At 36.8% G+C, this 67,430-nt stretch overlaps 1 protein-coding gene across 1 annotated transcript; it reads left to right on the top strand.

Moving 5' to 3' along the window:
• Positions 1-7,523: 7,523 nt before the first annotated feature.
• On the top strand, positions 7,524-58,470 carry GDPD1 (glycerophosphodiester phosphodiesterase domain containing 1). The gene is made up of 10 exons (XM_043583908.1): positions 7,524-7,783; positions 20,215-20,257; positions 32,692-32,827; positions 35,125-35,170; positions 42,328-42,446; positions 42,946-43,035; positions 48,974-49,107; positions 55,078-55,137; positions 56,653-56,704; positions 57,146-58,470. The coding sequence occupies exons 1-10, from the start codon at positions 7,642-7,644 to the stop codon at positions 57,266-57,268; spliced, it is 945 nt and encodes a 314-aa protein (XP_043439843.1). The 5' UTR covers positions 7,524-7,641; the 3' UTR covers positions 57,269-58,470.
• The last annotated feature ends 8,960 nt before the right edge of the window (positions 58,471-67,430 follow it).

Here is a 67,430-nt window from a genome sequence, read left to right as displayed (position 1 = left end):
CCCCGAGATCAGAATTGCTTACTCTACCAACTGAGCCAGGTGCCCCTGAAGTAAAACTTTTTAATCCAAAATATTAATACACACTTTACCCTTTAAAAAGTTACCCAGGGGAGCGCCTGGGTGGCTCAGTCGGTTGGGCGGCCGACTTTGGCTCAGGTCATGATCTCTCAGCCCGTGAGTTCGAGCCCCGTGTCGGGCTCTGTGCTGACAGCTCAGAGCCTGGAGCCTGTTTTGGATTCTGTGTCTCCCTCTCTCTGACCCTCCGCCGTTCATGCTCTGTCTCTGTCTCAAAAATAAATAAACGTTAAAAAAAAAAAAATAAAAAGTTACCCTGTAAGAATTTCTGTATGTGAAACAACCACTAAATGATAGAGAGTCTATCAATCTATGGTTAACTTTCACCAGCATCAACATGATGCTAATTTATCACCAATTAAATAAATACACGGAATAAGTGAACACACCAAAATTGTAGTGTAATTGATTATATTTTCCTGGAAACATTGATTTTGAAATACTGGGTAAAAAGAACTGGAGATTTTAGTCTCAATATGTATGAAATACAGCATTTGCTTAATACATCTTGCTACCAACGTAAAGCAGTTATTTAGATTTTGATGTTAGGGGAGAAAATGTAATAGCCAATTTAGAACTGTGACTATATTTTTATGCCAATTTTATTATAGTTCAATTAAGAGACGGAGTCTGTGAGGGTGGCCCAGTCAGTTAAGCATCTGACTTTGACTCAGGCCATGATTTTGTGGTCTGTGCTGACAGCTCAGAGACTGAAGTCAGCTTCAGATTCTGTGTCTCTCTCTCTGCCCCTCCTCCTCTCAAGCTCTTCTCTCAAAAAAATAACATTAAAAAAACTTTTTTTAAAGGAGAATGTGAGCCAATATGAAAATTAACCTACATTTTTCTTGCATCCCATCTTTATTTTTCATCCTTTTAATTTATAATTCCTTGTATATCAGTTTTAACAATCACAATTGCTTTTGTATTAAGCATGGTTCTTGGTTGGTTTTATTAAATAGGCTACTGCATTTGGAAATATAACTAGATTGCTCTGTAGGACCTGTATTAATAATGGTTTTGTTTTTTTAGTAGCATCTAAGACTTGAATAACAAGTTGTATAAACTGGTAGATTAAAGAAACCGTAACAAAGTAGTTTGTAAGAAAAATTAGGTGTCAAAAGAGCAAACTCGTGCCTTTTCCTTCCTTTGTTTCTTTGATGTCATTCTATATGGAAAAACTTTATATTCCTGCTTAAATTAGTGATTTTCCTTAATGATTTTTGATTGCAGAAGCCACCCTAATTTGAACTTCTGAAACAAACTTTGTATGCTATTTCTATTTATAGCCTGCTTAAAAAACAGTTGCAGAACTTCTGCATGTTTGTTTTTATCCATAAATTGGCTCATAGAGTGTTGCATTAGAGAAATGTGGACTATGCAGTTTGTATCGCTTACTGCTTTTCTCATTACTGATACAAACCTTAGTCAGCAAACTTCAAAAATGATGATTTTATTAAAGAAATTATGTTTATTCTGTAGCAGCTCTTGCATTGTCCTTTGCTTAGCAGATGTTTCTTTTTTTATGGAAATATAAGCAGATGATTCAAATGTTTTGATTTAAAAAAAATTTTTTTAATGTTTATTTTTGAGAGAGAGAAAGAAAGCTCGAGTGGGGGAGGGGCAGAAGAAAGGGAGACAGAATCTGAAGCAGGCTCGAGGCTCTGAGCTCTCAGCACAGAGCCTGACACAAGTGTCAGGGGGGCTTGAACTCACAGATGGCAAGATCATGACCTGAGCTGGAGTCAGATACTTAAACAACTGAGCTACCCAGTTGCCCTGAAATTGATTTTTGAAAAAATGTTTTAATGTTTATTTTATTTTTGAGAGAGAGACACACACAACGAATCTGAAGCAGGCTCCAGGCTCCTAGCTGTCAGCACAGAGCCTGCCGTGGGGCTGGAACCCACAAACCAGAGATCATGACCTGAGCCAAAGTCCCACGCTTAACCAGCTGAACCACCCAGGTACCCCTAAATTGTTTCGTCTTTGTTTTTGGTTTTTTTTTTTTTAAAGAATCACTAGGTCAGGAGGGACTTCACAGGATATCCTGTGATGTGTCTATGAAAAGTTGCATAGAATTTTAGGAAGTAAATTATATTTTATTCAAGGAGTGCTTATTATTTAAAGAACTAATATGATAAATCTTTCTGTCATGTGTATTATGTTATTCTGATTTTTTAAAATGGCTTCACATGTTGGATTAAAGTTAGGTTCCTCTGTACTACTTAAACAGGAAATCTGTATCTTAGTTGAAAAGCACACAAGTTCCAAGAAAAAGTAAAACAAAGAAATTAGAAAAGTGGGACTAGGAAAGCCTGATTTACAAGAATAAAATAGCTACTCTTTATTGAATGGCACACAATAATAGCTATTTATGAATATCCACTTGTTAGGATATTACTACATGTTTTGTCTACATTGCCTCTAATCCTCAAAATATTGCAAGATAAATATTACCCCTATTTTATAGACCAAGAAATTGAAGGTTGAAGTGGTTAAATAATTTGTTCAAGGTCACATACCTAGGGAGTAGCAAAGTCAGAATTTAAATTGAGAACTCTAATTTTAAAGCTGTGTTCTTCCTTTTCAAAAATATAAGAATGAAAACTGCCAATTCCTCCAACTGAATATATGACTCTGGTCTTAAGACATATGAATGGATGAGATTTTAATGTCAGAAAAACATTTGGCATGATACCACCAAAGCTTCGTAGTTTCTTTTAAGACTATGAATCTTGATTCTGTGTAAAACTGTACTGAATCTTTAAAATTTTTTAATGTTTATTTATTTTTGAGAGAAAGAGACAGAGTGTGAGCAGGGGAGGAACAGAGAGAGAGACACACAGAATCCGAAGCAGGCTCCAGGCTCTGAGCTGTCAGCACAGAGCCCGATGCGGGGCTCGAACCCATGGACCACGAGATCATGACCTGAGCTGAAGTTGGACACTTAACCAACTGAGCCACCTAGGCGTCCCCTGAGTCTTTATATTATACCATCTTTTGTTCCAGATTTTCTCCTGTATAAAATAGTACTATAGTAAATTGAAGCAAAAAAAAAAAAAAGAAAAAAGAAAAAGAAAAAATCTACCACTTAAGAAACCTGGACAATTTACTTAATTCTTGAGTATTGTTTTCTCTAAAATGAAAAAGATAATTATTATTTATCACAATGGATATTTGTGAGGAGTAATAGAGGGGCACATACATAAATTTTTTAAAATGTTTATTTATTTTTGAGAGAGAGAGACAGAGTGTGAGTGGGAGAGGGGCAGAGAAAGAAGGAGACACAGATCCAAAGCAGGCTCCAGGCTCCCAGCAGTCTGCACAGAGCCTGAACAGGGGGCTCAAACCCATAAGCAGTGAGATCATGACCTGAACTGAAGTCTGACGCTCAACTGACTGAGCCACCCAGGTGCTCTGGCACATAAATATCGTTGATAATAACTATAATTTATCTTGAATTTACTTTTTAAAGGTATACCATAATTCTAATAGTTTTGGAGATGGTGAATAAATTTTGGTTAGTTTTAGTCCTACCTTTTATAATCAGGTAAACAGTGCCTAGTGCCTGCAAAACACTGCAGTAAGCACCATGATGTATAGCAGTTTTGTAGACTTGATTTGTACCTTTCCTCTTGTATCTTTCTGTGGTTTATTTATTCATTTATTTACTTATTTTAGTGTTTATTTTGAGAGAGAGAAAGCATGAGGGAGGGGCAGAGAGAGAGACAGAGAGAGAGGGAGAGAGAGAATCCCAAGCAGACTCTGTGCTATCAGCCTGACCCAGGGCTCAATCCCATGAACCCTGAGATCATGACCTGAGCCAAAATCAAGAGCTGGAAGCTTAACCAACTGAGCCACCCAGGCACCCTAAAAATCATTTTCTACTTGAATAGGTATAAGACAAATTTCTAAGGTATAAATTATATCCTATACTTCCTTTTTATTCCACTCTTAGAGGACTATGTTACAACAGTTCATTATTACTCCCTTTTTCCTACTAAGTTATATGTACAGTACTTGAATTTCCAGTGATTTTTATCTTTGATTTTATCCTAGCTGTTTTCTCAATATAAAAGTAAGACTACCTAATTTATAATCCCATTTAAAACATTGTTTTTTGTTTTGTTTTTGAATATATCTTAGATGTTTTTGTAAAACCAGTATGCAGTCACTATATCCCTTATTTTAAAAATGTTTAAAGGTAAGAATAAATTACTTGAAATTCTGTTGCTCTGCTAGTACTCTGTCAACCACTTGCAACATTTTAGTGAATATCCTTCTAGGCATCTCTATGCATTTATGCACATGCAAATATGTATTCAATTTTAAATAATTGCAGAGTACATCTTCTTTTGTAATGTACTTTTTTTCACTCAACAACATGTGGCAGCCATTTTTCCTGTCAATAAATGAAAGTATGTCATTAATGGCTGCATCATTTTCCCAAATGATTTACAGTCTGTCTTTTGTTATTTGATATTTAGGTTCTTTCTGACTTAGGGCTCCTACAAACAATGATGGAACATCATGATGCATTCATACCCTGTTTAATAATACTTGTGAAGCTTTCTTTGCAGAATAAACTGTTAGACCTTGGATTGTTGGGGCAAGGGATATACACATTTTGCATTTTGATACATATTGCTAAATTGCCCTACAGAAAGTTGAACCATGTTCTAGCCTAGTATCACATTCCCATTGTCATAGCTGGGAATCTTGACGGCAGTCTACAAATCTAATCACCAGTTTTCTTATTTTGAATAGTATCACAACGTAATTTATGGGTTCCTTCAGAACTCGGGTAAATGCCCTCTGATCCCAGTGATATATATTCCTAGGCAATTGCATCTGCTATCTAGTGCACTAATGATTTGGGCAGTGCAATTGGAGTTGGGATTGAAATGACAACCTAAGGAATCATTCATTAATCTTTTATTTTTCAGAAGATCAATACTATCTTCTCCAACCAACCCCTTGAAGTTAATTAAGATTGGTGACCTTTATAACGTCAGTCACTAGGTGTGTAGTCTTAGGCAAACTACTTAACCTCTACAGACATCAGTTTTTTCTTTATGATGAAACAGGTCAGCGATTTCTGATATGCTTTATTTTTTAACATTTTCTCCCCATGACAACTGATTGTACTAATTTCCATTCTTTTTTAAGTTTATTTAATTATTTTGAGTGAGAGAGAGAGAGAGAGAGAGAGAGAGCAAGGGAGAGGGGCAGAGAGAGAGGGACAGAGAAAATCCCAAGTTGAAATCAAGAGTCAGACATTTAACCAACTGAGCCATCCAGGCACCCCTTCCATTCTTGATTTAAATAATGTCTTATTAACTTTGGTGTCTCTTGTAAATTTGACTCCTTTATCCTAAAAGACATCTCTGGTCATATTGGTGCAATTTTTTTTAAAAAAGAGGTTTTTCTATTATTATTGCTTGCCTGTTCTTTAATTAATTTTAATTTTCTTGGGCCTCCAATGAAGTATATGTGGTCCTGCTTGGCTACTTATTTTGATATTTCTATGTACTTTTCCTAAATTTTTGGGTAATATTTTAGAGAAAACTATTTTTACTTCTGACATAATGCTTTACTTATACAGGATACTTTCAATGCTTTCATTTTACTTCATTAGATCCTCAAAATGCCCCTGTGAAGTTAGATACTACTATCCTCATTTTACAGATGTAGAAACTGAGGCTTAAACTAAATAATATGCCCAAAGTCAGTCAGCTATGCCCAAAGTCACTCAGCTTGCAAATGGTATAGCTATGTATATGGGTTTTAAGTCCAGAGCTCTAGCTACTAAGCCATAGATAACTCTATACTTGAAGGTTAAATATTCTTAGTTACATATTATTTCCAGAAAATATTTATCATATACATGGATCTATACTCATCAAAAATAGTAATAATCGAATTTAGAGAAAAGTTGCTTTCAGGTGAGATTATGCAAATATATATATGCAACCAGTGTATATGCTCTGTAGGATAGAATTTGGCAGCCCTAAGTACTCCCCTTAATTCTTAACAAGGCAGTACTTTTCAACTCATGAATTTCCTTAAAGTGTTTTAATTATATGTATAGTGGGAAAGGAGGGGCAGAAAGAGAGGGAGACAGAGAATCCTAAGCAGGCTCCATACTGTCAGTGCGGAGCCCTATGCGTGGCCCAAACCCATGAAACCCCGAGATCATGACCTGAGCCGAAGCCAGGAGTCCGAAGCTCAACCAACTGAGCTCAACCCAGGCACCCCTAAAATGTTTTAACTTAAAAAGTGTGGTTATATTTGGAAATTTTTATACTTAGTTCTTTTTTTTCCATAAAGGCTTTATCACGTCTCAGGATATTTTGATATTACATCAAGAAATAGGGGCGCCTAGGTGACTCAGTCGGTTAAGCCTCTGACTTCGGCTCAGGTCATGTTCTCAAGGCTCATGGTTCAAGCCCCTCGACAGGCTCTGTGCTTACAGCTCAGAGCCTGGAGACTGCTTCTGATTCTGTGTCTCCCTCTCTGGCTCTCCCCAGCTCACCCTGTCTCACTCTCTCTCTCAAAAATAAGTATTTTAAAAAGTTAAAAAAAAAAAAAAAGGAATAGACTAGTGTGGTGGTAAACTGATGCAGAAATCTTTTTTTCAGCTACAGTTCTGAGCCAACTAGACCCCACCCAGGATTGACTCTAAGACTGTGATCAACTTGACCTTCACTGCCCTCTGGCATGAGGCCACAGACCTTTGTCCCACATTTTCCTTATAAAAACCTGGAAGTATGGGTGAGAGGAAAACTAGTTGGGCCTTCTGGAATTGAGTTTCCTGTCTTTGTAAAACTTTTAAGTAATAACCTATAACCTTGTCAACATTGTCTTATTGTGAATAGACTTGCAAGTCAACAAATATTTCTTGACTGCCTATCCTGTATAAAGCATGGGGACTGGATATTCAGTGAAATGAGAGGAGTCTGTCCCTCAAATATTTGACTGATAAACTAGTACGTCTTATGTAAGTGTGACAATAGGGAAAGCTCTATCTCCGCTAGATAAATAGGTGAGTTTATTATGTATTTTAGCAAGCTTTAACTCCTCCATTGGTAACAGTTCTTTGTACTTCCTAGAGTAGGGGCTAAGATGTGTCCTGGAAACTTTCCTTTTTTGATGCGTATTTTCTAATTATGTCAGGCCTTCCTGAAGGCTATCTTTGACTAGCCTTTTCGGCATGAGTAATGGCAAAGACACTGGCAGGTTTCCAAGCTTTCGTCTCAGTTTGGAGCTTTTCTGAAGTGCTCTGGGTCTACCACAGAGCTAGGTGACAAATACTCACTACCGGACTCTGCAGGCTCCTACCCAGCAGCCGGAGCGCGCCTGCGTACCGCAGCCCCTTTGTTGCTCAGGCGCTGGGGTCCGGCTGCGCCTGCGTGGAGGGCTGGCGCCTCCAAGTGCGCTGCACCGCTGGCACCGGCTGGGGGCGAGCAGACCTCGAGCAGCTGCCGCCGCCGCCGCAGCCGTTGCGACCGCCGCAGCGGAGTTCAGAGGGCCCGGAGGTGGGAGACTTCCCACACGGTGGCTGAAATGTCGTCCACCGCGGCTTTTTACCTTCTCTCCACCCTAGGAGGGTACTTGGTGACCTCATTCTTGTTGCTCAAATACCCGACCTTGCTGCACCCGAGAAAGAAGCAGCGATTCCTCAGTAAACACATCTCTCACCGTGGAGGTGAGAGGGGTCCCCAGATCCCGATGGCGGAGGTGGGGGAGGCTCTTTTCCCCACTAGAGCTTAGGGTCCTTTGGAGCTCCGCAAAAGGCAGGCGGGTGGAAATACGTGAGAGTTTGAGGAAGAACGGGGTGTGTGAAAGAGGGTTTTCTGGAGGTGAAGGCGATGTGACGGGGAGGTCTTCTGAGGAAAGATAAGGGGTCTTTAGACCAAGGTGGGGGATCTCTCGAGTGCAGCGGTGTCAGGGATTCTGTGAAGGAGGAAGGACTAGGGTGAGAATTAAGGGCAGATGGAGCGTTTCTCGGCAGATGGAAGGATGATCGCAAGGTCCCTTCCTATCAGCGAGGCACCAGGAGGGTGGGGGGAGCGCCGGGCAGAGCCAGGGGTACCCAGCTGGGGCACCTGAATGGACTGCTCTGAGCGGAACCAGTGGCTGAGCTTGTAGGGAGATCCGGGGCGACATGCTTCAAGGTTTGAGGAACTGCGTGAACCTGGACCGTGCTGCAGCCAGTTGTCTGCAGTCCTTGGGGCTGGTCCCACCCCTACCCCCGTCTCAGAGCACTGATAATTAAGAAAAGAGGGAAACCGAGTCACTGACCTGGGGACGCTTCCCAAGGTCACAATTCGAGCTTGGGCTGGACTGGGACAGAAACTGGAGCATCCTGGTTCCCAAGGCTGCAAGCCTTCCACCAGTTTTGGGGTTTTTTGTTTTTGTTTTTGTTTTTGTTTTTAGCCCCACCCTGCACCTCAGCAATGACACCTGGATTTCCTAAAGACGAAAAGATGATGTCGTTTATGATAGGACTGTATTTGTTTAAAGAAAAAGAAGTTGTTTCTTGGAAAAGTATCTTACAAAGGAGCCTAGATAGTCCACCCTGTAGTTTACCAAACAGCAGGCCAAATCTTTGCTTCTTCGTTATTGTAGAATAATGCGTCTTTATTTCATTTCAAGCATGATGTGTAAAATGTTGTGAAATTGGATTAAGTCAATTAATATTAACTGTTAAGAGCTGAATGTTAAACTAGGTTAAAACTGCTTGGAATTTACAGGCTAATAACTTGAAATGGTAAATTCTAGGAGTTTACAGTCTAAAACTTGATGTAGTATCATAACACCTTTTTTAACAAGAATTGGCCAGGAATACAGTTTTAAATATCACAGAAATACATTATCATTCTTCTGTATAATCTGTACAATTTTATGTTAAAAACAGTTCTAAAGAATGACTTCAATAGTTATGCTAGTCTCCTTACTCATGAAAAGCATCAGAGGTTTTAAGCGCTCACCAGCAAAATGCCATGTTATTGCTTATTTGGTTTATCTGTGTTTTAATTAGATACATAGTTAAACTATAGGATGACATGACCACTAATGTACCTTCACTCATTAAAACCCCAAACCAGCTTTTAGTGTTTAAATTGTTGCCGTAGAAGCAATTTTCAATGGTAGTAGTCCTTTTATTTTGGAGATAGGCAGTACACATACTACAGTTGTGTTTACTGATATAATTTTTTAAAATAGTTGCTTGTTCTCTTTTAAGTTTGTGTATGTATGTATGTATGTATGTAATTTCTACACCCAGTGTGGGACCTGAACTCATGACAGCAAGATCAAGAGTTGCACCCTCTTCTGACTGAGCCAGCCAGGTACACCATGTTTACTGATTTAAAAAAAAAAAAAAAAAAAGGAAACTGTGCTTACTAAAAACCCAAACCAAAAACAAAACTAGATCCTCTAAAAAGCTATCTAAACTGTCATTATGGATGGTCTAAATTTTATTTTAGAATACATGTTAATCTTTGAATTTTTGTGACATTCTACAGGTGAAAAAAATCAGTACTCTATTGAGGTTAAAATGTGCTAGATGAGCAAAACCAGTATCAAAACCAGGATAAGCTGGATTTCCAATGCTCATTTACTGTTGGAAATACTTTAAAAATATTTTTCTCTAGATATTAAGTCATTTCAGTTATTTAAATTTCACCCTTTATATAGAATTTTCCATTCATTATATGTAAATATGGCATCAGTATTTGTATATTCAAAGACATATAGCTGAAACTGTCATGAGAATCTTGTTAAATATCTGCAGACTTTAATCTGTTTGCTTATATGACGGTCCTAACGCAATGTGGTAAGTTCCTGTGTTGTTAGTGCTTTTGTTGAGTATGTGCACCAAGTAATACAATTGAATCTAGAGTGAATAGAGGAGATATTTACTAAAAAATACTTTGTAACTCAAGATACTAAATTTCTGGAAAATAATAGACGAGGAAGGAGTCCTCTCCTTGCTTACTCTGAAATTTTGTCTTGGACACTGCTAATAGCTATCACTAGTCTCCTTGTGTGTATTACTAACATTTGGGCTAATTCTCTCTTACCCTAACTTCAAATACCTGATATTTCATGTAAACTAGATGTATGACCATTCCAAGATTGAAACATTGATCAAGGGGCACCTGGGTGGCTCAGTCAGTTAAGCATCCAACTATTGGTTTCAGCTCAGGTCATAATCTCATGGTTAGTTAGTTCCAGCCCCGCATCGGGCTCTGCACTTACGGTTTGGAGCCTGCTTGGGATTCTCTCTCTCTCTCTCTCTCTCTCTCTCTCTCTCTCTCTCTCTCCCTCCCTCCCTCCCTCCTTCCCTGTCCCTCTCTCCCTGTCCCTCCCCACTCGTTCTCTCTCTCAAAGTTAAATAAAAACATTGATCAAAATATGTGTACAAAATATATACACCGTGATTGCCATACCTTGAAACCCTTAATGTGTTCTATGTTGTTTGCTGTAAAAGCATTATCACCTGGGTCAGATTCTGAATTTATACCACTAGTTAGCTTTGGGAAGAAGACTTAGTTTACTTATTTACAAATGGGGACTGTTTGCTTTGCTTGTCTTTAGGTTGTTATGAGGATTAGGTATATAAAATGTACTTGGGGCACCTGGGTGGCTCAGTTGGTTAAGCTGCCAGCTCTTGATTTCAGCTCAGGTCACGATCTCATGGTTGGTGAGTTCGAGTTCTGCATCAGACACTGTGCTGATGATGCAGAGCCTGCTTGGGATCCTCTCTCCCCCTGTCTCTCTAACCTGCCCCTGGCCCTGCACGCTCATTCTGTCTCTTTCTGTCTCTGTCTCTGTCTCAAAAGTAAATAAACTTAAAAATAAATTAAAAATAAATAAAATGCACTTTGAAAACTGTGAAATTGTTTAGAAATACCAATACGGATACGAGAGATCCACATATGTATTTTGCAGTAACTGAGTTGATTGGGAAGGAATAAACTCACCCTATACTTATGTTTTCAAAGTTTTAATGAACATACTGCCTTTTACTAAGATTGATTGTCCTTGAAAGAGGAAATTAAGGTTTCAAAAATTAAATGCTATAGGCTTATTTTATTCTTGCCTCTTTAAAGCATACATTGTATTACATTATATTGTAATAGGATATGTTAATACATCTGGTTTCTTTTCTAGACTGAGTTCTTCAAGGGCAGGTTTCAGATTTTATTAGTGCTTCTGTCTCTCACTGCTAGTACAGATTTTAATACAATCAAAATAATAGCTTATTGTTTGCTAATTATCTACTGCATGCTAGATCCCTCCCATGTGTTTACTAAATTTTTGACCAAAGAACACCTTTTATAACTACAATGTATTGATGAAAAACCAATAAGATCAAAGATACACCCTTCGGATTAAATGGAGAGCAAGAAATACTCTCAAAGTTCATTTTCTTAATTTCTCCATAAAAATATGAATTTTATTCATGTTCTTTGCAATTGCATAAGTAACTCGTTCATTGTAGAAAATTTGGAAAATTTAGAAATGAAAAAAGAAAAAATAATTCCTCAGACTTTACTATCAAAACACAATCTCTGTTAACATTTTGAAGTATATCCTTTAAATACATGTTTTCTGAATCATAATGTATTTACATTTATTTCAGATGCCGACTGAGTTGGATAGAGATACGATTGTAGGAAAGTAGGGAGATAACTTGCTTTAATACTCCTTAATCTATCTCTGTGAGTCAACTGAATTAAGCAACAGCCCGTTTTAAAAAGTCTATTTATTATGGTTCAATGGCCAGATAATTAAAAAAAAAAAAAAATGACCAACCCATCAAATCTCCACCTTCCTAATCTTTTACCCTTGATCTTGAGGCAGAGTACTGTCACTATCTGGGTATCCTGCCACAGAATGATTTGGCAAGTGATTAGTTTGCCCTTGGGCACTGGCTGCTGCTGGGTCCTAAACTTTAATTGGTTATTCAAGGAAGAAATTGAAACATGGATTTGAGTCTCAAAAGTGTCGTTGGAAATAGCGTTCTGGTCGTGCCTAGGTGGCTTAGTTGGTTAAGAGTCTCACTTCAGGGGGCACTTAGGTGGCTCAGTCTGTTAAGCCTCCAACTTCGGTTCAGGTTATGATATCATGGTGCATGAGTTTGAGCCCTGCGTTGGGCTTTGTGCTGACAGCTTGGATTCCGTGTCTCCTTCTCTCTCTCCCCGTACCACCTCCCCCCCCCCCCATCACACTGTATCTCTCTCTCTATCAAAAATAAATAAACATTTTAAAAAATGAAATTATTCGGTAAATCAAACAACAAAGTAAGTTCCTTCTCCATTTCTAAATTCATTTGTTCATTCAACATTTACAGTTCACCTTGGAAACAGTATGTATGACTTACATAAGAGCATAAAGAGCTTGTAAGGACTAGAGATGGCATATACTAAGAGCATTTCTCAATAGGGGTTCCCTGGAACACTGCAGAACTGTTTCTGTATCTCAAGGATACAAAACTAGTGTACAAAAAAAACTAGTGAAATATGTATTTACAAGTATAAGAAAAATTAAACACATCAATAGCACAAAAGCATAAGATATTCAAATCTGTATATTGATATTCAAATTGTATATTGATAGGCAGCATTTGCCAACTAACTACCACATGTATGCTCTCTTTAATTATAAGTGGTTTTTGTTGTGTATCTCGTCATAATTTCAATAATTTTCCTTTTTTTATTTAAACATTTTTAATGTTTATTTCTGAGAGAGAGAGAGAGAGAGAGAGAGTGTGAATGGGGGAGGGGCAGAGAGAGAGGGAGACACTGAATCTGAAGCAGGCTCAAGGCTGTCAGCATAGAGTCATTCTCGGGGCTTGAGCTCACGGACCTCGAGATCATGACTTGAGCCGAAGTCGGATGCTCAACCGACTGAGCCAACCAGTAACCGATAATTTTTCTATAATGATATTTTTTATATTTAATTTTTCTAAATCTGAATACAATTTAAGATATATATATGTAAGATATATATCTTAAGATATATATAATAGATAAATATCTTAAATTGTTAAGATATATATAATATATATATCTTAAATTGTATTCAGATTTAGAAAAATTAAATATAAAAAATATCATTATAGAAACTTTGGTATTGTATTCAGATCATTCAGCCATTGCCAATAATAAGTATATTTTAGTTTGCTTTGTTAAACAGGAAAGTACTATTAAGTAAATGATAAATGACTCCATTATTAATAAGGCATCAGTAGGAATGAGTGAGCCAGTTGAGTAAATGAGTGAGAAAGAAGTTCTTGTTGAAAGGGCACCTGGCTGGCTTAGTTAAAACATACGACTCTTGATCTCGGGGTTGTGAGTTCAAGCCCCATGTTGGGTGTAGATTACTAAAAAAATAAACTTCAAAAAACAAAAACAAAACAAAAAAACACCTCATTGAAAGGTGAAGGAGATTCCCTGGAAATAGGAACAAGGGAATGAGGGAACAAGAGGTGAAGAGAAAGAATTGATATCCTGATGTGAAACATGTTTCAGGGTGCAACTGCAGTATGCTATTTCCTTTATTTTTAATGTTTATTCTTTTTTTAAAGGGAGAGAGAGTGAGGGGGGGGGGTGGAAAGAGGCAGAGAGAGAGGGAGATAGAGGATCTGGAGGTGGGCTCCGTGCTGACAACAGAGAGCTTGATGTGGGGCTCAAACTCACGAACTGTGAGATCATGACCTGAGCTGAAGTCACATTTTTTTTTTTTACTTTTTTTTAATGTTCACTTATTTTTGAGAGAGAAAGAGAGAGAGTGGGAGAGGGGCAGAGAGAGAGGGAGACAGAATCTGGAACAGGCTCCAGGCTCTGAGCTGTCAGCACGGAGCCCAACATGGAGCTGGAACCCATGAACTGCAAGATCATGACCTGAGCTGAAGTTTGACGCTTAACCAAATGAGCAACCCAGGCACCCTGTAATTTTTTTTAACATTTATCTACTTAGAGAGAGAGCGCAAGTGCAGAGGGCGGAAAGAGGGAGAGACACAGAATCCAAAGCAGGCTCCAATCTCCGACGTGAGACTCGAACTCACGAACCATGAGATCATGACCTGAGCCCAAGTTGGTCACTTAACTGACTGAACCACCCAGGCACCCCACAAACCAGGCATTGTTTAAACTGATTGTTGAAGGAAAATAAAAATTACTGGCAAGTGTGCTTCCATAAATGAGATGCTAACTGGAAACAAAAGGAATTCAAAAATTTCATGAAAGAAGAGCTACCACCAAATAATTCCTTGGAGAGGAATGGCATGCTTTTTAATTAGTCCCTTAGTTACTCTTCCAGGCTTTCACCATATGAATCTAACAAGTAATTTGTGGGTATTATCACTGTGGAATTTATCTTCAAGCTTTACAAACAAATACCAAATAGAAGAATATGGGAGTAAGGATCAATATGAACAACTTATCTGTAAAACTGAAATAAAGGTGTTCTATGAATGGCAGCATAGAAGCTGCCACATAGTGGTAAAAAGGATGGGATCTGAAATCATGGCTTATGCTTGAGTTGTAGTTCCCCTTGTTGGCTATGTGACCATATCCAATTTTTTTCTGGTTGTGGCGTTTTAATGAAATAATATGTAAAGTGCTAAGCACCGTGTATAGATAGCTTCTACTAATTATTAATATCTTGATTGACTTTTCAATATTTTATTTAGTTTTAGCTATTTCAGCAACTTACAAAATCAAAGATCTTAAGTAACAATGTTTTCATGCTTAGACTGTTAGGTTTTAGTGAATTACAATTAAAATTAATATGGAAAGCAGACATAAAAGACAAACATGCAGACTTTGAATGTAAATATTAGTAACAATTAACTGTGGGAAAATGTATTTCAGAGTACTGAATCGCTATCCTATTTTTTCCTAACCCCAAACCAAAAGATAATTTCAAGTCAAACATACAAACATATTAAGACTCCACGAACCCATCACCCAAATACAATGACTCACAGTTTTTTTTTTAAAAGCAACTTCACTTAATATCTTTCATGCATTAATAAAAATTATGTTATTAAATTTCAACCCTTGAGTACACATGACTTTTTTTAAAGCAAATATCTTTTTTTTTTTAATTTAATTTTATTTTAAGTAACTCTACATCCAGTGTGGGGCTTGCACTCATGACCCTGAGATCAAGAGTCACATGCTGTACCAACTGAGCCAGCCAGGCACCTCAAGTACACATAACTTTTAATATTTTGTGTGACAAATTGGAAGTACACACACAAAACACTTTTGTTGCATATCAAAGTATGATGGTGGTTGTCTTGAGGAAAAGCACTTACTTGTGCAATCATTTGAATTTTGAGCTGAATTAGCCTTGAAAAACTAAAACTGGTTATTCAGACTTGAGTATTTGACAGATGTGTTCTTGAAAATTATAAAATGAGTCTGTCATTAGAAAAAAAAATAAGCTAGCTGCCTTGTCTGAAGGCAGTGCCAATGATTACATTTGAGTTTTCAAGCAAAAATTAGAAATTTAGCGAACTTGTATCCTCCACTGCAAGCTTCATAGCTTTCTTAAAGATTTTCCTGATGAAATGAGGTATTAACAAATGTGTCTTTAAAATCTGTTGTATAGGGGTGCCCTGGTGGCTCAGTCGGGTTAAGCGTCTGACTTTGGCTCAAGTCATGATCTCAACGGTTTGTGAGTTCGAGCCCCACATAGGGCTCTGTGCTGACAGCTCAGAGCCTGGAGCCTACTTCGGATTCTGTGTTTCCCTCTCTCTCTGCCCCTCTCCCACTAGTGCTCTGTCTCTCTCTCTCAAAAATAAACAAACATTAAAAAAAATTAAAACCTATTGTATAATAAAACATGTGAACATTTAGAAGAGCAGCATGATTCAGTAAATTCGTATTTTCCAAAAGACCAATGCATGATATAAAAGTATGCATGGGTGAAAGATCCATTCAAAGTTCAAGACGGACCAATGGATTTTCATGTAATAGAGTATGAAAACGTCATTCATATGGTTCAGATTCCATATTGCAGCTAACTTTTAAGAAACTACCACTTGTTAAAGTTTGGTGCAGTATCAAAAAAGAATATTTCTTGGGGTGCCTGGGTGGCTCACTTGGTTGAGCATCTGACTTCGGCTCAGGTCATGATCTCACAGTTTTTGGGTTCGAGCCCCGCGTCAGGCTCTGTGCTGACCGCTTAGAGCCTGGATCCTGCTTCAGATTCTGTGTCTCCTTCTCTCTCTGCCCCTCCCCCGCTCATGCTTTGTCTCACTCTGTTTCTCAAAAATAAATACATGTAAAAAAAATTAAAAAAAAAAAAAGAAAAAAAAAGAATATTTCTTTTCCAACTGCCTATCTGGGTGAAGGTTGATATACATGTATGAAGCAGATATGAGCATCTGCCGTCTATAAAGCCAGGCATTAAAGAGATTTGCAAAAATGTAAAACAATGTCACTCTTATCATTACATTTTTTTTTTGGAAGAGAGTTCATTTTCATAAAATGTTATGTTAACAAATGTTTTGTTAACATGTAGTGGGTTTATTATTGTTATTTCAGGTAAACAAATTTAAAAATTTTATAGTGTGGGCCCCTTGCTGACTCAGTCGGTAGAGTATGTGACTTGATCTCTGAGTCGTGAGTTTGAGCCGCATTTTGGTCATAGAGATTACTTTTTTTTAAAAAAGTTTAAACAATTTTTTAATATTCAATTTCTAATATGTAATTATTAATGGATATAATCCACATAATTAAAAGCTCTTTGAGGTACTCAGTAAAAGAATCCTGAGACTGAAATGGTTGGAAACAGTTTAAGGCAGTAATTCTGGACTGTAAAAAGAATCATTGTAATCTGAAGTGGTAAGAAAGTACTACTTCGTGGAGGAGTTGAGAATTGAATTCATTCTGGTATTAAGGTTAAGAAATATTGGGAGGCTGTGGTGAAGAGAATTTTCCAAGTTTCAGCATATATGCCATGTGCTTAAGATTTTGATTCTCCCAACTATTTTAAAAGTAATGCATTTTCATTGTAGAGGGATTGTAAGATTAAAAGAATGCATATTAGAAAAGAAATCACTTGTATTCCAGCCACCTGGAGATAACTGCTATTTGATTTGTTAAGTTAAACTACCAACTGCTTTATTGTGCCAAAAAGCAAAGAAAATGGAAAGACACAAGAAGTCAGCTTGAAGGCTAATGATATTTATTTACTTCGATCTCTTGATGAAGAGGGAAGCTGGTGTCTGCCAAACTTTTCCATTTGAAATTACTCCTTTTTTCTTTGTAATGGATAAGTATTTTTGTAGGGAGGTTCTTTGAAACTACGTGTGTATCCCATTCTTCATCAGACTTTCAGTGTACTTAGTAAAATGGGCTCAATGTTTTCTTTCTTTTTTGGGAATGGGTTCAACATATTCTGTTTTATTTGATGATTATTGTCATTTTTTTGGTGATAACATTTTCCCTGGTTTGGCCAATGAGAGCTTTTTCAAACTGGCTTCTGTATCCTTTTAAATTCCTTGCTTTTTGGCACAAAAAGCAGTCAGTAGTTTAACTTATTTAACCTACTAATAACCATTTTAGAGCACTCTTGTCTTTTTTGGTCATATTCTAGAGTGCTTTGTTCTTGAATATTGATTATCCAAATATAACATATTTCTATAGTTTTTAAAACAAACACCAGCTAGATTTTTATTTATTTTTAAATGTTTATTTTTGAGAGAGAGAGAGACATAGAGCACAAGCTAGGAGAGGCAGAGAGAGGGAGACACAGAATCCGAAGCAGGATCCAGGCTCTGAGCTGTGGGCACAGACCCTGACGTGGGGCTCAAACTCACAAACTGTGAGATCATGACCTGAGCTGAAGTCAGACGCTTAACCGACTGAGCCACCCAGGCGCCCCACACCAGCTAGATTTTTAAAAGTCATTTAATCTATCAAAGAAAATAAAAGTCATTTAACCTCAATAGAGCACTTACTTTTTTTTTTTTTAAGTTTATTTATTTATTTTGAGAAAGAGAGAGAGCTTGTGTGCACGAGTGAGGAGGGGCAGAGAGAGAGGGAAAGACAGAATCTCAAGCAGGCATCTTGCTGTTAGCACAGAGCCCGATAGAAGGCTGAAACCCACAGACCATGAGATCATGACCACAAGTCCGTCGCTTAACCAGCTGAGCCACTCAGGCACCCCAAAAGAGCACTTACTTTTGAAAAAAAACTAATCTTCCTATTTACTTCATCTGCATCAACTCTAGTAACTAAGAGAACCTAAAATCAAAGTAGCTTTTTTCATATGGATATCCTTTTCTGTCTGCTAAACTATGGAGCTTTAGAACATTAGGTTAATATATTCATTTCTTCATACCTTGTGTTTCCATTGATTATTAGGTTGTCAAAAAAATACAATCTAGCAGTATAAAAGAAGAAGAATATTTTAATACTCTCACAAATATGTCCAGATGGTATTGTATGTAAAACATGTTAATGGTAATACTTGAACAGTACCCTAAACTTGAAGTGTTTCTTTTTGTTAAGAAGAAATTGTTTTCTGAAGTATTTGGAAAAATATTTCCTAAGTATTTGACCTGTGCATTCCATTAATTAGTAATACTGAAATCTTTTAGTTTTAAAATATTTTAAAACTTGTGGCTAGCATGTTATGTTAATTGATTCTACCTAGTATATATAATATACTGTGTCCTTTTTGTTATTGCAATATTATTCATTCATTAGTCAATGGACATTCACCAAGCACTAATTACTAGTAATAATAATAGCAGTAATCCTTTACTTTTACTGAATTTTCACTATAGTAAAATCTTGGATTGTGAGCAACTTGTTCTGCAAGTGTTCTGCAAGACAAGCAAACATTTATAATAAATTTTAGTTTGATAAATGAGCAATGTCTTGCAATACGAGTAGTACATGACACTGAATGTCACAATTGAGCTAGTGGTCTTTGAAATTTACTTTGACATATGAGTGTTTTGGATTATAAGCATGTTTCCCGAATGAATTATGCTTGCAAACCAGGGTTTTACTGTATTTCATTGAACCTAATGCCATTAGTTATAAAATGCACATTTTTAATGTGCTGCTAAGAAAAAATCTTGTCAAATAAACGAGTACATACCATCCATTGTAAAATCACCCTAGCTTCAGAGATATTAAAAAGGGAAAAACTATCATGTTTTAAAATTGTTGACATAGGCATTTGACAATGTTAATTCATTTAATTACAGCAATCCTATGAGACAGGTGCCATCATTAACCTCATTCTTTTTTTTTTTTTTTTTTAAGATTTTATTTGGCAGGAGGGAGTGCGGCGAGGGAGGCTGCACCTGGCTGGCTCAGTCAGTAGAGCATGTGAGTCTTGATCTAGGTCTTGAGTTTGAGCCCCACGTTGAGGGTAAATTTACTTAATTAAAAAAAAAATCTTTTAATTATATATTTTTAAAGTAATCTCTACCCCCAATGTGGGGCTCAAACACACAACGCTGAGATCAAGAGTCAATGCTCCACTGACTAAGCCAGCCAGGCGCCCTTCATTTTTATAAAGAAGCTCAGCCACTGAGAGGTTATGTAGCTTTTACCAAGGTCATGCAAATATCAAATAATTTGAGAACAAAGATCCTAACTCCACCCTCAACTACTACCCTATACTGCCTTCAGCCAGGGTGATTAAACCAGTCACTTCTTTTCAGTTAATTCTGAGGAAAAGGAGGAGCCAGGTTAATAATTTATGCTGTAGTATAATAAATGTCTTTATTAGAGAGATGCATAATAAAGTATGCGCGTGCAGAGGAGAGATAGTTTAACCCTTTCTGAGGAGGTGTATATGTACCGAGTCCTCTTTTGTCAAGATATTGTAGCTTAAAAATCATGTTTAGGTTCTTCTAACCTTTCTGTGTTGCTGTGGCTTTGTTTTAATCTTTCATTCGTCCTGGTGCAGCCAAAAAAAAAAAAAAAAAAAAAATTAAAAATACCATTACATTCTTTAAAACACTTATGATGTCTTCATAGTATATAGACATCAAGATTCACTAGATGTATCTTATTAAAGTGAATTTCTAGAAAAATAAAAAGTTCAAATTAGCTAAGTAAATGAAGTTTAAATGGAATGTTTTCACAGGTGCTGGAGAAAATTTGGAGAATACAATGGCAGCCTTTCAGCAGTAAGTATATAAAAAGGTATTCTTTTACAGTTTATCTTTATGATAAAGATTCACAAAGTGAAGATAGTATACACATAGCATCCACTTGTGACAGTCGTTTCTATTTTATTAAAATCGCTTTTTTTTTTTTTTTTTTAATTTAGCTAGTCTGAAGTGTTACAAAGAGTGTTTGGCTTCTGCATAACTGAAAAACTAGATCAGAGTTGTGGGTAATCAAAAGATACCATAGTTCTAAAGCTGAAAGAAGACATTTGTAACAAGGAACATACTGTGTGTAATGCTAATTAGTCTTGGAGAGAAAGAGGAGAAAATGAAACAACTGTTAACACTGATTGCTGCTTATGAATAGGGTTATGTGTCTACCCTGTAATTCTTCTACAGACCTGAACGTGTAATCTGGTCTTTCTTGTTTGAAGCTTTATGAGTGCTGATCTTATTTTTCTGAATTAGATAAACTTTTTTCGGTGTTTCAATTATTCATATTTCACATAGATCTCTTTTAGGGCACCTCACAGAGAAGCAGCAGGAGAGACAGGAATGAAAGCTGATTGATACCTTGTTCTTTGTCTTAGAGTAAATGATCATCATCAGTCTGTGGTAATGGTGAAAACACTGTTTTATTTTCTCTGGAAAATAAGGCAGGGAATATGAAAAGTTAAACCCCATGGAAGACATTACCTTTCCATATTTAGTAAGAAAAATATTTTCTTATATATTTATTCAGCCATGTTTATGCATACAATTGGGGCTAAGAAAGCAGGAGAATTTGGCTTAAGTTTTTCTTTTGTTTCTGTTTCTCATCATTCAAAGACACCTTAAAATGTAGATGTGGCTGGCTGACTCAATAGAGCATGTGACTTTTTATCTTGGGGCTGTAAATTCGAGCCCCACTTTAGGCATAGAGATAACTTAAAAATAAAAATAACAAAAAACACCTTAGAGTTTGTTTTTCCTGTTATCAGGTCCAAATGTACTGGTTTTCCATATTCTAGTTTCATCTAAATCCTGTCTTCCTGTGTTTGTCATTGTTTATTCTTCCTGTTCTATAACACAGTGCATTTGGCTATAATCCCCAAATTCTCTTACATCTCTAAAAATGCAAAAACTTTCCTCCTGTCTGTGGAAAAACCTTTCCAGACTCATTTAAATTACTCTAAGTTAAAAAAAAAATCAACGAATCACTTTATTTGTACAGTTTACACTGAGACGCATATTGGGTATGTACCCAATATACTATGATTTATCAAATATTTGATGCCTGGGATGTAGTGATATATATAATATCTGGGGGATAAATGCTTATAACTTTGAGTGATTCTAAGCATTCTTTATGTTTAAAGTACATTATTTTGTAAGTTTTTCTCCATATTTTTGGTTAAATTTTTACCAACCACCCTTATTTATAACATTAAAATACTTGGTTAGAATAAACTATTCCTAAGGATACTGTATTTGTATAAGTTATTTATAAGGATGGAATGTAAATAATTTTATCTTTGAAGACTGTGATCGTCTGATAAGTTTTTTGATGTTCAAAGAATGTCTGATTTAGGTGGTTTTTACTTGATAGATACAACATTACACTTACTATGTTTAGTTGTTGTTTGTCTTTTTATTTTCTTTGTTCATTTGTCTTATTTCTTAAATTCCACATATGAGTGAAATCATATGGTATTTGTCTTTCTCAGTCTGACTTAGTTCACTTAGCATTATACCCTCTAGGTCCATCCATGTTGTAAGTGGCAAGATCTCATTATTTTTTATGGCTGAGTAATATTCCACTGTGTGTGTGTGTGTGTGTGTGTGTGTGTGTGTGTGTATCACATCTTTATTCAGTCATCTGTTGATGGACATTTGGGTAGCTTCTATATCTTGGCTATTGTGAATGATGCTGTAATAAACATAGGAGTGCATATATCTTTTTGAATTACCCATTTTATTTGGGTAAATATCCAGTAGTGGAATTACTGGATCATATGGTAATTTTATTTGTAATTTTTAACTTTTTAAGGAACCTCCATATTGTTTTCCACAGTGGCTGTGCCAATTTGCATTCCGACCCACAGTGCACAATGGTTGCTTTTTCTCTACATCTTTGCCAACACTTGTTTCTTGTGGGGTTTTTGTTTTGTTTTGTTTTTTTATTTTAGAGAGAGAGAGAGAGCAAGTGGAGAAGAGGGGCAGAAGCAGTGAGAGAAAGAGAGAGAGACAGAGAGAGAGAGAGAGAGAGAGAGAGAGAGAGAGAGAGAGAAAATCTTAATCAGGCTCCACACTCAGCATGCAGCCTGATGCAGGGCTTAATCCTACAACCCTGGGATCATGACTTGAGTTGAAACCAAGAGTCTTATGCTCAATCCACTGAACCACCCAGGTACCCCATTTCTTGTGTGACTTGTCTTCTGACAGGTGTGAGGTGATATCTCATTGTAGTTTTTATTTGTATTTTCCTGATGATGAGTGATGTTGAGCATCTTTTCGTGGGTCTCTTGGCTATCTGTATGTCTCCTTTGGAGAAATGTCTTTTCATATCTTCTGCTCATTTTTTAAAAAATGTTTTATTTATTTTTGGGAGAGAGAGACAGAGCATGAGTGAGCGATGGGCAGAGAGAGAGGGAAATAGAGAATCTGAAGTGGACTCCGCACTGACAACAGAGAGCCTTATCTGGGGCTCGAACTCATGAATCATGACCTGAGCCAAAGTTGTATGCTTAACCGACTGAGCCATCCAGGCGCCCCTTTTCTGCCCATTTTTAAATTGCATTATTTGGGTTTGGGGGTGTTGAGTTGTATCATATTTTATATATTTTGGATACTAGCCCTTTATTGGATATGACACTTGCAAATCTTCTCCCATTCAGTAGGTTGCCTTTTAGATTAGTTGATTATTTACTTAGCTGTGCAGAAGCTTTTTATTTTGGTGTAGTCCCAATAGATTAATTTTGTTCTTGTTTCTCTTGTATGAGGAGACATATCTAGAAAAAATGTTTCTAAGGCTAATGTCAAAAAAAATTATTGCCTAGGTTTTTCTCCTAGTTTTATGGCTTCAGGCCTCACATTTAGTCTTCAATCCATTTTGACTTTATTTTTTGTGTATGATGTAATAAAGTGGCCCAGTTTCATTCTTTTGCATGTAGCTGTCCACTTTTTTCTGTACCATTTGTTGAAGAGACTGTCTTTTCCCCAATAAGCTTAATTTTAACCTCTTTTATAAGATTTGTTGTTGGTAGTGGTTTTTGTGTTTTGTTTTATCTTATGTATATATCAATGCTCTTGCTATCAATGAATACTTTTGTTTTCATTTAGAAATATTCTGTAAGTTCCTTAACTAATATTCTATTAATTCTTAACTTCTAGGAGTTTTTTTTTTTAAATAGCTGCTTCATGAGCAGCAAGAAAAAATCATGCAAACATACTATTTTCAAGGTACAGTATATTTAAAAGGAGTTATAATACATAACTGGCAAAAGATAGATACTGTGCTTAAGTACGGTATATCTTTGATAGGATAAGTAGTTGAGAGAGAGATAGTAAAAATATAATGAACAGCTAAAATTTAGATCTTATTTATGTGCATGTGTAGATATACACTTTACAGAGCATATATATTATGACACAGAAGTGAAGAGAAGAAGATATTAAAGAAAATATAAATAGTTGGTCGGGGAAGCCTGGTTAAGATTCACCAGAAAATTGAAAAGATACCAGGACTAGAAGAGTTATCATTTGGTACAGAGGAAGAAGCTATTTTTAAAATGTGAAGTGTTTGGGTGCCTGGCTGGCTTAGTTGGTAGAGCATGCAACTCTTGATCTCTGGCTGTGAGTTTGAGCCCCACACTGGGTGCAAAGATTAGTCAAAAAAAAAAAAAAAAAAAGAAAGAAAGAAAGAAAGCGGAAAAAATGTGCAATATTTCAGATTAAGATGTGAGGCTATGCAGACAAAATATGTCTAGGAAACTGAAAGGACCTTTAAGAATGTATGGAAAATTAATTCAATAGTGGGGCTAAAGAAGTAATTAGGACTGACAAAGAAATAATTGCATCTCACAATTGCTTCCTTGCTTGCTTGCTTGCTTTTTCTTTCTTTCTTTATTTTTTGCATCTCACAATTTACAAAATGTCCTGTAATGTGGTTTATAAAATGCTTTCACAAACACCTTAGGTTATGAATATAGCTCCTCTGTGATTCCTTTGGTAGCAAGAATCCTTCCATATTGATCTCTCAGTCCCTAACACCTAGTTCTGGTGCTAATAGACTCACCAGTTGCTTACCAAATGATACATGGAATGGGGAACTTAAGAACAAAGCAGAATATTAACAGAAGACAGATGAAGGAGACAGAACCCCATCCATAATAAGCATAGAACCAAAAACTAAGGAACTGTAATACGCACGCACGCACGCACACACACACGCACACACACACACACACACACACACACAGTTACTAAGCCCTTGAGTATATAAAATCTGGCTCCTAAGAGGTAATAAAACTAGGTTATTAAACCAGGCCGCCTTTGTAAATACCCATGGGACAATTTGATCCCCATGGTATTAACATGAATGGTAAAAGTAAGAAACAAATTGTTTTAGCAATAGCTGGAAGTGTAAGTTGGCAGGCAGTCAAAGTAATTAATCAGTGACCTGGTTCTCATGCTATGTTTTTCAGAATATCTAATTAATACAGTACTAATTTCTCATCTATGAAATGGAAATAATAATAAACCTCAATGTTGTGAGGAATTAAAGAGATTCAAATAAATTCCTTAATATAGGGTCTGTTTTAAGTTGTTATGTATTGTTTCTCTGGAATTTCAAGTAATTTCATATCTTTTAGAGCTAGAGTTTTTATTTCTTTTTCTGGTAGTATTGAAGCCTTGGCTTCCCTTTTTCTGTGTTTGTAATCAGCTTGTTAGAAATTCAGCTATATTATAAAAAGAAAGAAATTCAGCTATAAAATATCTAGTGCTTCAATTGAAGTAGATGCATATTGTTATTTATGGAAAATTTTGAAGGCCAAAGTAATAAAAAAAATTTCCTTTTTCTTGCTATTTTCTAGCTATTTCTGTATCAAATTTGGGATAATTTTATTAGGATAATTTACAAATTGTCCTGGATGCACTTACTATTGCTCTGAATTTTTATTAGCTTATTAATAAGAGATAAGCATACAATAAGTGGAAAATATTTTTTATACAAATTCCTAAACATTTCTAAAAATAGCCAACATTTCAGCTAATGGCAAGCTTAATACTTAGATTTCTTAGGTAGAAGGTATAATTTTTTTTTAAAACAGGAAAATATAGTCTCTGCTCTTACTCTCCCTTCACATATTCATAGAAAAAAATAACAAAAGAAAAGAAAAAGAAAGGAAGATATGCACAAGCCCAAAAATTAGTAGTAGCAATTTTTTTTAGTTATATAAAGGATTTTAGGGTTTTATTTCAAAACTGTTTGCTGGCTGTATATATTGCTTACAGTTTCTACATTTTTTATTCTTTTTTAAAAAAACTGAACACAATAACAACAACATTTAAGGAAATTTAAAAATACAGAAAAGTAATTCTATGAACCTAAGATCTGTTTTTGTTTGCTTATTTCTTTTTGGATTTTATTTTTATCCATTTGTGGTTCTAGCAAACACAATTGACAAACAAATATTCTCTTTTAAAGGTGGATATCCTTTAGAAGAGGACACATAAAGGTAATTATTTACATCTTAGTAAGAATTACATTAAGGAGCCAGGTTTGTTTTTCTCCTAACAACTAGTAGTAATTAGGACACTGAAAAAGAGTGTTAATTAGGGAGGAGTAGGGGAGCAGTATGAGATTTTGGCATAAGGCATCACGTGGTCTTTGGGATGGGAATTGGTGGTTTTTTTTTTTTTTTTTAAGTTTATTTATTTTGAGAGAGAGAGAGCACGTGCATACAATCAGGAGCAGAGAGGGAGGGAGAGAGAATCTCAAGCAGGCTCTGCAGGCTGTCAGCCCAGAGGCCAATGCAGGGCTCAAACCCAGAAACCATGAGATCATGACCTGAGCTGAAATCAAATGTCGGATGCTTAACAGACTGAGCCACCCAGGCGCCCCTAGGATGGGAATTGGGAATGGGATCCTAATTGGAGTGGATCATCAGAGGTAGGGGAAGTCAGAGAAAATGGGTAAGTGGTTGACTCCAAAGGCAAATTTTGGCAGCTATATAATTTTAGAATCAATAGATCTGGGATGGTCAAGGATCTAGGGTCCACTGGATTCCACTTACCATGACTTCATTCTTTCTTTTCTTTTCTTTTCTTTCTTTCTTTCTTTCTTTCTTTCTTTCTTTCTTTCTTTCTTTCTTTCTTTCTTTCTTTCTTTTGAGAGAGCATGAGTGGGGCAGGGGCAGAGAGGGAGAGTACCCCAAGCAGGCTCCATGATGTCAGCACAGAGCCCAATGCAGGGCTCAAACTCCTGAACCTACAGATCATGACGTGAGCCAAAATTAGGAGTCCAACACTCAACTGACTGAGCCAACTAGGTGTCCCTCATTCTTTCTTTTTTAACCAAGTGAATTAACACACATTTAAAAAAAATTAAGAAATGGGGTGCCTTGGTGGCTCAGTCCATTAAGTGTCCACTTTCAGCTCAAGTCATGATCTCGTGGTTCGTGAGTTTGAACGCTGTGTCGGGTGCACTCTGTGCTGACATCTGGCAGCCTGGAGCCTGCTTCAGATTCTATGTCTCGCTGTCTCTCTGCCTTTACCCCACTCATACTATCTCTCTCTCTCTATCAAAAAAAAGAAAGAAAGAAATGTGTTGGATACCTACAATATGCCCCACATCGTGAACATTAGAAAATATGTAACAGACATAGGCCTTTCCTCTAGGAATTTAATATACAGTTGTAGAGACCTGACCTCTTATGAACCACTGGTATTTGTGGTTTAAGTGCATGGGAATATATTGCACAAACATAATTTATCTACTTTTGTGTCTTCTCACCTCCTCTGCTCACCACAGCTCTACTCTTTCCATTCTTGAATTTTAAAAAAGTGTTTCTAGAATTTTCTCCCTGTTTCACCCATGTTTACTTTTTCTTCATCTTGAAGTGTCACCGGCGATGATTAGTGCATAAAGTGCTATGTGGGCATTTTACACATTCAGAGGTTTTTTAACAAGTAACTTACAGAGTACCAGCTGTGCAAGGTCTTGTGTTCAGGCACTAGGAATACAGTAGTAAACTAGATCTAGGTTATGATTTCACGGTTCATGAGTTGGAGCCCCATATTGGGCTCTGGGCTGAAGGACAGGGCCTGCTTGGGATTCTCTGTCTCTGGTCTCCCTCTCTCTTTGGCCCTCCCCTGCTCTCTCTCTTTCTCTCCCTCTTTCAAAAAGGAATAAATAAACATTTAAAAAACTGTTTTGTGTTGTATAAAATATACATCCCATAAAATGCAAAATCTAAGTATATAGTCTGAAGAATTTTTTTAATGTTTATTTTTGAGAGAGAGAGAGCAAGCAGAGGAGGGTCAGAGAGAGAGGGAGACAGAATCCGAAGCCTGACATGGGGCTTGAACTCACGAACCGTGAGATCACGACCTGAGCCCAAGTTGGATGCTTAACCGACTGAGCCACCGAGGAGCCCCTGGCCCAGTGAATTTTAGTATGTATGTACCTTTGTAACCACCACCCAGATAAAGATACAGAACATTTATAGCACCCTTAAAGGTGTCCTTGTGACCTTTCCCAGTCCACACTTGTTGGACACTTGTCCAACTTGTTGCCCCTAGATAGCCATTACTCAATTTCTGTTATTTTATATTTCTATTATTTTATGATAAGTTGATTTTGCTAGTTCCTGAAAACATAAATGTAATCATACAGTATTTATACTTCTGTGTCAGGTTTTTCTTTTTTCAGTTTATATCTGTAAGATTCACCCATGATGTGTGAAGTAACGTTATCTGTTTTTTAATAGCCAAATGCATTCATCCCTCTCAGATATATACTTAGCAGAAGTGGAATTGCAGGATCACATGGTAGTCTATATTTATACCTTCCAAAGTGATTGTACCAATTTATATTCACACCAGCAATACATGAGGATTCCAGTGCTCCACTGTCTTCCTAATTTATTGTCAGGCTGTTTAATTTTAGCCATTCTAGTGGATATGTAATGCTATCTCATTGTGGTTTTAATTTACATTTCCTTGTTTGACACTTGATTTTGGACATCTATTCATACACTTATTGGCCATTTGGAAATCCTCAGCTGTGAAGTGCCTGTTCAACTTTGTGTCTATTATTTTATTGTATATTGTCTTTCTGCAAAAGGCATTTCAGGCAAAGGGAGTATTCTTTTTTGTTGTTTATTTACTTATTTTTGAGAGATAGAGAGTGAGCATGGGGGATGGACAGAGAGAGACACAGAGAGAATCACAAGCAGTTTCTGCGCTGTCAGTGCAGAGCCAGATGTGAACCCATGAATCGTGAGATCATGACCGAGTCAAAACCCAAGAGTCAGATGCTTAACCGACTGAGCCACCCAGGCATTCCAGGCAAAGGGAGTATTGAAAGAGTGTGGGGCTGCTTGGAAGGTAAGGTACGTTGTAAGGAGGTACAGAGAGCTAATAGTGTCATCACGGCTTTGGGAACAAGGAAACTGAAGCATAAAGAAGGTAAATAACTTGCCCAAGTAAGTGGCAGACCCAGTATTTGAACACAGACTCTAGTGTCTATACTCCCCCCCCCCCACTTTATTGAGGTATAATTGACAAATTATAATATATTTAAGGTATTTAACCACTGTGCCTGAGTGGCTCAGTTGGTTAAGCGTCTGACTTCAGCTCAGGTCATGATCTCCCAGTTTGTGAGTTCGATCCGTTCGGGGTCTGTGCTGACAGCTCAGAGCCTGGAGCCTGCTTCAGATTCTGTGTCTCCCTCTCTTTCTGCCCCTCCCCTGCTCTCTCCCTCAAAAATAAACATCAAAAAAATATACAATGTGATGATTTGATATGTATATATATTGTGAAGGGATTCTTACAATCAAGTTAATTAACACATCCATCACCTCACATAGTTACCCTGTTTTTGCTCAGTGTTTGTGCTCTTAACCACTGTGATATACCCTTTATAAAAGTGATAGGATCTTAGATGTGAAAGGAAACTTAGAGATTGTCTGATCTGATCCTTTCACTTTTTTTCCCCCAATTTTTAAAATTTTATTTTATCATGATAAAATATACACAACATAAAACTTGCCATTTAATTATTTTTAAGTGTACAGTTCAGTATCATTTAATCTTCACATTACTATGCAACCATCACCACTGTTAATCTCCAGAACTTTTTCATCTTTCCATATCAAAACTCTGGACCCATTCAATTAATAACTCCCTTACCTTCTCCCCCCAGGCCCTGGTAATCACCATTCTACTTTCTATTTCTATTAATTTGACTATTCTAAGTACCTTTATATAAGTGGAATCATTGAATATTTGTATTTTTATTTTTGGCTTTTTTCACCTTGCATAGTACCTTAAAGATTCACTCATGTTGTGGCATATATCAGAATTCCTTCCTATTTTTAAGTTTTTTTTTTTTTATTTTTAAATAATCTCTTCATGCAACATAGGCCTCAAGCCCCAAGATCAAGAGTTCATGCTCTACCGACTGAGCCAGCCAGGCTACCCAGAATTCCCTTCATTTTTAAAGGCTGAATAATATTTCTTTGTAGGTATATCACATTTTGTTTATCCATTCATCAACTGATAGACAATTAAGTTGTTCCTAATTTTCACTATTATGAACAATGCTTCTATGAACATGGTTGTATAAATATTTCAGGTACCTGCTTTCAGTTTTTTCTTTGTGTATTCAGAAGTGAAATTGCTGGATCATATAGTAAATCTATGTTTAGCTGTCTTTAGGAACTGCCATTTTATATTTCCACCAACAGTATACAGGGTTCCAATTTTTCCACATCCTGGCCAATACTTTTTTTTTTCTTTTTCCCTTCCCTTCTTCCTCCCTTCCTTCCTCCCTTCCTCCCTTCCTCCCTTCCTTCCAAAAGTATGCGAAATAGTGGGATTTTTTTTCTTTTTTAAAGTTTAAGTAATCTCTAACCCAACATGGGGCTTGAACTTATGACCATGAGATCAAGAATCACATACTCTTCCAGTGGAGCCAGACAGGTGCCCCTCTGATTGTGGTTTTGACTGGATTTCCCTAATGATTAGTGATGTTTATCTTCGTTCCATGTGCTTATTGGCATGTCTTCTTTATAGAAATATCTATTCAGTTCCTTTCCTCATTTTTGAATTGGGTTATTTTCTTGTTGTTGAGGTTTTTTTAAGGAGTTCTTTATATACTGTAGATATTAATCCTTTATCAGGTAGATGATTTGCACATATTTTCTCTCATTCTGTGGGCTACCTTTTTACTTTGTTGATACCATCCTCGGTACACAAAAATTTTTAATTTTGATGAAGTACAGTTTGTCTTTTTTGTTGTTGTTGTTCTTTTGTTTCCTGTGCTTTTGTTGTTACAGCCAAGAAATTATTGCCAAATCCAGTGTGGTAAAGCTTTTCCTGTATGTTGTCTTCTAAAGGTTTTTTTCTTCTTAGGAGTTATGGTTAGGTCTTTGATCAATTTTGAGTTTATTTTTCAATGTGGTGTTAGGTAAGGATCCAACTTCATTCTTTTACGTGTGGATATCCAGTTTTCCCAGCACCATTTGTTGAAAAGACTATCCTTTCCTCATTGAATTGTCTTTTGTACCCTTGTTGAAAATCATTTGACAGTATATGAGAGGGTTTATTTCTGGACTCTATTCTATTTTATTGATTTATATGTCTGTCTTTATGCCAGCACCATATTGCTTTGATAACTGTAGCTTTGTAGTAAATATTGAAATCAGGAAGTGTGAGTCTTCCAACTTTGTTCTTTTTCAAGATTGTTTTGACTCTTTGAGTTTCCTTGAGATTTCATATGCATTTTATAGTTTATTTATTTATTTTTAGTAATCACTGCACCCATAGTGAGGTTGAAACTTACAACCCTGAAATGAAGAGTTGCATGCTCTTCTGACTGAGTCACCCAGGTGCTTCTCATATGCATTTTAGGATGGATCTTTCTATTTTTGCAAAATCATTGGGATTTTTATAAGAATTTCATTGAATGTGTAGATCAATGTATCTTAATAATAAGCATTCTAATCCATGAATATGGGATGTCTTTCCATGTATGTGTATCTTATTTAATTTCTTTCAGCAGTGTGTTGTAGTTTTCATTGTATAAGTCTTTTATTTCCTTGGTTAAGTTAATTTCTAAGAATTTTTTTGTTCTTTTTGATGCTATTGTAAATGGATTGTTCTGTTATTTCCTTTTCAGATTGTTCATTGTTAGTATACAGAAACATAACTGATTTTTGTGTGTTGATTTTTTTTTCAACGTTTATTTATTTTTGGGACAGAGAGAGACAGAGCATGAACGGGGGAGGGGCAGAGAGAGAGGGAGACACAGAATCGGAAGCAGGCTCCAGGCTCTGAGCCATCAGCCCAGAGCTTGACGCGGGGCTCGAACCCACGGACCACAAGATCGTGACCTGGCTGAAGTCGGACGCTTAACCGACTGCGCCACCCAGGCGCCCCTGTGTGTTGATTTTTTTTTAAGTTTATTTATTTGTTTAGAGAGAGAGAGTGCATGAGCAGGGGAGGGGCAGAGACAGAGGGAGAGAGAGAATCCCAAGTAGGTTCCTCACTGTCAGTGCTGAGTCCAACATGGGACTTGAAATCATGACCTGAGTGGAAATCAAGAGTTGGACACTTAACTGACTGAGCCACCCAGGTACCCCTATACAACAAGTTCATAGCAAAGCAGGAACTGATATCCAGACTTTTTTTAACTTCTGATCCAGTGTTTTATTATTTTTATTGTTTTTTAGTTTTTATTTAAGTAATCTCTACACCTAATGTGGGGCTCAAACTCTTGACTTTGGCTCAGGTCATGATCTCACGGTTTGTCTGTTTGAGCCCTGCATCAGGTTCTGCATTGACAGCATGGAGCCTTCTTTGGTTTCTATCTCTCCTTCTCTCTCTGCCCTTCCCCCACTCTCTCTCTCTTTCAAAATAAATAAATAAACTTAAAAAAAAAAAAAAAAAGAGTTGCATGCTCTTCTGATTGAGCCAGCCAAGTGCCCCCTGATCCAGTGTTCTTTCCATTATACTGGGTTGTCAGGAATATGGGTAGCGGGTTATGGAAAGGGGTAACATGATTCTCTTGTTACGTGTTTACTTTAGAATATTTTCACATCAATAAATCTAGTAGATGACAATGTAGAGAAATTTTAGCGTTAAGAGATTTTTTTGCTATTTGATTTATAACTCCAAATTTTTACATCTGACAAAGTTAAGTTTACTTAACTTTCAGAATGTCATTATTCTTTGCATTTCTTCAGTGCAGTTACAATTGGAACTGATATGCTGGAATTGGACTGCCATATCACAAAAGATGAACAAGTTGTAGTGTCACATGATGAGAATCTAAAGAGATCAACTGGAGTCAATGTAAACATCTCTGATCTCAAGTACTGTGTAAGTAACAATGCATGATAAACTACTATCTAATAGATACTAGAGCCTGTAAGATCATTAAAAACAATGAATGCCAGATAGTGTTTCAATAAATAATAAAAAATAAATGATAGTGATTAAATAATGAATGTCAAAGAAAATTTTAAAAACTATTCTAGGGGCACTTGTGTAGCTCAGTTCGTTAAGCATCCAACTTCAGCTCAGGTCATGATTTCACGGTTCATGGGTACAAGCCCTGTGTTGGGCTCTGCGCTGACAACTCAGAGCCTGAAGCCTGCTTTGGATTCTGTGTGTGTGTGTCTGCCCCTCCCCTGCTTATGCTCTCTCTCCCTCTCTCTCTCTCTCTCTCCTTCTCTCTCAAAAATAAATAAACATTAAAAAAAAAGAAGAAGAAAACTATTCTAATTTCCAGTGAGGATTTGTACTTACTACAGACACCTGTGGATACATCTTGGAGACTTATTTTTATAAATATTTTAACAAAATTACCAAAGTCTTCAAATGTAAAACTACTAAAATTCAACTTGCTTGGAGTATTCTACAATTTATTTGATTCAGATTAAATATATGAATTAATTTTAGTCTTCAAGGATAGGAAATCTGATTTTAGTGGTTTACGTGCCATTATAGTAAAGACTGATAAATGGATGGGGAAAATAAATGCTTTATTTTACCACCTAAAGAAAACTTATGTTAACAGGATACTATCTGTATGTATATCTTTTATGTTTTTTACATGGTTATGATCCTACTGTATATTATGTATATTGTGTTTTTAAACACTTTAACATTATGGCATGATACACATTTTTCCATGCTTTCTCATTTAATAGACTTTAGTTTTTAGAGCAGTTATCAGCAAAATTGAGCAGAAAGTACAGAGTTTCCACTAACTTCTGAACCTGTACATGTACAGCCATCCCTTCCCCCTAACCCCCCATCAACATCCTGCACCAGAGTGTTACATTTGGTACAATCTATGAACCTACATTAACACATCATTGTCACCCCAAATCCATAGGTAACAGTAGGTTTATTTTTATTTTTTTAATGTTTATTTATTTTTGAGAGAAAGAGAGAGAGTTTATTTATTTTTGAGTGGGAGAGGGACAGAGAGAGGGAGACACAGAATCTGAAGCAGGCTCTAGGCTCAGAGCTGTTTGCACAGAGCCTGACGTGGGGCTCAAACTCACAAACCGCGAGATCATTACCTGAGCTGAAGTCAGACGCTTAACGAACTGAGCCAGACAGGCACCCCAGTAGGGTTTATTCTTAATGGTGTACATTCTGTAGGTTTTAACATATAATGACATGTACGTTTTAATGTATAATAATATGTATCAACTATTACAAGTGTCATACATAATAATTTCACTGCCCTAAAAATCCTTGGCCTGTTCATCCTTCCTGCCCCCCAACCCCTGGCAACCATTGATCTTTTTATCGTCTTCATAGTTTTACCTTTTCCAGAATGTCATATTGTTGGAATTTTTTGGTATTTAGCCTTTTCAGATTCCATGCTTATTTTTCATAAGCATTTTAAATGACTGCAGTTATTCCATTGATTGGATATGGAGTTATTTTTAACCATTCCTCTTCTGTTGTTGGGAATTTGAATTTGTTCTAAGTTTTTTTTTTTTAATTTAATTAAGAATAAAATAAAATGCCACTTAAAAAAAGTGTTTTAAGGATTCTAAAATCTGGGACTCCTGTCTGGCTCAGTTGGTGGAGCATGTGACTCTTGATCTCAGGGTCATAAGTTCAAGCCCCATGTTGGTCGTAGAGTTTATCTAAGAACAAAGTAAGAATTAAAAAAAAGAAAAAACAAAAAAAAAAGAGAGTTCTAAAATGTGATAATAGAGGAATTCCCATTTTTCTGTACCCTTACCATTATTGAATATTATAACAAAAATTTCCTAAATTTTAATTTTAATTAGCATTTATTTATTTGTGAGTTTAAAGATTTTTCTGTTTGATTGTCATTGTTTAAAATTGTCTATTCTTGACACTTATCTACTGAGATATTTGTATATTTATTATTGAGAAAAGGTCCATATTAAATAGTAGAGATTTCTTTTCTTATAAGTTGTGAAAGAAAGTAGTTCTATGATTGATTTGCTGTTTGGGATATTCTGCTAAAGAGTGCCCTATGTAAACATAGGTAATGTTTTATTCTTTTATTTTTTGAAGAAGCATATCTTTATCTTAATGTAAGACACCAAAATACTTAAAAATTTTTTTTAAATACTTTTAAATTTTGAGAGCTAACTTTTTTTTTTAAATCATATCTTTTAAAGGAACTCCCACCTTACCTTGGCAAACTGGATGTCACATTTCAAAGAGGTAATATTTTCCATTTGCAGCTTAAACATTTACATTAAAGTGTATTTGGTATTTGTTTATACTGAGCATTAGATATACATGTGTGTTCTCTTGTCATAATAAATTCCAGCTAAAAGTACTGCCCTCAGTACCTACTCTTTCAGACCTACAGATCTGAAATCTGGACCCTAAGATGATAAAGGCTAGAGATTTAACTGGCTCATTCTATTTAAATTTATGTACAGGTAATTTAAGCCTGTATACTTAAAAAAAAAAAAAAAAAAGCCTGAATACTAATTATAAGGAACCCAGATACTATTAGGGATGCTTTGCATTTCTAAAGCTTCAAATTGTAGACGATTACTATAACTTGCAGTAATAATCCTTCATAAGCAAAAACAATAAGTGAAAAGACATTGAAAAGGACCCCTTTCAGATCATTACTGATTCTGTAACATTTGATTTTATGTCATTTCACTGCTCCCTATATTAAATTATTAAAGAGAATTCTATTACTCAAATAAACCACCCATTTCCTGGTCATTGTCACTTTTTAATCACAAGCATAGCAGTTTTCTCTCTTTTGAGGGAATATTTCTCACAAAGGAACATGTCCCTTGGCCCAGTTTGTTAGATTTGTTAGAGTGGAAAATAGACCACCTGGAGATAAAGGTTGCTGAGCAGGTACAGGGACCCACACTATCACAATTCAGCCTCATGTTTTGAATGATTCAAATGTAACTCAGTAAAACTACAAGATGGTACATATTATGGTCCTTTGTATGGAATGGCTTGCATTTATTTAAAAAAAAAATTTTTTTTTAATATTTATTTATTTTTGAGAGACAGCATCAGCAGGGGAGGAGCAGAGAGAGAGGGAGACCTAGACATGAAGCAGGCTCCAGGCTCTGAGCTGTCAGCACAGAGCATGACGCGGGGCTCAATTCACGAGCCGTGAGATCATGACCTGAGCCGAAGTCGGACGCTTAACCGACTGAGCCACCCAGGTGCCCCTGGAATGGCTTGCATTTAGTTAAAACCTTGGTTAAATGTCAAGGATCTATTGATAATAATATTAAAAAAGAAACGTAACTACTTTGTGACCTAGATTTAAAACTGGCCAGTGTAATTTCCGTTTGGTTAGAAAATTTAAGAAAGCCAAGTAAAAATCAGAAAATTGCTTAAATTAGCTATCTCTAAAGAATGTTTCGATCTGAGGGGCGCCTGGGTGGTGCAGTCGGTTAAGCGGCCGACTTCAGCCAGGTCACGATCTCGCGGTCCGTGAGTTCGAGCCCCGCGTCAGGCTCTGGGCTGATGGCTCGGAGCCTGGAGCCTGTTTCCGATTCTGTGTCTCCCTCTCTCTCTGCCCCTCCCCATTCATGCTCTGTCTCTCTCTGTCCCAAAAATAAATAAACGTTGAAAAAAAAAATTAAAAAAAAAAAAAAAAAAAAAAAAAAAAGAATGTTTCGATCTGAAAATGGTTTGATTTTACTTTCCAAGTATCATTAAGCTGGGTTGGTTTGAGGAAACACTTTTTTCATTCTTGTAATTTAACAGGATTATACTTGCCAAGCTATTATAATATTTGTGTCCATTGTGGATTTGTGAAGGTTAAAAACATTTCGTAAGTGAAGTGTTTTGTTTTGTTTTTTTTTGTTTTTGTTTCTTTTTTTATGTTTATAGAGCAAAGGCAAAACCTCACGAAGATTAAAAGATCCTTTGAGGGGAAAAATGTTTTTACTTTTTTTTCAGGTTTTATTCCTTTCTTTCTTTTTTTAAAGTTTTTATTTATATACCTTTCTCATAAAGTCATAAAATATTTGAATATGCAGTGACCTTTGAGACTATATAATTCTATCTCCTCCTGTTATAAATAAGGAAACCGAGGCATAAAGATGTAAATTAACTTGATTAAGGGCAGGCATACAACAAATAAATGACAGAGCTAGGACTTGAAACTAGGCCTTCATCTAACCAGGTCAGTGTTCAGCTGTACTATCTGGCCTCGCCATCTAAAAAAATCTTTTTTTTTTTTTCTTAATTTTAAAAAATATTTATTTATTTTATTTATTTTATTTTTTTGAGAGAGAGAGACAGACTGATAAAAGCGGGCAGAGAGAGAGGGAGATACAGAAACTGAAACAGGCTCCAGGCTTTGAGCTGTCATCACAGAGCACCACACAGGGCTTGAACTCATGAAGTACAAGATAATGACCTGAGCCAAAGTCAGACACTCAACCGACTGAGCCACCCAGGCATTCCTAAAGAGTATCTCTCTCTCTCTCTCTTTTTTAATGTTTATTTATTTATTTTAAGAGAGAGAATGAGCAGGGGAGGGGCAGAGAGAGGGAGAAAGAGAATCCCAAGCAGGCTCCGGTGCTGTCAGCACAGAGCCAGATGTGGGGCTCAAACTTACAAATGGGGAGTTCATGACCTGTGCTGAAATCAAGAGTCAGATGCTTAACTGACTGAGCCACCCAGGTGCCCTAAAAGTCTTTTCTAATGCCTTATTAATAGCAATGCCATGTACATTCAAGTTTCAGACAGCTAAAAAGGATAATTTTCATTCATATTACATTCAGTTCATATTACAATTAAGAATGCCTTACATGTGAAATTTACTGCATTTAGGCTAATATACAGTACTTGATTCAGATTAGGTAGATAGTTGTTCCTTTGTGTGTGTGCGTGTGCGTCCTATTCCCCTCCTCAGAATTCTGGCTTACTTTTCTTTAAATATGAGAGAGAGAGAGAGAGAGAGAGAGAGAGAGAGAGAGAGAGAGAGAGAAAGAGAGAGAGAGAGACTGTCAACTCTCAGAGGAATACAGATTTTAGGCCTCTTGCTTTCTTTGTGATTCACGATTTTACCAGAGATGGTAAAGGTGCTTTGGTCTACCACAGGCTACATTAAAAAATAAATGTAAAGAAAGAATATAAAAATGTGTTAACCAAAGGGTTTGTTCTTATCTATCCTGCTAACTTGAAAGTGGATTTTTTTTCATGGAAAATACACATTCTGGATAGTCTAGGTTGGTCAGAATGATCACTTTAAAAGTTCTTGCATGCTTATAAGAGGCTACTTCACTCATCCCATCACCCAGCACATCCTATCACTTACTCCTTGTCTGTCACTCTAGTTTTCCTCTTTCCCTTTTTGTAGTATTTCCTAGGTGGTTATCTTCTGCCCAGAACAATACTGGGGACAAACTTCTTTCCCCAACTCATTTTCTATATTCTGTGTTAGCTGAGGCATTAATTTAAATATTTTCACATCACTTTAACATACTTCGTTTTTTTTTTTAGTTAAAAAAATTTTTTTTAATGTTTATTTATTTTTGAGACAGAGAGAGACAGAGCATGAATAGGGCAGGGTCAGAGAGAGAGGGAGACACAGAATCCAAAGCAGGCTCCAGGCTCTGAGCTGTCAGCACAGAGCCCAACACGGGGCTTGAACTCACGGACCATCAGATCATGACCTGAATGAACCAAAGTCAGATGCTTAACTGACTGAGCCACCCAGGTGCCCCCCCTTTTTTAGTTATTAATGTAACTTAAATCCCCTTGTTTCTTTCTTTCTTTTTTTTTTAAGTTTATTTATTTATTTTGAGAGAAAGAGAGCAAGTGGGGTAGGGGCAAAGAGAGAGGAGAGAGAGAAGGAATCCCAAGCAGACTCTGCACTGTCAACACAGAGCCCATTGTGGGGCTGGAACCCACAAACCGTGAGATAATGACTTGAGCCGAAATCAAGAGTCAGATACTTAACTGACTATACCACCCAGGCTCCCCTAATTTCCTTGTTTCTCCCACTATTAGATGCAATATTATTCTTATTGTATAATGTTCCAAAGTTAGTTTTGTCTGTTTGACTTCTAAGTTGATCCTTGCAACTTTACCTTCATGTGAATAGCTAATGCCCATGGCAATTCTTTTGACTGCTAAATTAATTTTTTCACCCTTAACAAGCTATGAAAAATTTTACTTAACTAAAAAACAGTACTGTTTAAATGGAATGTAGCAATAGAAATGCTCTATATTTGCACTGTTACAATAGACAGTTAATCACGTGACTATTTTATCTATCTATCTATTTATTTATTTATTTATTTATTTATTTATTTATTTATTTATTTATTTTACTTTACATCCAAGATAGTTAGCATATAGTGCAATCAGGAGTAGATTCCAGTGATTCATCCCCTATGTATAACACCCAGTGCTCATCCCAGGCCCCCCTTAAGGCACACCTTCTACACATGAGGATGGACTCTGACAACATCAAAAGCACATGATCCATCCAGCTGAGGATTTCAGGAGACCTCTCCCCGTGTTCATATTGTTATGCTTAAAGCTCATGTGCTCTCTTTGTGGCCAAGGAGGCAGAGCCAAATGATTGAGAGGCTAGTTAGTATGACCCAGAGTCCCACCATCTGAATTACAAGGAGTAGTAAAAAGACAAAAAGAATGGAATACAGAACAGACAAAACAGTAACACATTTTCCTTTTTTTCCTCATTTACATGCTGCCTTTTCATATGAGCCTTTATTATGGATAATTTTTTTCACTTTTTGGCATAGATTTAATTTACTTTGTTGATATACTTCTTTGAACAATAAAGATGAAATAAAAGCTCTTTTACCATTTTGTTATTCACATGGTAGTGGAATTGCAGTTTCAGAGGGAAGGGGAAATTTTATAAGACTTGCATAGCAAAGGGGCGTCTGACTTCAGCTCAGGTCATGATTTCATGCACTGGGCTCCACACTGACAGTGCAGAGTCTGCCTGGGATTCTCTCTCTCTAATCCCCTACCCCATCTCTCTCTGCCCCTCCCCCTCTTGCGTGCTGTCTTTGTCTCTCTCAAAAATAAATAAACTTAAAAATTACTTATATAGCATGTATAGTATATTATGTAAATGATTCAAGGCAAAAGAGATTAAGGAAAAAATTAAGAAAATAACCCTCAGGAAATGTAAAAAATGATTAAAAAAATCCTCTTCTTATTTTTGTTGTGACTCAATTTTCTTTGAGTAGCTGTATTGATACAATTCTTTTTTTTTTTTTTTAATTTTTTTTCAACGTTTATTTATTTTTGGGACAGAGAGAGACAGAGCATGAACGGGGAAGGGGCAGGGAGAGAGGGAGACACAGAATCGGAAACAGGCTCCAGGCTCTGAGCCATCAGCCCAGAGCCCAACGCGGGGCTCGAACTCACAGACCGCGAGATCGTGACCTGGCTGAAGTCGGACGCTTAACCGACTGCGCCACCCAGGCGCCCCGATACAATTCTTTATTACTGAATTAGCATGTATTTCCCTTGCCTGAACATATATATATATTCTCAATCTCTGAAAATTTCAGTGGTGATAGCTTAGCAAAACTTTCCAAACAACCTCAGTGTCCACTAGCAGGGTATAGGGAAGGAAACATTTTTTTCCCCTTCTGCTCTCTAGGTTCTCAGCAAGTCTCTGTAACAAAAGAGAGATTAACAAGAGAAAGACAGAAGTTTATTAATATGTGTGTGTCATGGAGAACCTCAGGGATGAGTAACTCAAAGGTGGCTAGAACTTGAGTTTATATAGCATCTTAAACAAATCCAATACATTTTCAGAGAAATGACAAGACAAAAGGGATTTTGAGTTTCTAGGGTGGCAAATTGTGGGAAGGTGGATATAAAGGTGAATAAGGAAAGATAAAGTCTAGTCAACAGTTTGTATTGCGGAGTCCTGTGGTGCTGATAAGGGTCTAAGGTTGTTGGTGATTACGTTTTGGAAAAATTTAAGTCTTGTTTCTAGGCAGATGGGAAAGGACCGAGATTTTCTCATATCTGTTTCATCTCAGTTGCCTTACGTTCAAAATAATCCTAATGCCAAACTGCCATATTTTGGAAGTGGTAAACTCTGTTACCTTTCTGGGGGAATGGTTAAATTAAAATAATTAAGGGACAGGGCGGTTGAGCTTCTGACTCCTGATTTTATTTATTTATTTATTTATTTTAATTTTTTTTTTTTTAAGGTTTATTTATTTTTGAGACAGAGAGAGACAGAGCATGAACGGGGGAGGGTCAGAGAGAGAGGGAACACAGAATGTGAAACAGGCTCCAGGCTCTGAGCAGTCAGCACAGAGCCCGACGCGGGGCTCGAACTCACGGACCGCGAGATCGTGACCTGAGCTGAAGTCGGACGCTTAACCAACTGAGCCACCCAGGCGCCCCCTGACTCCTGATTTTAGCTCAGGTCATGATCTCACGGTTTGTAGGTTTGAGCCCCGCATTGAGCTGTGTGCTGACAATGCGGAGCCTGCTTGGGATTCTCTCTCCCTGTCTCTCTGCCCCTCCTTTGCTCATGCTATCTCTCTCTCAAAATAAATAAATAAAACTTAAAAAAAATAATTAAGGAGCATCTGGGTGGCGCAGTCAGTTAAGTGCCCGACTCTTGATTTCGGCTTGAGTCGTGATCTCTCAGTTTCTTGAGATTGAGCCGCACAGGCTATCAGCACAGAGCCTGCTTGGGATTCTCTCTGTCTCTCTCTGCCCCTTCTCCGCTCGCACCCTCTCTGTCTCTCTCAAAATAACAGAATAAGATTGGTGGATTAACACTATCAATGTCATGGTTATGATATTGTAGTATAGTTTTACAAGAGGTTATCATTGGGAGATCTGGGTAAAAGGTGCACAGATCTCTATTTTTCTTATAACTTCAAGTAAATCTATAGTTATTTCAAAAAGTTTAATGAAAAAAATTTTAAATCATAATTCTAAATATAGTGTATGAACATGCAACATTTATTTTTTTACTTATGTAAAAGATCAGATTAAGGTCTGTAGGTACGCTATTATAACTCTTATTAAATTACGCATTGAAGGGGCACCTGGCTGGTTCAGTCAGTAGAGCATGTGACTCTTGATCTTGGGGTTGTGAGTTCAAGCCCCATGTTGGGTGTAGAGATTACTTAAAAATAAAACCTTTAAAAATTATGCATAGGATAAAAATGGTCACAATGCTTGTATCTAAGTTGTTGGATTTTAGATGATTTTTCTTTCTTCATACTTTTCATCATTTTGTAAATGCCTTATTATGAATACATACTATTGTGAAAACAATACTTTATCTTTTTTTCCTAATCATCAAAAAAAGTGAAAGTTATCTTTTAAAAATACTTTTAAAAATCTTGCTTTCTCAGCATGCCAATGTGAAGGAAAAGATAACCGAATCCCATTACTGAAGGAAGTTTTTGAGGCCTTTCCTAATACTCCCATTAACATCGATATCAAAGTCAACAACAATGTGCTGATTAAGAAGGTACTTAAGGCATTGCCTCTTCTGACTGTATTGTATTTCACAAACTAAATGAGGCTAGAGTAAGTGACTTCATAGATTGCTACTGTTTAAGGAAATGTGATACTCTAGGGATCAGTATTGTTTTAAATAATGCCCTGGTAGAAGAGATCACTTTACTGTAGGAAAGCCTATTTTCAGAGTGAGTTGTCTTGTCTTAGTCATGCATAAAAGTGAGCTCCTGAGAACCAATTGTTCTGGCAATTAACTTCTTCAGATTTAACTTGCTTTGTTGGTAGTTTATATCAAATGACTAAATAGTGGTACTCTCTTAGATAAATCATATAATGGTAAAATGTAAGTAATTGCTTATATTTTGTAAAATAATCTGGATTCATATATTCATCCAAAAGTTTATATGACTCACTAGCAGAAAGTCAGTTGTAACCCATTTGTAAAGTGAAATAATGTAAGTGGATTTACAAATAGGCACATGCATCAACTTTTGAATTTTCACATGTAGGTTTCAGAGTTGGTGAAGCAGTACAGACGAGAACACATAACAGTGTGGGGCAATGCCAGTTATGAAATTGTAGAAAAGTGCTACAAAGAGGTAAGCTTCAAAAATGATACAGAAAGATCTTTCTTGCTGTTGTTGTATATCTATACATGGTCTTACAGTAATAATTTTTTAAATTACCTTATTTCAAAGCCTCATACAAAGACAGATGGTACTGGGTAGAGGCACCTAACCAGAAGTTTACTAATAGAGATAATGGATTTAATAGAAATAATGGACCTTACAGTTTAAGTTCTATGTACTTGGGCTGGCTCACAGAATTTATTTTCACATGCTAATATTAGTTGTTTGCCAACACTTTATTATGTACATTATGAAACAAAATATGATTCCTATCTTTTAATGTCTGTTTTTTTGGTTCGGTTATTGAAATTTTCTGTGTAATTTTGAATTGAGGAAAGTATTTAGTCATTCAACTCTATAGCTCAAGCTTCTCTGTTCCCTGCCTCCCAAACAGAATTAATCAAATTAATCCAGCATCATAATTATCAGGTGGTATATAAAAGTAGGGCCATCCACCTACTGAGATCTTTCTGTTTAAAGAAAATATATCTAGGGGCGCCTGGGTGGCGCAGTCGGTTAAGCGTCCGACTTCAGCCAGGTCACGATCTCGCGGTCCGTGAGTTCGAGCCCCGCGTCAGGCTCTGGGCTGATGGCTCAGAGCCTGGAGCCTGTTTCCGATTCTGTGTCTCCCTCTCTGTCTGCCCCTCCCCCGTTCATGCTCTGTCTCTCTCTGTCCCAAAAATAAATAAACGTTGAAAAAAATTTTTTTAAAGAAAATATATCTATAAAAAGTTATTTTGATATATCTTGACATGGTTGCTAAGCCTCTATAAGCAAGTTTAGCTCTGTACTATAGCTTCTATAAGTATAGCTTATATAGTTATATACTATAGCAAGTATAACTAGGAGAATATGAAATTCAAAATGTTAAAAAACCTTAAGCATTGAAGACTCTCTTTCAAAATACAAGTGATAGTGCAGAAGAAATATTGTGACATAAGTAGCAATTTAAAATACAAAGTTTTCTTTGGGGAGGGCCCTCCTTCCTCACAAAAAAGGTAAAAACATAGATCCAGAATTGTCACCACTACAATTAAAAGTACAGTTGAAGGCCTCATTAAGGCAAGTAAGTTTTATTTATGTGCCACAGGTTCTCTGAGATCCCAAGGTAGCTTGTGTACAAAAGGAGAAAACAAAGTAGTCATTGGGACAAATGGCTTCAGATTCCTGAGAATTTAGGACTAATATTTTTCCATAATTCATCATTGTCTAATGGTATTTTCACATGTCATTAAAAGTGAATGTATTATTGAAGTTTTACATTTTTATTTATTTATTTACTTACTTATTTGAGACAAAGAGCAAGTAGGGGAGGTGCTGTCAGTGCAGAGCCTGATGTGGGGCTTGATCCCATGAACTGCAAGATCATGAACTGAAACCAGGAATCAGAGGCTTAACTGACTGAGCCACTCAAAATTTTTTTAAATAAAAAATAGGAGCGCCTGAATGGCTCAGTTGGTTAAGTCTCTGACTCTTGGTTTTGGCTCAGGTCATGATTTCACTGTTCATGAGATTAAGCTCTGACAGCACAGAACCTGTCTGGGATTCTCTCTTTCCCTGTCTCTCTGCGCCTTCCCTGCTCATGTGTGCTCTCTCTCTCAAAATAAATAAATAAAAATTTTTAAAAATTCTTAAAATAATAAATAGTGATAACAGCAAATGTTGAAGAAGATTTGGAGAAGCTGGATCTCTCCTACATTGTTAGTGGGAATGTAAAATGCGACAACCACTCTCTTAATTAGTTGGATAGTGTACCCAAACTAAACATACACTTACCATATTAACCAGCAATCTCACTCTTGGACGTTTATCTCAGAAAAGTGAAAACTTACGCACAAAAAACCTGTCTATGAATGTTTATAGCAGCTTTATTTATAATAGCAAAGTACTAGAAACCAACCAAAATGACCTTCAGTGGGTAGATGGCTAAACATGATGTAATACTATTCAGCCATAAAGGGAAAGGAACTACTGATACATGCAACAACCTGGGCTGCCCTCATCCTTGATGTCATTTCACTTGGAAAAAATGAACCTCAAAAGGTTACATACTGGAATCACCTACATTGCACACCTGAAACTCACATATATAACACTGTATGTTAATTGTCTGGAATTAAAATTAAAATAAAAACCTGAAGAAACAAAAACCAAAACAAAAAGGTTGCATACTGTATGATTCCATTTATGTAACATTCTCAAAACTATACACACAGAGCAGATAAATGGCTGTCAGGGGACAGGGACTGGGGGCAAATACAGAGAGGTAGCAGGAGGGAGTTCTCATTTGTGATGGAGCTGCTCTGGCTTTTGACTGTGGTGGTGGTTACACGAATCAGTGCATTGTTAAAACTGCACTAAACCAAACACATGCACAAGTGAATGGAGATTTTAAAAAAGGTGAAAACTGCATAAGGTCTATGGTCTAAATGATATACCAGTATAGTGATATTATACTACAGTTATGTCAAATGTTACCATTTGAGGAAGCTGGGCTAAGGGCACATGAGACTCAACTTCCTGTGAATCTATTATTTCGAAATAAAAAGTCCACTTTTGACCCAGAATTATAGAACTTTTCCTTTGATTCACCAATTTTTTTTAGAAGCCTCTGGCTTTCTGTCATTTTAGAATTTAAAAACTCCAAACTTCCAGCAGTCATTTTCAGACATCATAGTAAACATGTCTCAAAATATTTGTCATTCATATCATGAACATACCATATAATTAAGTCATACATCTTTTACAATTCTTTTTTTTTTAATTAATGTTTATTTATTTTTGAGAAAGAGAGAGAGAGACAGAGTGTGAGCGGGGGAGGGGCAAAGAGAGAGGGAGACACAGAATCCAAAGCAGGCTCCAGGCTCTGAGCTGTCAGCACAGAGCCCAATGTGGGGCTCGAACTCACAAGCCATGAGACCATGACCTGAGCCCAAGTCGGAAGCTTGACCGACTAAGCTACCCAGGCACCCCTCTTTTACAATTCTTAAAATACGATTTATAAGAATTTTACATTAGTCCTTTAATTCCCAAATGCTAGCAACTAAAAATATAAAAATAAAAAAAAAAAGCGGCACACCGTGGTAAGAGGAAAACATGTAGAGCTTATTTCCACTTAATGGCTTTTTATTTTTTTATTTTTTTATTTTAAAAACTTTTTTTTTTTTAACGTTTATTTATTTTTGAGACAGAGAGAGACAGAGCATGAACGGGGGAGGGTCAGAGAGAGGGAGACACAGATTCTGAAACAGGCTCCAGGCTCTGAGCTGTCAGCACTGAGCCCGACGCGGGGCTCGAACTCCCAAACCGCGAGATCATGACCTGAGCTGAAGTCGGCAGCTTAACCGACTGAGCCACCCAGGCGTCCCTCCACTTAATGGCTTTTAATTCATTCTAACTTAATGCAGTGGTTCTTTTGTTTGTTTGTTTGTTTTGTTTTGTTTTTTGAGAGAGAGAGGGAGCGCGTGGGGAGGGGAGAGGGGTAGAGAGAGAGAATTTTTTTTTTTTCTTTTTTGAGAGAGAAAGGGCACAAGTGAACGAGGGTGTTGAGAGAGAGGGAGAAAGAGAATCCCACGAGGGACAGAGAGAGAGAGAGAAAGTGGAACTTACCCAAGGCGGGGCTCGTGTTTACCCGATGCAGGGCACCAGTTCACCCAAGTGTACTCGAACTCACGAACCGTGAGGTCATGACCTGAGCTGAAGTCAGATGCTTACCCAACTGAGCCACCCAGGTGCCCCACTTAATGCAGTGGTTCTTAAAGTTGGCTGGATGTTGGAATCCTAAATCCTAAATAAAGATACTAATGCTTAGGTCCCATTCCCTAAATTCTATTTATTTTGTTCAAATATAGTTGACATAATGTTATATTAGTTTCAGGCGTACAACACAGTGACTGGACAAATCAGTACTTTATGCTGTGCTCACCACAAGTGTAGCCACCATCTGTCAACCATATAACACTATTACAATACCACTAACTCCACTCCCTATGCTGTACCTTTTATCCCCATGAGCTGTTCATTCCATAGCTGGAAGCCTGTATCTCTTACTTCTCTTCACACATTTCTCCCACTCTCCTCCCCTCTGGCAACCACCAGTTTGTTGTCTGTATTTATGGGTCTGTTTCTGCTTTTTGTTTGTTTATTCATTTTGTTTTTTAGATTCCACATGTAAGGGAAATCATACGGTATTTGTCTTTCTCTGTCTAACTTATTTCACTTCGTGTAATACCCTCTCAGTCCATCCATGTTGTCGCAAATGGCAAGATCTCCAGATATTCTAATTTAGAAGATACAGAGTGGCACCAGCTGTTATGTCAGTGGTGTGCCAGCATACCAAACCCCACCCTCTCCCACCACCAGCAGCCTTGCATGGCTCCCAGAAATACCAATTTTTTTTTTTAGTTCTCTGGGTCCAAAGTTGTGTAAGTTTTGAGGGTCAGCTCCTAACCCTATTTTTCCCATAAGCTCTGTTATTTTCAGTGCATGAATTTGCAGAAATCAAGTTTTTCAGGGACTTGTACATTGTGTTACAGCTGAAACACCTGTATATAAATAAGCCTAAAATATTACAGAGAGACATATGAACAGAGAGAGAAGAAATGCTCAAACTTATTTATTCTTTTTTATTCTTTTTTTTTTTAAATAAAGAAGTGAGTAATTTAAAGCTAATATGTAAAATAAATTACTTGCGGGGTACTTGGGTGGCTCAGTAGGTTAAGTATCCAACTTGATCTCATTCAGGTCTTGATCTCAGGGTCGTGAGTTCAAGTACCGCATTGAGCTCTGTGCTGGTGTATAGCCTGCTAAAAAATAAAATAAAATAATAAAATAAATTACTTTTTTGAATAACTTTTTCAATATATTATTTTTGTATAGAAAAAATCAACTCTACCATAATTTCTATGTTTTAAAGAGAAATATAGGAGGGGCTAGGGAGAGGAGGATACGGGGAATTGTATACTAGGCATAGAGTTTCAGTTTTGCAAGATAAAAAGAGTGCATATCTATATGAAGCTTACATTCTAAGAGTTTTGAGATCTTGAACATATTTTCCAGTAGAAACCTAAAATGATGGCTTGATTCTTGGACTAGCTTACAAAATCTTATCTATATTTGATCCATAATGTAACTGAAAGATGACATATTTGCAACAGTGCTAATATATTTTATCTATAGATATTCATATCAATGTCATATCTTACTTAAATAATGTATAACTATATCTATAGATAAGAATACATATATATCTATATATAGATATATATGAATATATGTTGATCTTCAGTTACATATTTTTTAACTGGCAGTAAGGTTACTGAATGTTTCATATTTTCATTTCTTTATCTTGTTCTGTTAGATTCAGTGTGTTTAATCTCTAATAATAAGTACTGTCACCAACAGACAGAAGTGGTGTTGCAAACGCAGACATTAGGGAATAGAGAAACTTTAATATCATCAGTTGATGGTATAGGGCTCCAAGATAGATCTAACCCATTTGTCAAGGACTAACTATTTTTAAATGTGGTGTGTTTATTTTTTTTTTTAATTTTTTTTTTCAACGTTTATTTATTTTTGGGACAGAGAGAGACAGAGCATGAACAAGGGAGGGGCAGAGAGAGAGGGAGACACAGAATCGGAAACAGGCTCCAGGCTCCGAGCCATCAGCCCAGAGCCCTGACGCGGGGCTCGAACTCACGGACCGCGAGATCGTGACCTGGCTGAAGTCGGCCGCTTAACCGACTGCGCCACCCAGGCGCCCCAAAATGTGGTGTGTTTAGAGATGGATATTGATAACTCAGGGAGTACTTTTAACAAGTGTCCAGATACAGTCTTGGAAATTTTGAGGATGTGAAATAATCTTCTTTATTGAGCAGTTGTAAAGTAACATATTGTTTGTGTCTTTTAGAATTCAGATATTCCTATACTCTTCAGTCTACAACGTGTTCTGCTCATTCTTGGCCTGTTCTTCACTGGTCTCTTGCCCTTTGTGCCCATTCGAGAACAGTTTTTTGAAATCCCAATGCCTTCTATCATATTGAAGTAAGTGGTTACTCTGTTTGCATCAATTATCATTATAGGAGGACTAAGATCAAGGCTCATTAATATCAATATCAGTGAAATAAAAGATTGCTGTAGGGGCACCTGGCTGGCTCAGTTGGCAGAGCGGGTGACTCTTTTTTGTTTTTTAATGTTTTATTTATTTTTGAGAGAGAGAGAGAGAGCAAGAGTGAGCATGAGTGGGGGAGGGGCAGAGAGAGAAGGGGAGAGAGGATCTGAAGCACGTTCTGCGCTGATAGTAATGAGCCGAATTCGGGGCTCAAACTCACAAACTGCAAGATCACGACCTGAGATCACAGTCTCAACCAACTGAGCCACCCAGGTGCCCTAAGCATGTGACTCTTGATATTGGTATTGTAAGTTTGAGTTCCACATTGGGTATGGAGATTACTTTAAAAAATAAAATCTCAAAAAAAAAAAAAAAAAGAATAGACTGCTGTAGTTATTTACATGTTTGATAAACTGGCCTATATTAATAATGCCTTTTGAAATAATTAAGACATATTTTTCTAAAATGAACAATTTAGGATTATAAATATTTAATCTGGACCCTTTTCAGGTATCAATAACTTTATGGGCCTGTGTACCCAGAAGTCAGATACAAAGAATTGAGCTTAATTGTTGAAGCTTTTATGTTAACCTATAATAGCAATTGCCCTCCAACTTCCCTAATGTATTTATACTTCATCACAATAGGAAGTGGAAATTCCATTAAACTCCAAATTCACCATTAGTATTAATACACTGAGGAAGAAAAACAACTACTACCACCATAACAACAACCAAAAAAACCTCTGAGAAATAGGAGAAAGAAAAGGATAGTGTTTGTTTATAATAGATACTGCTATATTTCCATAATCTTTTTCCTGGGTACAAAGCCTTGCTTTTCACGAACTCATTTACTGTAAAGATAAAAATATGTAAAACACTTAGCACCTCCTGGCAGATAATAAGCACTTAATAAATGATAGCTTTTATTGTTCCATTATCTTTATCATCAGTATCAGAGAAAGACAGCTTCATCTCATTATCCTGCACCAATAGAATGTGATTTCTAGCTGTAAATTTCTAATAATCAGAGTCATGACAAAGGAATTTGGAACTCCTGGGGAGATCATTTAAATGTGATGTCACCTGGGATACGTGGCTGGCTCAGTCAGTAGAGCATGCAACTCTTGATCTCAGGGTTGTGAGTTTGAGCCCCACATTTGGCCTAGAGATTACTTAAAAAAAAAAAATTAAATGTGATCTCACCTGCATGGAAACTTTTTTCATCCCCAAACAGAACTTTAAAAAGTCAAACTGAACATTAGTGCAACAGTGATTGGGAAATACTGGTAAGAAAAACAGTTTGGTTGGTACCTTTGTATTTAGCATCTATGTTTCATGCTTGTTTTCCAATTTGAGTTTCTTTGTGATGAGCATGTTTATTTTATCTGTTCCCAGTTATATTTTTGGGCAGTCTTTGTAGCTATTTATCAGACAAAACAGAAACCACTTCTTGCCTACAAAGAAACCATTTTAATTTGCTGGATTAAAATGATTCCTAACCATTTATTCCTAAAGTACTTAGGTTTTCCTCTGGCCTGGCATGAACTACTGTGCTCTCTAAATTATGTGCACATGCTCCTTTTAGAAGTAGGTATTACTGAAATACAGACATATGAACAAACTCATAGAATTAATCTTTTCTCTAAAAACTAATTGTGGGTTAAGACAAAGTAGAATATTGTGTGTGTGTGTGTGTGTGTGTTTTAATTTTTCTTTGATGGATGACAGTGGGTGCTTTCTAAGACAACATAATAATTTGTTTAATGAGCTGATTAATGTTTGAGATACTAAAAAACAGAGATTCCTAAAACTGCAACAAGTTCTTCCCACCTAGGCTAGAGTTAAAGAAAAGAGGATTTTATTTGGAGAGCTTCTAATAAAAACTGAATTCAGAGAGAAAGAAAAAAGTGAATTTAAGCGTGGAGACTCAAACATTCTAACAGTATAGTCAGGAGGAGTTAAAAAGGAAACAAGAAGTGAAGATCTGGGGAGAATGAAAATCACTGTGTGCTGTTAAACTTAGAAGCTGGGAAGTCTTCATAGTAGAGAGAGGCTAACCAGAGATTTGCTATGGGCACAATGCCAAATTAATGATACAGGTAGTTGTGCTGCTCTAGGCATTGAGGAAATTGAAGAAGGAACTCAGTGTAGGTCTAAAGGTCAAGTACACTTTTTCAGTAGAAAAGATAATTGAAAAAAACAGGGCCTACATTCAATATTCGCAAATCAAACAACGTGATACATCACATTAATAAAAGAAAGGATAAGAATCATATCATTTCAATAGATGGAAAAAGCATTTAACAAAGTACAACATCCATTCTTAATAAAAACCCTCAACAAAGTAGGTTTAGAGGGAACATACCTCAACATAATAAAGGCCATATATGAAAAACCCACAGCTAATATCATCCTAAATGAGGAAAAACTGAGAGCTTTTCCTTTATGGTCAGGAATAACACACAGGCATGTGAACTTTTGCCACTTTTATTCAACATAGTACCGGAAGGAATCGGACAACAAAAGGAAATAAAACTGGTGAGGAAGAAGTAAAACTTTCACTATTTGCAGATCACATGATACTCTATATAGAAAACCTGAAAGACTCCACCAAAAAATTGCTAGAATTGATAAATGAATTCAGCAAAGTCACAGGATACAAAATCAATGTACAGAAATCTGTTGCATTTCTATACACCAATAATGAAGCAACAGAAAGAGAAGTTAAGGAATCAATCCCATTTATAATTGCCCCAAAACCAGTTAGGTACCTAGAAATAAATCTAACCAAAGAGGTGAAAGACCTGTATTCTGAAAACTATAAACACTGGTGAAAGAAATTGAAGAGGACACAAACAAATGGAAAGACATCCTAGGCTCAAGGATTGGAAGAACAAATATTGTTAAAATGCTTATACTATCCAAAGCGATCAATACATTTAATGTAATCCATATCAAAATACCAACAGCATTTTTCATAGAGCTAAAACAAACAAACCTGAAATTTCTGTGGAACCACAAAAGACCCTCAATAGTCAAAGCAACCTTGAAAAAGAAAAACAAAGCTGGAGGCATCACAATTCTGGACTTCAAGTTATATTACAAAGCTATAGTAATCAAAACAGTATGGTACTGGCACAGAAATAGACACATGAATCAATGGAACAGAATAAAAAATCCAGAAATGAGCCTACATGTATATGGTCAATTAATGGTTGACAAAGCAGGAAAGAATATCCAAAGGGAAAAAAGATGTCTCTTCAACAAATGGTGCTGGGAAAACTGGATAGCAACATGCAAAAGAATGAAACTGGACCACTTTCTTACACCATACACAAAAAATAAATTCAAAAGGGTTTTTACACCTAAATGTGAAACTTGAAACCATAAAAATTCTAGAAGAGAACACAGGCAGTAACTTCTTTGACATTGGCCATAACAATTTCTTTCTAGATATGTCTCCTGAGGCAAGGGAAACAAAAACAAAAATAAACTATTGAGACTTCATCAAAATAAAAGTTTTTGCACTGCGAAGGAAGCAATTAGCAAAACTAAAAGGCAGTCTACAGAATGGGAGGAAATATTTGCAAATGACCTATCTGATAAAGGGTTAGTATCCAAAATCTATAAAGAACTTATAAAATGCAGCACCCCCAAAATGAATAATCCAATTAAAAAATAGGCAGAAGACATAAATAGAAATTTTTCATAGGAGACATACAGACAGCCAACAGACACATGAAAAAGATGCTCGATGGGAATGCAAGCTGGTGCAGCCACTCTGGAAAACAGCATGGAGCTTCCTCGAAAAACTAAAAATAGAACTATCCTACGACCCAGCAATTGCATGACTAGACATTTATCCAAGGGATACAGGTATGCTGTTTCGAAGGGACACATGCACCCCCATCCATGTTTACAGCAGCTCTATCAACAGTAGCCAAAGTATGGAAACAGCCCAAGTGTCCATCGATGGATGAACGAATAAAGAAGATGTGGTGTATATATATATACAATGGAGTATTACTTGGCAATCAAAAAGAATGAAATCTTGCCATTTGCAACTACGGGGATGGAACTGGAGGGTATTATGCTAAGTGAAATTAGTCAGAGAAAGACAAAAATCATATGACTTCACTCATATGAGGACTTTAAGAGACAAAACAGATAAACATAAGTGAAGGGAAACAAAAATAATATAAAAACGAGGGGGACAAAACAGAAGAGACTCATAAATATGGAGAACAAACTAAGGGTTACTGGAGGGATTGTGGGAGGGCAGATGGCTAAATGGGTAAGGGGCACTAAGGAATCTATTCCTGAAATCATTGTTGCACTATATGCCTAACTAATTTGGAGGTAAATTTTAAAAAATAAAAAATTAAAAAAAAAAGATGCTCGTCATCAATTATCATCAAGGAAATGAAAATCAAAACTACAATGAGATATCACCTGACACCCTTCAGAATGGCTAAAATAAAATCTCAGGGAACAACAGGTGTTGGTGAGGATGTGGAGAAAGGAGCTAACCTTCATGCACTATTGGTGAAGCCATGCACAGTGAAGCCACTGTGGTAAACATGGAGATTCCTCAAAAAATTAAAAATAGAACTACCCTGTGATCCAGCCATCATACTACTAGGTATTTACCCAGCGAATACAAAAATACTAATTCAAAGGCATACACGCACCCTGACAATGATAGCAGCGTTATCCACAATAGCCAAATTATGGAAAACAGCCCAAATGTCCATACACTGATGAATGGATAAAGAAGGTGACATATTACTATTATGCTAAATGAAAAAGTCCATCAGAGAAAGACAAATACCATATGATTTCACTCATATGTGGAATTTAAGAAATAAAACAAACAGGGCACCTGGGTGGCCCAGTTGGTTAAGCGATTGACTCTTGATTTCGGCTCAGGTTGTGATCTCATGGTTCGTAAGTTTGAGCCCTACATCTAGCTCTGTGCTGACAGTGGGGAATCTGCTTGGGTTTCTCTCTCTCCCTCACTCTCTGCCCCTACCCCACTCATGCCCTCTCTCTCTCTCTTTCAAAAATAAATAAATATTTAAACATTTGAGGGGGGAAAAAAGAAACAAAACAAACAAAGGGAAAAAAAGAGAGACAAACCAAGAAACAGATTATTAACTATAGAGAACAAATTGATGGTTACCAGAAGGGAGGATGGTAGGGAGGGATGGGTTAAATAGGTGATGGGGATTAAAGAGCACTTGTTGTGATGAGCACTGGGTGATATGTGGAGTTGTTGAATCACTATATTGTACACCTGAAAACTAATATTACACTGTATGTTAACTAACTGGAAACTAAATGAAAACTAAAAAAAAAAAGAAGAAGAAGAAGAAGAACAGGGCCCAGGTCTTCAAATATTGAAAGGGGAAGAAAAAAACATGCTTTCAGGGTCTTTTTAGTCTCATTTTTACCCCATATGTCTTTTAATTTGTAGTAAAGTTTGGTTGTATGTTTACATCTACTATATACTATGTGTGCTTGCTTTGACAGTACATATACTAAATCTACCATGTACTCAGTTATAGCAAAGTGAGAGAAAGACGCTTCACCAAAAAAGAGAAGACACATGAGCTCTAGGCACGCAGGGTCTGAAAAGATAACTTTTATTATTATTATTATTATTATTATTATTTTACCTTTCAGTAGTGGTAGCAAAAAAATAGCTTGAAATCAATAGAAACAGAGACCCAAATGGGCTTTATTTTAATTTACTTTTGGTTTGTTGTGGTTTTTTTATAAAATTTTTTTGAGCACATACTAAGTTCAAGGCACTGTGTTTGTTTTTGGACTCATTTTATTTTATCACACTGATACCTTCCTGTGTTTCTAATGTATGTTTCAAATTTTATTTTGCTTCAGGCTAAAAGAACCACACACTATGTCCAGAAGTCAAAAGTTTCTCATCTGGCTTTCTGATATGTAAGAATTTTAGTTTCTTGATATACAAGTTATTGCTTTAGCTATATGTATTACGTCCTATGTTTATAATTTAGAGCAAGCTTTCTGCATATGATTTGTAACAAGGACATATTGAGCACCTACTCCATAGGTGGATGTATATGAATCATTTAGAACTACTTTAACTACCAGCTGCAAAACTGTAAGAGGAATCTTGAGAGACAGTTTCAGCCAGCTTCAAGAGAAAACTGAGTGCCCTCCTACCCAAAGGTAAATGATTAGCTTAGGGTGATCTAGCTAGTTAGTATATAGAGCTGGTATATATAACCACTCTCTTCCACCTGTTTGCTGTTTTCAGTAACCTGCAGTCAAAGAAAGATATGGTGAAAGAAGTGTATAGCAATACAGTATAGGTAAAAGTATACATTGACTACTGGCACATTTCTCCAGAAAAATCTGCACCAATGTTTAATAGCAGAAAGGAAGCCCCACCTGTAGGGTGGGCATCTACTTCAAAAAAGATACTTTAATTTCTAAGACATGTTGAGTTTAATTTTATTTTTTTTTATTTTTTTTTTAGTTTAAAAAAAAAATTTTTTTTTTCAACGTTTATCTATTTTTGGGACAGAGAGAGACAGAGCATGAACGGGGGAGGGACAGAGAGAGAGGGAGACACAGACTCGGAAACAGGCTCCAGGCTCTGAGCCATCAGCCCAGAGCCCGACGCGGGGCTCGAACTCACGGACCGCGAGATCGTGACCTGGCTGAAGTCGGACGCTTAACCGACTGCGCCACCCAGGCGCCCCGAGTTTAATTTTAGATAAATACCACAATGTTGCTGTTATGTTTAGTTTCTGTTATTTAATCATTCTAATAGACATGAACAGAGTAGAAATAATATGTATAACTTTCCCATATAGTTCATTCCCATCATGCTCAAGTGATTTGTATTCTAAAAGTTCACTTTTAAGTTAATTATTTCAAACTCTAAAAAATGATATATATACAGTATATATAGTGTAAATAAGGAACAGTAGGTTTCTAAGATTGCACATGAAAGACCAATCCATTATGTAAATAAATAATGATATTATAGAACTTGGCCCAAATTCACTATCTTGTTTTAACTTGGAAAGTTATAAACAGACTTCCAAGCTCTTTCTGACTCTCATTATGGTGTCAACAGGGAAAGTGAAGAAGCCTCTTCTCTCCTAAGCGGCTTCAATAAGAATGGGTCTCCTGAGGATCTAGTTACAGAAGGAATAGAAAGGAGGTTCTGGTTGTCCACCAGCAAGCAGCCAACAGTGAAAGGAGATCCAGCAGTTAGGACATGAATATATCCACAGTAGTTATTACTTGAGGCCATTGCTTTAAATCAGAATTATAAATTCTAATTATAATTATAGAATTATTATTAGGTGACCTTAAAAATCAGAATTATAAATTCTAAATTAGGCTAATTTAGTTCTAAAGACTAATTATGGTCTTTCATTAGAACTAAGAAATAACTAAATTTGTTCTGCTTTTCTTTTCTAGCTTACTAATGAGAAAAGCCTTGTTTGACCACCTCACTGCCAGAGGCATTCAGGTAAGTTTCTGGAATGATGCATTTTGGAAACAATATGTCTCATCAGTGTAACACAAGTGTAAAGGACAGGATCTTTTAACTGACTTAATTTGGGCCCAGCTCTGCTGCTGCTGCTGCTGCTGCTGCTGCTGCTGCTGCTGCTTTACTGGTTCACATATGAAAACCTTAAGCTCTGCCTTATGTTTAACAAGAAAGCATTGGCATTTTAATAACTGGAGTCCACTTATGTATATAGGTGAGATTAGCTGAAGCTAAAGGGCGGGACAGTATATATTTAATGAGTAAAGTAAAGCTTTTTTAAAGGGTTCAATAACTTTTTAAAATTACAGGTTTAATAGGTTGTTTCTAGGTCTGCTGAGATTGTAGTGTATAAATGCTATTATAAAAATAATTTTCTATTTTAACATTTCTTCTCATACTTCTCACGCTTCTAATTTTCAGGTGTATATTTGGGTATTAAATGAAGAACAAGAATACAAACGAGCTTTTGATTTGGGAGCAACTGGGGTGATGACAGACTATCCAACAAAACTTAAGGATTTTTTACATAATTTTTCAGCATAGAAAAGGAGGTACTCAGAAGCATTCAAAGAAAACCTGAAGAGACCTAAGGAAAAAAAAAAAAAAAACAAGTTTGCCATCATTTCCCTAAGCCATTTCCAGAATGGTAAAGGTTTAATCAGTTAAGTTTTTATTACCTCATTTTTAAGCTTGTCTGAGAATGTAGAAACTATATATTGTATATTTATTTTAAACAATATTACATATTTTACATTTGTAAATAGTTTGTTTAGAAAGATAACTGGTTATGAGTTGGAAGTAGAAGATTATTAATCAAGAGTTCTGTATATGATGCATTGTTCTACTATTATAAGTAATTCCAAAATCAAAGACTTTTGGATAAATTTGACATTAGCCTTCACTGGAATAAGATCAACTAATTAGTAAAGCAAAATTACTGAAGGCCACTACAGCTATTCTGAGTTGTCTCATTATTTCCAGGTACATCTTGAATAAAGAGAAAAGAAAATACAGTGGGAGGAGAGCTTAGAAATCAGTAATATAGCTATTTGACAAGCTGTCCATTGTTAACAGAAGGCAAGCTCAAAGAACTGAAATTTTATTACCTGATCAGAAGTAAAAACTGTAGACAATTACATTTCTTGGCTGCTGTTGTTAATGGAATCTCGGAATCTTCTTCAGTGTAGCAGCGCTACCATGTCCTTTCTTTTTGGTAACCATTAAAATGGGAATTATTAAATGTAAATTAAGACAAGATCCAAATAGTCATATATTTATGTTTCCTCTAAAGAAGTGTAAATTTCCCATTTTTGGCAATGACTAACTGTTTGATCCTACATCTAGATTTTAAATAACATCTTGAATCTTAATAAACCTATAAAACTGATGAAAGTACACATCATTGATTTAATACTTATGGTATAAACCACCTGTTCCTGACCTTTAAGGATTTAGTCTTCTGAATATTAAGTGGAAACAATTTCTCAAAGCATTAGGCATCACTTTCTCAGCTTTTCTGATATGACTTCATGTACATCTGTTTCTAATCTTTTTGACTAATTTTCATGACCTCTTTGGGAGGTAAATATAATCTGGAATAATAAGGGCCTTTTACCTAGATTACATCTCTCATTTGGAGTTGTCAGCAGCTATGAAGGATGATTATACTCCCATCAGTCTCTGGATGACATAATTAACATTTTGCTTTTTTGTTTAAACTGGAATAAAATTTTACAAGAACAAAATAAGGGTTCTTCATTGCTTTTTTTGCAGTTGTAATTCTAAATGTGCTTTATAGATTTTATAGGTTCTGGGGGGGCAGAATTTAATGAAGTGATAAATTGATAATATAAGTAAACACACCTGATATTTCTCTCTAGAATAAGGAAAACAAAAGAAAATATGGAAACACTCTATGGTAAAAAGTTGCTTCTTGGCATTTGAACAATAACTTGGGCAGGTAATCCAATAAATCAGTCATTTTTACTTGTGCTTACTATAATTTATGGTTATGGCTGCTAGGGATCATTTTGATTGTTTAGATATGATTCTTTCTGTTATTTTTTCGTTCTGAATTTTGCTTTGTTATGATTCCGAGCAGCTTATATTATAGGGCGAGCATATATTTTGTGTCAACCAGTAGAAGATAAAGTACCCAATATGGTAAAGATGTTTAGAAAGTTATGTTTTAAAAGTTTGCTAATTTGGGGGTACCTGGTTGGCTTAGTTGGTAAAGCATGTGACTCTTGATCTCAGGGTTATGAGTTCAAGCCCCATGTTGGGGGTAGAGTTTACTTTAAAAAAAGAACGTTTGCTAATTTTATAGTCAAGGTGACCTTAAGTCACTTAATATAAGTATATAGTCTCTATAATAAGAGACTTTGTATTCATTATAACATCTCAATACTGCTTTTCTGATTGGAGCATCACATTTTATTTATTTATTTATTTATCTACCTACCTATTTATTTACATTTATTTATTTAATTCTTTTTTTAATGTTTATTTTATTCATTATTTATTTATTTTTAAATATTTATTTATTTATTTATTTAATTGTTTATTTCTGACAGAGAGAGAGACAGAGAGACAGAGCATGAGCCGGGGAGGGGCAGAGAGAGAGGGAGACACAGAATCCGAAGCAGTCTCCAGGCTCTGAGCTGTCAGCACAGAGCCTGACGCGGGGCTCGAACTCACAGACCGCGATCATGACCTGAGCTGAAGTCAGACGTTCAACTGACTGAGCCACCCAGGCACCCCATGTTTATTTTATTTTTGAGAGAGACAGAGTGTGAGTGAGGCAGGGGCAGAGAGAGAGGGAGATGCAGAATCTGAAATAGGCTCCAGGCTCTAAGCTGACAGCACAGAGCCCAACATGGGGCTCCAACTCACAAACCGTGAGATCATGACCTGAGCTGAAATCGGACACTTAACCAACTGAGCCTCCCAGGTGCCCCTATTTTTTTTTCATGTTTATTTATTTTTGAGAGAGAGAGAGCATGAGTGGGAGAGGGGCAGAGAGAGAGGGAGAAAGTATCCCAAGCAGGCTCTGGCTGTGTCAGTATGGGGCCCGATGCGGGCTTGAACCCACAAACCTATGCTAAAATCAAGAGCCAGGCACTTAACCAACTAAGCCACCCAGGCACCCCTACCTGTTTATTTATTTAAAATAATCTCTGTGCCCATTGTGGGACTCCAACTCCAAGACTCCAAGATCAAGAGTCACATGCTCTACCAACTGGAGCCAGCCAGGCACCCCTGGAGCATCACATTTTAAACAAGCTTAAATACCCTTTCATTTTGAGGTAGATATTGCTAGGCATAGTGAACAGCATAGTGGGGAAGGTAGAGAAGTGGTCACAAGATGTGATTAGACCCTTCTACTGGGATAAGGCTGGCACTAGATGTGACAGGCTCACCTATAGGTCGAGTCCAGTATGCCATTAGTAGCCCAAGTATGTGGCAATGGGCAAGAGTTGGCAGGCATTTTAGTAAGTAGTTGGCATGAGGGAATTTTAATATGAAGTAGTATGAGGGGCGCCTGGGTGGCTCAGTTGGTTGGACATCTGACTTCGACTTAGGTCATGATCTCACGGTCCATGAGTTCAAGCCCCACATTGGGCTCTGTGCTGACAGCTCGGAGCGTGGAGCCTGCTTCGGATTCTGTGTGTGTGTGTCTCTCTCTCTGTCCTTCCCCTGCTCTCTCTCTCTCTCTCAAAAATAAATAAAACATTAAAAAAAAGTTGGCAGGCATTTTAGTAAGTAATTGGCATGAGGGAGTTTTAATATGAAGTAGTGTGAGGGGTGCCTGGATGGCTTAGTCAGTTAAACATCGGGCTTTGGCTCAGGTCATGATCTCATGGTTCATGAGTTTGAACCCTGAATTGTGCTCTGCATTGGCGGTGTGGAGCCTGCTTGGGATTCTCTCCCTCTCTCCCACTCTCTCTCTGTCTCTCCCCCACTGCTCTCTTTCAAAATAGATGAATAAACTTAAAAAAATTTTTTTCTTAAAAATTGAAGTAGTGGGGCGCCTGGGTGGCGCAGTCGGTTAAGCATCCGACTTCAGCCAGGTCACGGTCTCGCGGTCCGTGAGTTCGAGCCCCGCATCAGGCTCTGGGCTGATGGCTCGGAGCCTGGAGCCTGTTTCCGATTCTGTGTGTCCCTCTCTCTCTGCCCCTCCCCCGTTTATGCTCTGTCTCTCTCTGTCCCAAAAAAATAAATAAAAATATTGAAAAAAAAAATTAAAAAAAAATTGAAGTAGTGAGAGCTTCCCTGTAGGACTTAAGTATGGGGCATGTTACCAAGGCAAAACAGAACACAAAGTACCAGAACTAGGACCCAATTCTTGGAAAGAAGCTCATGTAATAGAACTGAAGAACAGTTGTACATATGGGAAACCATTAACATGGAATGATTCATAACTTGAATAATTCTGCTTAGAGGTGTGCAACATAGTAGGGATGGACAGGTACATTTAAAAAACATACAAGGGGGCTCTTGAGTGGCTCAGTTGGTTAGGCAGTTGACTTCAGCTCAGGTCATGATCTCACAGTTTGTGAGTTCAAGCCCTGCATTGGGCTCTCTGCTGTCAGTGCAGAGCCTGCTTCAGATCCTCTGTCCCCCTCTCTCTTTTCCTCTTTTCCCCTCAAAAATAAATATTAAAAAAATGGCAGAGCCTGCTTCAGATTCTGTGTCCCCCTTTTTCTCTGCCCCTTCCCCCTGTCTCTCAAAAATAAAAATAAAAAATACACAAGGAACTGTCATAGATAAGAGTTCCAAATAAAGGAAAATCGAATGCCATCTTGAAGAGTTTGTTCTGAATAAAAGTCTTATCTCTTAAGTAGATGGCTGAACTCAAGACCTTAAAAGTAAGAACCAAAACTGCTAGGCAGTAATATGACATAATAATTTCTGTACCAAAAGGAAAATGGAAATAGCAGTCAGACCAGGCACCAAAGCAACATCAGAACTAAAGCAGTCAGATCCAGGAACCAAAGAGATCAGAATGGTGAGAGCATACAATTCATAAAGCCACTGGTGATACTTAGCTTTTCTAACTCCTATGCAGCAGACACACTATTTGGAAAGTGGGAACATCCTATTATATGAAGGAAAGGTATAAGCCTAAACTAGAGAAAATCCTGAAACCAGGTCAGAAGGCTAACCAGATCCAGTTGATACTAGATTGCACAAAAATTAGTAATTAATTTGGTCATAGTCTACAGAATGGGAGACTTCTTGCAGCAATCCAGGCCTGAGGCAATAAGCGTCCAAAAGAAAGTAATGACAATGTAAGTAGGGAAACAATGAATCTATGTGTCTCTGAAGGGAAGAATTATTGAGCATTAGTGACTAGAGCTTAAAAGGAGAAGGGAAAGTCAGTACTAATTCCAAAGCTGCAAAAAAATGGGGAAGTTGAAGAGGGGAATCAGTTGGGTGGTAAAATTGATGACTATGTTGTGCTCTTTAAATGACAGAAAGTTTGAAATGACAGAAAGACATTTGAGTGACGGTGCTTTAAGTACATTAGTCCTTGGAGGAAAGTCTAGTCCTGGAGGAATAGATTAGGAGTTTTGTATACTTTGTAGGTATGAAATTGCAAAACTAGTACTTTAGAGATGTTAGTTCCTTCTCAGTATTTATTTTATTTTATTTTATTTTATTTTATTTTATTTTATTTTATTTTATTCTTTAATGCTTATTTACTTATTTATTTAGAGAGAGAGGGCACATGAAGGGGAGAGAGAGAGAGAATCCCAAGCACAGAGCCTGACATGGGGCTCGATCCCATGAACCATGAGATCAGGACCTGAAATCAAGAGTCGGATACTTAGCTGACTGAGCCACCCAGGTGTCCCTCAATATATTTTTTAAAATATTTCTTTTGAGAGAGAGCATGGATGTGTGAGCAGAGGAGGGGCAGAGAGAGAGGAAAGTGAGAATCCCAAGCAGGTCTGTGCTGTGAGCACAAGAGCCCAATGAGGGGCTTGATCCCATGAACCACAAGATCGTGACCTGAGCTGAAATCAAGAGTCCAAAGCATCACTGAGCCACCCAGGGACCCCTCCTGTTCGGTATTCTACTAGCAGTTTGAATAGGTTGCTATTCAAACGAATGCTTATGTTGTGAGTAGCTCTGTATTGATCTTATTTGTCTAGTCGTTTTAAATTTTAGAAATAGGGCTTCATCGTAAGATAACAAGATCGGACCTAGACAGCTTCTGCTGGGTGAATGGGGATGGTTATGCTAAGAGGAGGCTGAGGCAGGTATAGCTTTGTGTTACACATTCCCAATTTGACTAGAACTGCTCTACTTTTCTTTCTGTTTCACATATGAGTTCCATATAAGGTTTGATTTAAAATAGGAGTTTTCTGGGGGAAAAAATTGGCTTTTATAATCTTTGATCTAAGGTCTTTTTCCCTGTCAGGCTTGAATAGAACCTCTCTTTCCTTCCTCCTTTCCTTTCTCCTTCCCTCCCTTACTTCCTAACCCACTTTAAGCCTTTTTCATTTAATCAAGTCCTTAAGCGTTAATGGTCAAAAACTTTTCAAGAAAAATCAGTGGGTGGGGGAAGAACATAAGACATAAACATGTAATCCACAAATATAAACAGGCAACAAAAATGTCTAACCTCCCTAGTAGTCAATGACCTATCAATTAAAACATTGACTCGACAAAGCAGGTAAGAATATCCAATGGAAAAAAGACAGTCTCTTCAACAAATGGTGTTGGGAAAACCGGACAGCAACATGTAGAAGAATGAAGAATGACCACTTTCTTACACCATACACAAAAATAAATTCAAAATGGATTAAAGACCTAAACGTGAGACCTGAAACCATAAAAATCCTAGAGTACACAGGCAGCAACCTCTTTGACTTTGGCAACTTCTTACCGGTCACATCACCAGAAGCAAGGGACAAAAGCAAAAATGAACTATTGGGACTTCATCAAGATAAAAGCTTTTGCACAGTGAAGGAAACAATCAACAAAACTAAAAGGCAGCCTACAGAATGGGAGATGTTCGCAAATGACCTATCTGATAGAGTATCCAAAATCTGTAAAGAACTTATCAAACTCAATACCCCAAAAACAAATAATCTGGTTAAGAAATGGGCAGAAGACATGAATGGACATTTTTCCAAAGAAGACATCCAGATGGCTAACAGACACATGAAGAGATGCTCAATATCACTCATCATCAGGGAAATACAAATCAAAACCACAATGAGATACCACCTCATGCCTGTCAGAATGCCTAAAATTAACAACAGAAAACAACTGATGTTGGCAAGGATGTGGAGAAAGGAAACCTTCTTATATTCCTGGTGGGAATGCAAACTGGTACAGCCACTCTGGAAAAGAGTATGGAGGTTCCTCAAAAGGTTAAAAATAGAACCATCCTATGATCTAGCAGTTGCACTACTAGGTATTTACCCAAAGAATACAAAAATAGATTCAAAGGGGGTACAGTGCACTCTGATGTATATAGCAGCATTATCAACAATACCCAAACTATGGAAAGAGCCCAGATATCCATTAATTGATGAATGCATAAAGAAGAAGTATACATATACATACATAATACATACATACATACATACATACACACAATGGAATATTACTCAGCCATCAAAAAGAAAGAAACCTTGCCATTTGCAACGACATGGATACAGCTAGAGTGTATTATGCTAAGCAAAATAAGTGAGTCAGGGAAAGACAAATACCATACAATTTCACTCATATGTTGAATTTAGGAAACAAAACAGATGAACATATGGGAAGGGAAAAAGAAAGGAAAGCAAATCCTAAGAGACTTAATGGTAGAGAACAAACGGGATTGATGGAGGGAGGTGGGTAGTGGATGGGCTAAATGAGTGATGGGTATTAAGGAGAGCAGTTGTTACAATGAACACTGGGTGTTATAGGTAAGTGATGAATCACTAAATTCTACTCAGGAACCAATATTACACTATATGTTAATTAACTAGAATTTAAATAAAAATTTGGGAAAAAATTAAAAAATAAAAATTATAAACAAATAAAACATTGAGCAAGAGGCATCTGGATGGTTCAGTGAGAAGAGCACATGACTCTTGATCTCAAGGTTGTGATTTCAAGCCCCACGTGGGCTGTAGAGATTACTTAAATAAATAAAACTTTAAAAAATAGTTTTTAAATGTTTTTATTTTTGAGAGAGAAAGAGCATGGGCAGAGGAGGGGCAGAGAAAGAGCAAGACACAGAATCTGAATCAGGTTCTAGGCTCTGAGGTGTCAGCACAGAGCCCTATGTGGGGCTCCAACTCATGAACCGGGAGATCATGACCTGAGCCACCCAGGCACCTGCAAAATTTTTATTTTTTATTTTTTAATGTTTACTTTTGAGAGAGAGAGAAAGAGAAAGACAGAACATGAGTCAGGGAGGGGCAGAGAGAGAGGGAGACACAGAATCCGAAGCAGTCTCCAGGCTCGGAGCTGTCAGCACAGAGCCCGACGTGGGGCTCAAACCTGTAAACGATGAGATCATGAGTTGAGCCAAGTCAGACATTCAACTGACTGAGCCACCCAGGCACCCCCAAAATATGTTAAGATAATAAAAAATAAAACAACATTGAGTGAAATACCAATTTCCAACTCTTTAGATGGGCAAGAGTCAAAGCTTTGATGAAAAGGCATGGAGAAACAGGCACTCATGAGTTGTTGGCGGAAATATAAATTGGCAGAACACTTTGAGAATCGACTTGACACTATCTTTAAATACATTTCTTAAGAATAACATCCTAAGAAAATAACAGGGTAAGTGCCCTAACAGTACATCTGCAGAGTGAAAAATTAGAAACAATCTAAACATGCAACATTAAGGAACTAGTTAAATAAATTATAGATACAATGATATCATATTACTATTCTATATCTACTGATATGAGATATTATTAAGCGGAAAGATTAGGTCATAAAACTGTATACTGTGTAAACAAAAATACACATGTTCATTTTATATTTTTAAATGTTTATTTTTGAGAGAGGGAGAGACAGAGTGCAAATGGGAGGGGCAGAGACAGAGGAACACACAGAATCTGAAGCAGGCTCCAGGCTGGGCTGTCAGCACAGAGCCAAATGTGGGGCTAGAACCCATGAACTGGGAGATCATGACCCGAGCCGGTCAGACACTTAACTGACTGAGCCACCCAGGCAGCCCTTCATATGCATTTTAAAACTGAAATACTTGGGTGCTTGGGTGGCTCAGTCAGTTAAAAGTCTGACTCTTGATTTTAGCTTAGGTCATGATCTCACAGTCATGAGATTGAGCCCCATGTTGGGTTCAGCACACAGCCTACTTGGAATTCTCTCTCTCTCTGCCCCTCTGCTGCTTGTGCACGCTCTCTCTCTCAAAATAAATAAATCAACTTTAAAAATAAATAAATAAAGCTGAAATGATATAAAAGTTTCAGTTGTGGTTTTTTATGCTGATGGAATTACAAGTGACTTATTTTTAGTTGTCTAGATTTTCTAGCTTTTCTACAATGAATAGACATCAATTTTAATTAATCAAAATTAATAAAAAATCACTTAAAAATAAAAGCCTTTCTGGGGCACCTGGGTGACTGAGTCAGTTAGGCATCTGACTTCAGCTCAGGTCATGGTCTTGCAGTCTGTGAGTTCAAGACCCATGTTGGGCTCTGTGCTGACAGCTCAGAGCCTGGATCCTGCTTTGGATTCCTCCCTCTCTCTTTGCCCCTCTCCTGCTCTCACTCTGTCTCTCTCAAAAATAAATAAACATAAAAAAAAATAAAAAATAAAAATACGGTATGCTGTTTAATCAAGTAGATGTGCCATGATTTACTTAACTAGTACTCTGACAATGGAAATTTAAGTTGTTTCTAATTGTTTATAAGTATGAATAATGTTGTGATGGACATTATTAGGTATACCTCATTCCGTCAGACCCAAACCATCATAAAATCCTAGATATCTAATCTATTTGCTTTTTTCCAACTGCAGTGCCACCATCCTAGTACAAGTCACCATCATCTCTAGACTGAAACCATACAACTGCTTTCTTTTTTATGATTTTAATATAATTTAGTTTTGAATAGGTAATATAGTCACTGGTTCATAGAGTACAAAAGGGTACACAGTGACATTTCTCCTTCCTATCCTCCAATAACTGAATTCCCTCTCTGGAAGAAATAGGAAATTGATGTTATTCATTTATGCAGTAAATATTTATTGAGCACCTCCTATAGTTAGTCACTTATTAGATCTGGAGGTATGCTATAATGGTAAGCAAGAGAAAAATAGTATAGGCTTATGGATCTTACATTTCACTTGGGAATACAAACATAGAGTGAACAAACATGATAGCTTCAAATTGAAGCAAATATTCTGAAGGACGTAAACAAGGGATTGCGATAAATAATAAAGTCAAGCTTATTTCAGGTAAAACGGTCAAGTAGGCCTCTTTGAGGAGGTGGCATTTACACTGGGATCTAAAGCAAGAGGAATGAACCATGCAAAGAAAATGAGGAAGAGTGCTCTAACAGCTAGAAGAGTTTATGCAAAGGCCCTGAGGCAGTAAAGAGCTTGGAGGGTAACAAGAATAAAAAGAAGAGGAGAGAGGACACCCAGGTGGCTCAGACCATTAAGCATCTGACATCAGCTTAGGTCATGATCTCACAGTATGTGAGTTTGAGGCCCACATCAG

The sequence above is a fragment of the Prionailurus bengalensis genome, chromosome E1, assembly GCF_016509475.1.
Source record: "Prionailurus bengalensis isolate Pbe53 chromosome E1, Fcat_Pben_1.1_paternal_pri, whole genome shotgun sequence".
Taxonomy (NCBI): Eukaryota; Metazoa; Chordata; class Mammalia; order Carnivora; family Felidae; genus Prionailurus; species Prionailurus bengalensis.
The sequence above is the reverse complement of the archived record's forward strand: the minus strand, read 5'-3'. Positions and strand labels throughout refer to the sequence as shown.

What these genes read in the sequence shown, in the direction of transcription:
- GDPD1 (XM_043583908.1), top strand. Translation starts at nt 7,642, where the DNA reads ATGTCGTCCACCGCGGCTTTTTACCTTCTCTCCACCCTAGGAGGGTAC. An exon ending in GGATGTCACATTTCAAAGAG is followed by an intron (nt 35,171 to 42,327) that starts GTAATATTTTCC and finishes TTGCTTTCTCAG; the next exon opens with CATGCCAATGTGAAGGAAAA. An exon ending in TAGAAAAGTGCTACAAAGAG is followed by an intron (nt 43,036 to 48,973) that starts GTAAGCTTCAAA and finishes TGTGTCTTTTAG; the next exon opens with AATTCAGATATTCCTATACT.